Genomic DNA, 62,626 nt, shown 5'->3' with positions numbered 1-62,626 from the left:
TATATATATATATCACATTTTGTTTATCCATTCTGTTGATGGACACTTGGGTTGTTTCCAGCTTTTAGCTATTGTGAGTAATGCAGTGAATGTTACTGTACAAATATATGAGTACCTGTTTTCAGTTTCTTTGGGTATGTAAGTTGAATTTCTGTGTTATATGATAATTCTGTACTTAACTTTTTGAGCAACCGTCAACTTTTTCTATAGTGGCCACAGCATTTTACATTCTCACCAGCAGTGCACAAGGGTTCTAATTTCTCCACATCTTCACCAATACTTATTTCCCTGCTTTTAAAATTTTAGCCAACACAGTGGGTATGAAGTGATATCTCATTGTGGTTTAGATTTGTATGTCCCTAATGACTAATGATGTCGAGCATCTCTTCGTATGCTTATTGGCCATTTGTATATCTTTGGAGAAAATATTTCAGTCCTTTGCCCTTTTTAAAATTGGATTACGTATCTCTTTGTTGAATTGTAGGTTTTTTTAAATATATTTTGGCTATTAACCCCTTTTTAGATATATGACTTGGGCATACTTTTTCCTGTTCTGTGTGAATTGTCTTTTCACTCTTGATAATGTCCTTTGATACACAGTACTTAATTTTAATGAAGTTCCATTTACCTATTTTTTTCTTTTGTTGCCTATGCTTTGGGTGTTGTATTAAAGGAATCATTGCCAAATCCAAGGTCATGAAGATTTTTACTTATGTTTTCTTCTAAGTTCTTAAAGTTAGCTCTTTGACCCATTTTGATTTAATTTTTGTATATGGTAAGGTAAGGGCCAAACTTCATTTTTTTGAATGTGGATATGTAGTTTTTCCCAGCACCATTTATTGAGGAGACTGCCGTTTCTCCACTGAATAGTCTTGGAACTCTTGGTGAAATCAATTGGCCATAATAGATGTGAGGGCCTATTTCTGGCCTCTGAATTCCATTCTCCTGGTCTATATATCTGTCCTTATGTCGGTTCCACACTGTTTTGATTACTGTAGCTTTGTAGTAAATATTGAAATTGGGAAGTGTGAGTTCTCCAACTTTGTATTTATTTATTTATTTTTTTTCAAGATTGCTTTGGCTATTGTGGTTCCCTTGAATTTCCATATTAATTTTAGGATGGGTTTTTCCATTTCTGCAAAAAACGCTATTGGGATTTTGATAGGGATTACATTGAATCTGTATATCACTTTGGGTAGTATTGTCTTCTTAACAATATTAAGTCTTCCAATTCATAAACACAGGATGTCTTTCCATTTATTTAGGTCTTTAGTTTCTCTCAGCTACATTTTGTAGTTTCCAGTACACAAATTTTTGGTCTCTTTAGTTAAATTCCTAAGTATTTTATTCTTTGGGATGCTATCACAAACTGAATTGTTTTCTTAGTTTCCTTTTGGGATTGTTCATTTCTAGGATATAGAAATACAACTGACTTTTGTGTGTTGACTTTGTATCCTGAACTCGTTTATTGGTTCTAACAGTTGTGTGCGTGTATGCATTCTTTACGGTTTTCTACACTTAAGATCATACCATCTGTGAATAGAGAGTTTTCCTCTCTTCTTTTCTATTTGAATGCCTTATAGTCCTTTTTCTTGCATAGTTGGTCTAGCTAGAACTTCCAGTATTACATTGAATAGAACTGGCACAAGTGGGCTTCTTTGTCTTGTACCTGATCTTAGGTGGAAAGCTCTGTCTTTCACGGTTGAGGGTGTTAGCTGTGGGTTTTTCATAGATGCCCTTTATCATGTTGAAGAAATTTGTTTCTATTCCTAGTTTATTTGTTTTAATCATGAAAGGGTGTGGATTTTGTCAAATGCTTTTTCGGGATCAATTGAGATGATCAGAGGTAGTGAGTTCAAGGGATTCAGGACTGATCAAGGAAAAGATATGACCATAAGGTGACAGTAGCACACTTTATTTGGGGGGGCATTTTAACAGGTTGAGAGAAGTCTGTTCCAGCATGAAATCTTCCAGAGACACCTGGCCACCACCCGGAATGAGAAGAGGGCAAGGATATTCCTGAGGGAAAGGGTTCTGGAGAGGGGGCTTACATGTCTAGGTGGTGTCCCTTAGCACAGCAGAAGAGAGTGAACCCACTCCCACAACCCCTTTTTATAGGGCCCTCATCCTTTCATGAGAGCAGCCCTCACAACCTAAACATCCCCCAAAAGGCCCCACCCCCAACACTGTTGAACTGGGGATTAAGTCCGACACATGAACTTTGGGGAATATATTCAGACCGTGGCACAAGATAGTGCTTGTCTCACTATCTTGAGTTAAGGTATATTTCCTGCTCTTCAGTTTTTTGGAGGAGTTTGAGAAGAACTGGTGTTAACTTTTTAAATGTTTGGTAGAATTCACCAGTGGAGCTCACTGTTCCTGGCTTTTCTTTGTTCAGAGGTTTTTGATTATTGATTCAGTCTCCTTACTTGTCTATTACAGGTCATTTCAGTTTTTCCGTTTCTTTTTGATTCAGTTTTGGTAGTTTGTGTGTCTCTAGGGATTTGTCCACTTCGTCTAAGTTACTCAGTATGTTGGGTACAGTTGTTCATAGTATCCTCTTATAATCCCTTTTATTTAATGTCAGTAGTAATTTCCTCTCTTTAATTTATGATTTTAGTAGTTTGAGTTTTTTTCTTAATCTGGCTAAGTGTTTGTCAATTTTGTAGATCTTTTCAAAGATTTTGTTGATTTTTCTGTTGTTTTTCTATTCTGTATTTCATTTATCTCCACTCTAATCATTTCCTTCCTTCTGCTCGTTTTGGGTTTAGCTTGCTATTCTTTTTCTATTTCTAGTTCCTTAACAGTGTATAGTTAGGTTATTGAGAGATTTTTTTTTTTCATAATATAGGTATATACAGCTATAATTTCCCTATGAGCACTGTTTTCAGTGCATCTCATAAGTTTTCTTATGTTGTGTTTTCATTTTCATTTTATCAAGATATTTTCTAATTGTTCTTGTGATTTCTTTGACCTTTGGTGGTTTAATTTCCACATGTTTGTGAGTTTTCCAGTTTTCATTCTAGTATTGATTTCTAGTTTCGTTCATATCGTGTTCAAAAAGGATTCTTTGTGTGATTTCAGTCTTTCTAAATGTATTAAGACTTGTTTTGTAGCCTAATTTATGGTCTATTCTGGAGAATGTTCCATGTTCACTTGAGAAGATTGTGCATCCCTCTGTTGAGTGGAGTGCTCTGCGTATGTCTGTTAGGTCTAGTTGGTTTATAGTGTTCAAGTCATCTGTTTCCTTGTCGATCTGCCTGGTTTTTCTATCTGTTATTGAACTCTCTGATTATTGTAGAATTGTCTGTTTCTCTCTTCAATTTTGTCAGTTTTTGCTTCATATATTTTGGGGCTCTTTTGTTAGGTGTATATATTGTGATAGCTTCTTGATGGATTGACTCTTTGATCAATACATAATGTCCTCCTTTGTCTCTTATAACAGTTTTGAGTTAAAGTATATTTTGTCTGATATTCATATAGCCACTGGTTACTATTCGGAATTTTTTTTATACTGTTTTCCTTTCACCCTTTTTGTGACTTTCTATTTAAAGTGCATCTCTGCTAGACAGCATAAGATAGACCATGTTTTTTAATCCATTCTGCCTTTTAATCAGAGTTCAATCCATTTGCATTTGAAGTAATTACTGATAAAAAAGAACTTTTTCCATTTAGCTGCTTATGTCTTACATGGTTTTTGTTCCTTAGTTCCTCTATTCCTTTTTTTTTTTTTTTTTTTGGTATTGTACCATTTTCATTCTTTTCTGTGTATTTTTTAGCTTTTTCTTAGTGATTATCTTAGAGTTATAATTAACATCTTAAACTTACAACAACCTAATTTGAATACTTCCAACTTAGTTTCAATAACATACAGACACTTGCTCCTATACAACTCTATCCCTCTCCCTTTAATATGTTGTCACAAATTACTTCTTTCTATATTGTGTTCCCATTAACATAGATTTATAATTATTGTTTTGTGCATTTGCCTTTTGAATCATATGGGGTTGAAAAAATAGGAGTTACAAACCAAAAGTACACTAATACAGGCTTTTATATTTACCTATGCTGCTATCTTTACCAGTATTCTTTATATGACTTCAAGTTACTGTTTAGCATCCTTTCATTTCAGCCTGAATGACTCCTTTCCACATTTCTTGTAGGGAAGATCTACTAGTAACAAAGTCCTTTAACTTTGGTTTATCTGAGAATATCTTAATTTCTCCTTCATTCTTGAAGGTTAGTTTTGCTGGACAGAGAATTCTTGGTTTACAGTTTTTCTTTCAACAATTTAATATGTCATCTTGCTGTCTTTTGGCCCCCATGGTTTATGATTAGAAATCAGCCCTTAATCTTTGTTGAGGGTCCCTGGTACGTGCCAGTTGCTTCTCTTGCTGCTTTCAAGATTCTCATTTTGGCTTTGGCTTTTGACAGTTGAACTATAGTACATCTCAGTGTAGATTTCTGAGTTTGTCCAGCTTGGAGTTTGTTGATAAATTTGGATGTGTAGATATTCATGTTTTCATCAAATTTGGGCAGTTTTGGGCCATTATTTATTCAAATAATTTTTCTGCTCTTTTCTCTCTTATTTTGGGATTCCTGTAATGCATGTTTCGTTTCAGATTGTCTCACACAAGTCCCACAGGTTCTGTTCATTTTTCTTTTTTTCTTTCTACTCCTCAGACTGGATAATTTCAATTGCCTTATCTTCAGATTTTGCTGACTCTTACTTCTGCCTGTTCAAATATGCTACTGAATTTTAAAATTTCGTTTATTGTACTTTTCAGCTCCAGAATTTCTATTTGGTCCCTTTTTATAATTTCAGTTTCTTGACGGACATTCTCTATCTGTTCATACAGCATTCTCCTGGTTTCTTTAGTTCTTTGTCCAAGGTTTCCATATACACTAGATTAACATCTTTGACTAGTAATTCAATATCTGAGATTCCTCAGTGATAGTTTCTGTCAAATTTTTTTTTCCCTGTGGATCAGCCATATTTTCCAATTTATTTGTGTGCTTTGTAATTTTGTGTTGAGAGCTATACATCTTGAGTATTATGATATGATAACTCTGGAAGTCAGATTCTCCCCCTCCTTAGGGATTGGTTTGGTTGCTTGTTGAGGGCTGCAGTCCTCCATTTAAATAGTGAATTTTCCAAATTATTTTTGCAAAATCTGTATTCCTTGTTTTGTGGTAACTGAAGTTCCTGTTCTGTTGTCTTTGTGGTTAGTCTGTGACCTTACGGAGATTTGCTTAAATGTGTGGATCTTTAAAAAAAAAGAAAATTACTGATAGATGCTGCTGGGGAAACCGCCATAGCCTGAGGGGGTTCAAGCATCTTCCCTGGTCCCTCAGGGAACCAGCATGACCCAAATGCACAACACCCAATTCTGGAGGACAGGGTCCTCACTGAGAACGGGAAATGACAGGTAATAGGGGAGGTAGGTGGTTCATGCACACCACCTCTTCCCACAGAGCTGCAGCCCCTCCATCATCACACATTCCCCTGCTTGCCATAAGTATCTGATTGGGTCACAGAGTTACAAAATAGATTCTTATCATTTTTTCCAGCTTAATGGTTGTCTTGGTGGAGGCACCAACCCCTGGAGCTTTTTCTACTCTGCCATTTTTAAAACCACAGATCTTTTGGTATAACTGTGATAAATGTTGAGTCATATAAGATTGTTTAAAGAACTTACCAAAATTAATTTAAACTTTCAAAAGTCATAATAGTATTTAAGCTATAAGCTAATAAACTCAGCTGACTATTAAGCACATTTTGTGACACTTAAAAAAGCCAGAAGAGCATTGGTGCTAAATTATAATTTTGTTCTGTAAAATAAATATGATCCACTATCCTTTATAACTTTCTATATCCAAATGTGGAGAAGATAAAATGAGTTTGATTTTCACCTACTCTCTCACGTATGAATTTGAGACACACCCTTTTAATTGTTGGTAAATGTTACAGGCTCTCTTGGCCTGTTTTTATTCAATCACTTTAGCATCTTTTGCACTTTTCTCACATCGTAATAAGATTGAATCTATGTGAAATAAGCAGGTAATTATCAGTAATGATGTGTCATTTTTAATATGTCATAACTAGATTGCCTGTTTTGTAGGAGCATCTGAAGTCAGCCATGGCAGAACTTATTGAAATACCTCATTTGTTGGGATCAAGAAAGAAAAGTTCTTAATACAATTTTACACGTTTGGCTAGTGGTTTATTTTGTGAAAAGACATGTTAAAATTTCTATTTTTAAAAAGGCAGTACAAGACAATTTTACTAAATATCTATTCTTTAAACTTTTTTTTACCTTTTCACTGAAATTAGCAAAAGCATATTGCTATGATTCCTAGGTTAATAATTGTATGTGAGACTTTGTTAAAATCCCTGACAAATGAAGCTAGGAAAGGCCACAAAGGGGGGGGGGGGGTTCTCATGCAATCCTGCCTGATACAAGAACTGTCACAAGGGACTCTGCAAAGCCATGACCTTGCACACAGAAGTCATTGCAACCTTAATTCAAAAAGAAAAATCCTGCAAGGCATCTGTCCAACACCTTCCTGTCCAGCCTTGGACTGGTGTCACCCTTGTTATTGATCCTTGTAGCCAAGGATAATTATCCCAAAACAATTCTGTAATCCTCCATCATTTTTCCTTTAAAACTCTTTGTCTTCCTATATCTCCTTGAGTATGCACTTCGTTTACTATGGCATGCATATTCCCATTGTAATGCCCTATTTCTGAATAAATATTTTCTTTTAGAGAGCCTCTCTGTTATCTAGGTTGTCATGTATAAGCAGAGAACCCCACTCTTTTAGTAGTTCAAATAAAGAAATAGGATTATATGCTTCATTCATTGAAAGTCCTTAGTCCTAACATCAGAAGGCATATTATCCTACCTTTTCATAGAAAAAAATGCTGTATAGTTATTACATTATTCACAGCATCATTAACAGATAAGGTATTGTACAGAAATGAATTTTTCAAGCAATTGAAATGCTTCTTTAAATACCAAAACTTTTTATATTAACCTATCTAAAATGTATTCCCTATATTTTCACCTTCTTAAGCAGACGAATAACAGCTTTCATTTCCTGCGGGCCCCCATATCCTAACTCTAGTAAATCTTTTAAGTAAGGCTTCATTATCCCATATACAGATGAGGAATCTGAGCACAGTTATGGGATGTGTCCAAGGGCATTCCAGATCCTGTTCTTTGTCTCAGCTCACCATGGTGAAGGTCAGTTACTTACTGCATTGGAATTTAATGCAATAAAATTTAATGCAGTTAAGACCATGAGTTGCCCAGTGCTATTTAGACTCAAACAAGGCTATTATTGAGCTTTCATTTTTCTTTTCAAGTAGTTTTTCTCTCTCGTCGTCTCTGTCAGGCATCATATGTGCCTATTTTTCTGCCTCCCATCTCTTTAACTGGGGCTAGAAAATTAAATGAACTTTAATTATTTTTAAAATAAGTAAAATGAAAGTATTCTATTAATCAAGTACTGTTTGTTCACATTTATTTTTCCTGCCAGAGCAAAATATATTTTCATTTTGTTTCTTCCCTGGTTACCTGTTACAACTTTTTAAGTTTCTGAGAAAGCCACTGTTGGCAGAGCTTTAAGACATAAAATGCAAAGGCTTCAGACAGGTGACTGAGCTGTAATTCAGATCAGCAACAGTGTTATCAATGTTGAGGCTTCAGAGAGTGTAAAGGAGTGTACTGCCAAGTACTGTCTCTGTTACTACCCAATTCTCCAGTATCTCATAATGACAAGTTTCCTAAAAAGGTGTCCTTCTTGCCAACTGTAAAGTTGTCACGCTGTCCTCTGTAAAGGAGAAACTGGGAGTGTTCCTGGTCACCAGCTTCAAAAGTCATTGTCATTTGCCAATCAGGGGCTAAAAGTCTATCATTTTTGTGAAGTCATTTTTCAGAACTTTATTTACAATAACGAAGAATCAGAGGGGTCTTAAAAAGTGGACAGTGGTGGCTATTACTTGGGAAAAACATTTGGGTATTTTGCTGGCTAGATTTACAAGAAATACACACCCCACAAACATGTTAAGTACCCATTAGGTGCCAGATACACGGTTTCTGCTTAAGTGAAATCACAGCCCTGGGTGAGGTTCAGGGAGAGTCCCTTCCCTGGAGCATTCAAGTTCAAGGTAGTTAGCAGAAGTGGAGGTGTACTCAGGGCTCTGGGAGCTCAAATGGAGGGTCCCTTACCTTGTCTGAAAGGCCAACCTGGCTTCAGAAAGGTGGGCAGGAAGTGCTCAGCAGGGGACATGACTTTATGGTGGGGGCAAAACATGAACACAAGAAATATCATAAGGCACTGAGTATGCTTGGCCTAGTGAGAAGGGCAGACAGGAGTTATTTTCTCCATTTGGTAATTTTGGTGTATTTTGGCTGAGTTAAAGAAATTCCTTGGCTAGAGTGCTTCAATAAGAATCTTTCATAGACTGGAGGTGTGAGGTTGAGTGCTGTTTATCTTCCCAATTTAGAAACATTAGTAAAGCTAAAATTAAATGCTGAGTTAGATGATTGTTTAATCCTAATAATATTTAGAAATTAGGGAAGACACGCAAACAGATTGCGAGCAGAACTAGTCTGTACTGAGCTGGTCTGTGCAGCCCCAGCACAAGTGCGTCTTTGCTCGGATCCCTGCAGACTATGAACTATCGGAAGCAGCCCCTGGCCCCCTCTGCAGGGTCTCAGAGAACTGTCCTGTCACTGCTCTCAGAGTCTCAAGCCCACTGAACATGCCCCATCTCAGGTGTGTTCTTAGATGGCAGCTCAAGGACAAAATGTAAGACTTGTGCACCGTGCACAAATCCCACACGTTGGGATGGCTCACCTCACAAAGACCACGAGACAGAGACCGTTGCAATCAAGCAAGAGGAGTTTATTCCAGCATGCTGGGGTCGCTCATTCTTCAAGACAGAAGCGGCCCGAGCTCTTAACACAAGCACTTTTTATACAGTTTTTTAGACAGACTTTGGCAACAGGATGAGTTGTATACTGCTTACAGGTTATCAGAGGTGACCTTTGGATTTATTGGTGGGCTTTAGCGGGCTGGCACACTGATAAGGAATAGTGTATTTCCCAATCATTTATCTTCCTTGTGGCCAGGTGGCCTCTAGATAAGGAACTGGTCAGTTCCTGGAACCGGGTGGTGATTACTCCCTTCCTGGAATTTTGTGTGCCTGGGTCTGCCTTGATTTGCCTGGCCTCTGCATATCCCCTTAGAAGCTGCCTTACTTAAAATGGCATTAGTTATGTTTTCTCGTTTTTAGCAAGCATTAGTACAGAAGCAAATTGCGCTTGTTAAAGTTATATTTTTCTTTACAAAAGTAGTGGATGGAGCCATGACCTGGTTTACCCCCGGTCTCTGCCAGTGGCTGCTCCAGTCCCTTGACTTCCTGAAGCCTCAGCTGCTTCATTCTCTAGTTTCTTTGTCTGCACGTGCTTGGCGCTCTCGGAAGAAAGACGCCATGAATGAAACGGGCTGCGGACAGAAATGAACAAAAACCTCCAGGCAATGGGGAAACGTGGCTCCTCGGGCTGCCACATGTCACTCTGCGCAGAAGCTCCGCTGCCTGCACGCCCGCGACACAGACCCACAACAAGCTCCGCCTGGCGGCCGGGCGCCCACAGCCTCCCAGAGCGACCCGGCCCGAGGTCACCACTGGCCGGGGCGGGCTCGGAGCGCCGCGGGGGGGGGGGGGGGGGGGGGCGCGGCGAGTTCTCGCGAGGCTCTGGCCTCCGGTGGCGGGTGCGCGCCGAGGACGAGGGGCTCGGGGCCCAGCGGGAGGGAGAAGCCGGCGGCCATGGAGGCCCAGCTCTGCCGGGAGTCGCCGCGGCGAGAGCCGGAGACGCCGCCAGCCTCGTCCTCCGGCTGTGGGGGCAGCGCAAGCAAACCTCGCGAGGACCAGAGGACGGCCCCCAGCAAGGTTGACTTCTCGAGAGGGGGCCACCCGAGTGCTGGGGGGAGGGGAGAGGGGCGGTCCCGAGCGCTGGGGGCGGGGCGATGGGCGGCCCCATCCTCTGGGGGGCGGTTTGAGGGGCGGCCCCGAGCGCTGGGGGGCGGGGCCTCGCGGGACGTTGGGCCGTCAGGAGGCTCCGCGGCGGCCCGGGCCTGGCCTTCCTGACGCAGCGGCGCCCGCAGGTGGTGGTGCGACGGCTGCCTCCCGGCCTGTCCAAGGAGCAGCTGGAGGAGCAGCTGCACCCGCTGCCCGCGCACGACTACTTCGAGCTCTCGGCGGCCGACACGAGGTGAGCGCCCGGTCCCCCCGTCTCTTGGTTCCCCGCGGGTCAGTGGGCGACTTCGGGCTTCGGCCCCGGCAGCCGCGCAGGCGGCAGGTCCCCCGGTCTGCGGCGGGCCCGGCCGCGGTCCGGACACGTCGGAAGTGACCTTCCGGAGGGCCGGTGGCCTGACCCCGTCTCCGTGCGGGGAGAAGCCGGCCTGACCGTCTCTTACAAGCGACGGAAAAGCTTTCAGGGGACGGTTTGTTTGTATTTGTTTTTATTTGGTAAAAAGTACCCAGATTTTGTTCTCATTAACTGAGAGACGATTCTTTGGCATAAAGGTTTTATTTAAAGTGCTTTGTTGTTTCCAGAAAAAAACAAGAGGCACAATTAAAGGAGTTTTGAATTTTTTATTAACCGTTTCACTGTTAACTCTGATTTCAGCCTCTGTCCTCATCTTTACTCAAGAGCGTACGTTAACTTTACAAACCCTGGGGACGTCTTTCCCTTTAGAGACCGTTTCGATGGACATGTCTTCACTGACAGCAAAGGTTGGATCATCGGTTTTTTAAATTCTTTGTTATAATCCTAAGTATATTAATGAAGTTTTGCTGAAATATTTGTTAGTTTTAATTAAGAAGTTCTTAGAGACTAATGTAAAATCAGACCCTAAATTTTGATTGTTATATGATTGTGTACTTATATTAAAAATTAAAATTGTATATAAACTAAAGAATTCCAGAAATTGTATGTGACAGCGACAACCTGTTTATGGACTGTCATTGGAGAGTAAAGTGTTTTGTGTGAGTTTTCTGGTTAAGTGAACTTTACCTTTTTATGTTTCAAACCTACATTATTCTACCCATGTTTGAAAGAAATTTCGTAAAATGTATTTCATGCTTATATCTGTTTTCTTGAACACAGTACTGTTATGATTCGACCATTTCTTCAGATGTCGTGGGTAGAGAGAGTTGTAATTATAAACATCAGTCGTTGACTGCTGTTAAACAGCATTGTGGGGACAAGTTATTTACGCCTACTGAAAATAGTTCCAATTCCCTATACTTTTGGGTTCTGCTTTTGATATTTTTTTCTTTCTCCTCCTCTCCTGTCAAACTGTTTGTGTTGTATTTGCTGCTGTAAAGTCTAAGTTTCAGGGCAAATTGTTTCCTACTCTTCCCGCACCGACCAGTCTCTGCTCCACCCGACCCCATACACATCAGTGTTTCCTTCTCTCCACTGAGGGCTAACAAATTAGAAAATAGAAAAGATTGTTAAAGAGTGACTGAGCCGAGGACAAGAGATTTTTCCTGTGGGTAAAAACAAATTGAATGACATTTTTGTTGAGTGCTCATTTATTCAGTCATTTATTCAACAACTTTTTTTTTTTTACTTTTTAAAAATATCGGTAAAATACGTATAACAAAATTTACCACCTTATCCTCTCTGAAGTGTGCGGCTTAGTAGTGTTAAGTATATTCATCTTGCTGTGCAACCGATCTCCAGAATTCCTTTCACCTTGCAGTGAAGCTCTGCTGATTAAACAACTCTCCATTTCCCCTTCCCCCCAGCCCCTGGCACCCACCATTCTACTTTCTGTCGACCCTAACCCTCACTACTCTAGGTACCTCACATAAGTGGAATCGTACAGTATTTGTCTTTTTGTGACTGGCTTATTTCACTGAGCACACAATGTCCTCAAGGTTCATCCATACTATACCATATGTCAGAATTTCCTTTTTAAGGGTGAATAGTATTTCATTTTATGTATAGACCACATATTGCCTATTCATTCATCTGTCAATGGACACTTGGCTTGCTTCCACATTTTAGCTATTGTGAATAATGCTGCTATGAACATGGGTACAAATATGTCTTTGACACCCTGCTTTCAGTTCTTTTGGACATATACCCAGAAGTGGGATCGGTGGATCATGTGGCAATTCTATTTTTAGTTTTTTGAGGAACTGCTATGCTGTTTTCCATAGCAGCTGCACCATTTTACATTCCCACCAACAGTTACACAAAGATTTCAGTTGCTGTGCGTCCTCATCAACACTTGTTATTTTCTGAAAAATTTTTTTTTTTTAGTAGACAGCCTAATGGGTTTGAGGTGATTATCTAATTGTGGTTTAGATTTGCATTTCCCTGATGATTATTGATGTTGAGCATCTTTTCATGTGCTTGTTGGCCATTTATATATCATCTTTGGAGAAATGTCTATTCAGGTTTTTTGTCCATTCTTTATTCAGGTTATTTAGTTTATTGTTGTCTAGTTATAGGAGATCTGTGTGTATTCTAGGCATTAACCCCTCATCAGATGTATGATTTGCAAATTTTTCCTCCCACTCCATAGATTGCCTTTTCACTCTGTTGCTTGTGTCCTTTGATGCAGTTTTTAATTTTGATGTAGTCCAACTTATCTATTTTTATTGTAGTTGCCTGTGCTTTTATTGCCATATCTAAGAACTCATTGCCAAATCCAATGTTAGTATTTCTCTTATGCTTTTTTCTGAGTTTTATAGTTTTAGTTCTTAAATTTAGGACTTTGATTCATTTTGAGTTAATTTTTGTATATGGTGTTAGGTAAGGGTCCAACTTCATTCTTTTGCATGTGGATATACAGTTTTCCCACCACCTTTATTTTTTTGCAACTGGCCAGTACAAGGATCGAACCCTGGACCTTGGTGTTATCAGCACCACCATTTTTTGAAGAAGAATCTGTCCTTTCCTCATTGAATGGTCTTGGTACTTTTGTGGAAAATCATTTGCCCATATGTACAAGGGATTTTCTGGGCTTCCATTCTATTCCATGGTCGTCTCTCTCTATGCCAGCACCACACTGTTTGATTTCTGTAGCTTTGTAGTAAGTTTTGAAGTTGGGGAGTGTTTCAGTCACCATTTAATAAGTATCTGCCAGGTACCAGGCCTTGTGGATGCAGTGGTGAGTAGGATATGGTTCCTGCCTTCCTCTTGATTCTTGACTTTATTCTCAATAGTTGAGGTTAGCACGAAAGTGTCTTCCCGATAAATGAGAGTTACAATGTGATCGTGACCTGACTTACTGACACATCTAAAAATGATTACTCAGTGGGTTTAGTACTGAGGTAGAAGCGTTCCATTTGCTGATTAAGCATATAGCAGATTCTCTTAGTGAACATTTCTCTGTTTGTTTCCCCCCACTTAACAACAAAATCAGTTTCTAGTGACTTCCATTCTCACCTTTTCTATCTGAAGCAAATCTTACCTGGAATATATGCTTACTTGGAATATTACATATCGTGTACCCTTTAAAGCCCCTTCTTTTAGCCATATGTCTCTTCTAAGCAAAGTAATTTTCTTGAAGTTTTGTAACAGATTGATAATTGAATTAATGTTTTAAAATTTAAAAAATTAAAATATAAGTAAGAAACCCAACGAAAGGTCCAGTGATAAACTATTTGGGAGGGGGGTGGAAAGTCAGGGTTATTGAGGTGTTGATTACATATTGTAAAGTCCACCCTTTTAAAGTGAAAACTTTGATGGATTTTGAATGTACTCACCTCTACATGATGAATCGTTGTATTTAATAAATAATTGCTCCTTCTACCACGAGTTCATCATTTGTTTGAATCTGGAGTTTGACATGCTAAAGTTGCTGGTGCTTGGAAATATAACTAAATTATAGTTTAAATAGTTAATAATGCATTCTTGTTGTTATGCTTAATTCTTAAGTAAGCTAGATCATTATTTTCCAACATGAATGTAGTAGAATTTCAGGATGGTTTTTGGAATGTGTTTCCTGCTAAAGGTGTAGAATATCCTGCAGTGGTCGAGTTTGCTCCGTTCCAGAAGACAGCCAAAAAGAAGCTAAAGAAAAAGGATGCCAAGACCGGAAGCATTGAAGGTGGTGAGTCCTTTTTCAGATGCTGCCTGTGAAACACACAGATCAAACGTAGTTCCTCTCCTGGAGTTGAGGAGGAATGTTCGTTTTCTTTTTTTCATTAATTTATAGATCCAGAGTATAAGAAGTTTTTGGAAACTTACTGCATGGAGGAAGAGAAAACCAGTGCCAATCCCGAAACTCTTCTTGGGGAGATAGAGGCAAAGACAAGAGAACGCATTGGTCTGTTTTGTTTACTTCTTTTCTTTGTTGAGATATTTATTTATAGAGTATGTATTTATGCCTTATTTTCATGATTATGATAAGAAACTGAAACTCATTGCAAACTTGGCAGAAATGTAGAGTGTTTTCCAGTTTGACAAAAGGATGGCAGGATGGTAGCTTGGGGAAATATCTCTGGGCATTTGTTGATGGAGAGCACCTGGGTTTTTAGTGACAGTTGTTCTGTTTAAAGTGTCAGCGCTTCCGAATGAGCGGTGGAGAAGACACGTGGGTGCTCTGTGCCTGGCTGTGTCAGGGAAGAGTGTGTATCACAGTGTTGATCGCAGTGGCCTCTGAAAAGGGCAGTCCCGGATGGAGGGAGATGTGTGTGGTCATCTTGCTGCTGTTCAAAAAATTGAACCCACCTGAGCAAGCCTGTGGATAGATCCAGCCAGAGCACAGAATCTGGCTTGAATCCATCCTCCAGCCCTGCACCTGCAAGTTGTGTATTTTAGAAGTGGTCGTCTCCTAGTAACAGTCCCCAAAAAGCTCAAGTATAGATATGAAGCACCTTTATCCATTAACAGGCAAACTGCTTTAGTTTAGTCCCAAACATGCCTGGCAGCTCTGTCGGTCTTTCCTCAATGCCCCAGTATGACCCACCCTCTGACGCTCCCCTCTCCCAGCTGTGCCTTGCTCACCCATTAAGACTTCCAAGACATGACAGTCACACTGTTTGTAGTTTATCTTCTTATTTGTGGATCTCCTTCCACATAAACACTTTTCTCATTTCATCTCCCTACTTCCCCAACACAACTGTATATTCATCTTTGTAGCTGAAACACAGAGAAGTGTAGGAGCTGAATAAATGTTTGTTGAATACGTTAATAAGAAAAGTTAACATTATTGAAATAGTCATTAATTTTCTTCATTAGTAGTGAAATTTTTATATTTTATAGCGGCTGATTTAATGTGTGGCTCAAAGGACTGTTGATCACTGGAGTAAACACTAAGGTGTGCTGAGGCTGCATGTTGTCGTCATACCCACTCTGATCCTGGGCATGGGGCAGAACAGTGAACAGAAGGCAAGAGACTTCTCTCACAAGCTGCCCTGCTAGTGGGGATGACAGGTAGTAAACATGTGCAAAGGTAATCCAGCCATAGCATTTCAGTGTGTTGTAAGTGCCACAAATATAATGTAATAGAATAATGGCTTAGAGAGTAGTCAGGAGATTCCCTCTGAGATGACGTTTGAGTTGAAACCATCTGTGCTGAGCGGTGGAAGAAGAGGAAACTCTAAATGCAGGGGCTCCAGCTGCAGGAGCAGAATGCAGGTGGTTGGTGCCTATGGGCCAGGGAAAGGGTTATTGGAGAAGCAGGGGCATATCATAGTGGGCTGGGAAGCCTGGGTACTAGGCTCAGATGTATTCTGAGGCAACTGGAACCACAGAGGGAGTGACATGGTCTGGCTGGTTGTTCCCATCACTCTGGTTGCCCCACATGTACTGGATTGTGGATACCAAAAGAAGAGGCAGGGTCACTGATAGGAGACTTTTGCTGTAGTCCAGGGGAGGTTCCTGAACTAGGCTGGCACACGCAGCATGTATCTTGGAGGGGAGTAGACAGGATTGCGGTGGAGTGGCTGTGGGAGGAGAGGGAGCAGAAGAATTGAAAGACCCCAGGGTTTTGACTTGAGCAGATTAGTGGATGTGGCACCATTCCTGGCTTGGGAAGACTGAAACGAGAGACAGTAGTTGGGGCAGAATCAAGATTTCACTTAGAGCCTGTTAAATCTGAGAACTAGAAAAAGCAAATGAGTGTTATTTTCAGAACTCGCCTTCCTGCCCCTCCTCCCATTTCTCCCTCACTTTATTTTGAATGTCCCCTTTACAGGATCTGTCGCTGCAGGGCTGTTTTGAGACATTCCCTTTGCGGGTCAGACACAAAACCTCTTGCAGATTCCAGCAGGTGTTCTTCAGAGTGGCTGGTCCCCAGGACCTGCTGCACAGATATGGGTTGGATGAACGCATGCAACTCAGCACCCTAATGTGAGCAACAAACTCAGTCCAGGACCAGGCCGCTGAGTCTTGTTTCTGTGATTCCTGTTTCTAACAATTTAAATTTGAATCTTAACCGAGCAATTCATGGCACATTGCCTTTTTCTCTTCTTAGCTTTTGGCCTTTAGTGGATCCTTGCGAGCAAGTCTGACAAGTGAGGATTAAATGGAAATATTACTCTCAAGTTGTTATGCTGGTGTGGTGCACATGTGGGGTCTTTAGAGCAGACAGACTCAGGTTCAGCTCAAGACTTGCAGCCATGTGGCCTTCCTGAGCCCCAGTTTCCCCGTTTGCTCACAGATTCTGTGAGATGGTATGTATAGAGCACATGGTACAGTGTCTGTGGGTAAGGCACTGTGTGGGCGGCAACAGGTACTTCTCTTGGTTCAATTAGTGTTACATCACATGGCCATGCATGTCTTATCTAATAAATAATGTACCTTTATGTTGTGTGAAGCACTTTCTCATACAGAGTCCCCCTTACCCTTCACGTGAGTCCTGTGGGTAACGGGGCAGGTGTTTTGTAGGAGAGGAGGGGAGGCAGGCGGATCAGGCTGTGGAGCTCATTCAAGGTGGTCTCACCTGCTTCTGGCCAGCAAGTCTAGGCCTTCCACAGAGCAGGCTGATCTGAGATGATGTGCCCATTCAAAAGGCTGATCTCTGATGTTAGCTGGCCAGCTGTACTGACCCCGACAGAGTTTGTAGTCAGCCCAGGAGCCACCTGGGGGAAGTGGGTTCTCCATGGCTGCAGCACCTGACACAGAATGTGGGCTTCTGCCCTGTCGCAACTCCTCCCCACAGCAACCATGCCTGGGCAGAGCATCTCTGGCAGATGCCATTTGATACGGCATGTCAGGGTGTCAAGGGTCCTTAATTCCAAATTAGGGATCCCTGGATAAGGGCTCTGCTGTAATCCTGATTAGTTCCTGATCTTCACAATACTGGAAATGTCATGTCAGTTTTCAGGCACATCCAGGGATTCTTCCTGGTCCCATTTAATCTGAGATTTTGCAAACCCACAGAACAGACCCAGAGCATCTTCCACCTTCCCACCCCGTTCTCATGTCTGTGGGCCAGGGACCCATCCATCTCGGAGCCAGTCCCTGTGAGAGGCAGTGCCTGTGGGCCTGCGTAGTCTGGGCACCTGACAGCCAGGTCAGGCCAGGGTGGTCGGGGCATAAAAGTTGAGGATGAAGTTAGAAGTTGTGGAAATGTTCATTCCTTGGTAGTTGGTGCCAAGTGGAGTCGTTTTCTGTGCTATAGTGTTTTATGTCCCGTCATTCTGATTTTACAGAGTGCGTATTATAAGAAATTACAGGCATCCATGTTGCTCAAAACCACTGTCTATGGAGAGCAGAAAAGGAAGAAATTCACAGAAAATGTGTTGAATCAAAGTGAACATATAAATATGTTATCTAATGATTTCAGATACCTTTAAAAGTGAGAAGAGATACTCATTAACATTTGGGAAGTGTAATGCATTGTATTCATTTTACTCGTATGCCATCTTTGTAATATTTTAAGACTCCTTTAAGAATCAAGAATTACATGTCTGCTATGCATAAAATTGCTGGTAGCGCCACGTTTTTTGACTTTGTAGTAGTGGAGTGAGAACCCCCCTGGGTACAGTGTGTGTGCCTGTAAACTGAAGAAACAGTAATGTCCTGCCCTAGGATGTTAAAGGTAAATTTAAAACAAGCATTTAAAATAAAGAAAAGAAAGTTAAATACTACATTACAATTTTTGTGTTTTAGCTAGAAGAACCACACCTCTGTTGGAGTATGTTAAAAACAGAAAATTAGAAAAGCAGGTGGGTCTGACCTTTTCACTGATGAGTGTCCTTCCTGCTTCTGCTGATTCTGTTCACACAATTTATACACCTGCTTCTCCATGTCTTTAGAGAATTCGAGAAGAGAAGCGAGAAGAACGGAGGAGGAGGGAGTTAGAAAAGAAACGCTCACGAGAAGAAGAAAAAAGAAGAGAAGAGGAAAGATGTAAAAGAAAAGAGGCCGATAAGCAAAAGAAAACTGCTGAGAAAGAAGTAAGGATTAAGGTAATTTTGAGGAAACATTAAATTTTCCAAAATTAATTCTGCTATACTAATTATACCTTTCAGGTTTCTTAGGTCTTTAGAATTTTAAAGACATTTTAAATTAATCTCATCTTTTTTTATTATAGTTCCTTTTTTTCCATTCTACAACAGTAGTTTTCAAACTGTGTTTGCAGAACTCTACGGGTTCCTTGGACCTGCTGTTTGGAGGACTGGGGGGTGGATGGCAGGGAGGCCCAGCTCCTGGTATAGAGTGGTGGATGCGTTGCCTGGAGGAGCCCCATGTTTAAATGTTACATCTCGGGCTTCCGCATACATTTTCCTTTAAAGAAAAGTTTTCCTGGCCAAAAAGCACATATCCGAAAGCCCCTGGCTTGGCCTTTCCTGTGAAGCTGACTCAGTCTCTTGCCCAGTTTCATCCACTCATGGGGTGGTTTCATGCACAGAGGGAATTTTTTCTCTCTCTAAAATGTATTGTCCAGAATTGGGATCTGATCTTCTTAGTATTCTGCTCAGATGACCTTATTAAACCTAGATTTCAGCCTAATGTGTATCTTATCTCACTCCACAAGGATTTAAGGTACCTTATAGGGATTCAATAGAATTGTGTAATATAAAGGAAAAAAAAAAACAGGACTTGGGGAAAGATAGACTAGGAAAGGAAAGGGTGGGGGAGAGATAATTGAGCCATACGACTCTGAGAACAGTATTTTCTGTTTGTTCCTGCTTGTTTAAGGATACAGGCATAACTCTGCATGACAGAATTGTAGCAAGTATATTTCCTGTAATAAACTGTTACACTTCTCACTGTGTAACAGAGACAAAAAAAGGATTACTCAAAGCACCATGAATGCGATGAGAAGCCCGAAGGGTCTGCACCCCAGCAACTCCCCTGTTAGAAGGAGAAAACTGGGTACAGCCCTGATTCAAAGTTAGCTTCTGTTTTTTATTGTAAAGACAAGGAAGTTTCACAAGAAAATTCAGTTGATTTAGTCATCACAAAGGGACACAAGGACATGGGCAGTGTTACAAAAGTTATCTATGGTTAAGTATAGCTTAAACAATGGAAACTAGTAACATCAGTAAAATTAACAATATGACATTCCAAAGTACAATTAGTGAAAAGCTAAGGTGGTCAAACTGGCTCATTATCTAAAGTATAACCTCTCCTTAAGCAAAAGTTACATTCTTACTATAAAATCTAAGTACAATTATCTCTAAAATTTCCCCTAACAGACAGCTTGCCCCTAGCAAACATTTTTTTCACATCTTTCCCTTCAGCAGTTCTTAAAATCTCTTAACAGGATCAGTATGACAACCACCTGTTAGCTCTAAAATCATTAAAATATACAATCCCACACCTAAGCAGCGATTAGAGTTGATTAGATGGGCTGTTGCCCTCTGGCTGTAGGCTGTGGCCTCCTACCCAAGGGCTTTTGCCCCATATATGTATTTACCTAAAAACCCTATTCTAAAAATCAAATGAAAATCAAGATTTCTAACCCTCCACAATAAACATAGTCTCAAAAGTAAAAATTAACAGCTCTTGGAAGATAACTAATAAACCAAAACCTTAACATGACAGGGAAGTTCTTTGTCATTGCAGAAATTCAACTGTGTCATGTCATGACATACTGAACATTCTCAGCAGTCAAAACAGAAAAGTTGATGCAGAAATGTAGATTTCCTTATATATGAAGAGAACTCAAATTCTGAAGAGAACAGACATCATTAGGAGAATACTGTTCTTCAAGGGAAGCAGAGCTTCTTCTAGGACTTTGATCTAAACTAACTTCTCCCATCCCATGGGGTTCACCTGTGATGGAGAGAAAAATTTTTTAACAACATCCTTATGAAAACACGCAACCATGGGTATCAGTCAGGACTGGCTAGATTATGCTGCAGTAACAGATAGTCTCAACATCTCATTGGTCTCACCTAGCTGAAGCTTATTTCTTGTTTGTGTTGTGAGTCTGTTGTGCACAGGCACAACATTGCCATGGCAGTCACGTGGTGACCCCAAGCTCATGGAGGCCCTATGTTGGCATTAGCTTCCACAGTCTTTATGACACAGAAAAGGAAATTGTACTAGTGTCAGATTGCACAAGGCCTTAACGCTTCCATGCAGAAGTGACACGTGCTATTTCTCCCCACGTCTTGTTGGCCAAAACAAGTCAAGCAGCCCCACTTAATTTCAAGCAGGTAGGTATGTGTCTAAAATGTCTGATGAACAGCTCTAATGAATAGCATAAATTCTGAAGACTTTTTCTTGACGTGTCTCTCTTTAAAGTTGAAGGACATTCTTGCAAAATATAGGCTTATGAAAGGTATCGGGCAGGAGCCAGGTAATGTTGCTCGAGCACATTTGCTTCAAAGATGAACAATAGATGTACAAGATGAATGGGTAAACTGTCCCAAAACAGTCACCAAGTAGTTTCTTTTAACTTGGCTTTGAAACGTTGATATTTTGGGTACAGATCTATAATCTGGTAATGACATTGATGAAATTGTGGAACCCAACCAAGACCATTAAGTAAAGGCGGCCCAGCGCATGTCTGCAAGGACAGGTATACCTGATGGGCAAAGCCAGGGTATTCCTCAGGAAACGACTCTGAGACAGTATTTTCTGTTTGTTCCTGCTTATTTAGGGATACAGACACAACTCTGCATGACAAAATTGTAGCAAATATATTTCCTGTAAGAAACATAGTCTCAAAAGTAAAAATTAACAGCCCTTGGAAAATAACTAATAAAACCTTAATATGACAGGGAATGTCTTTGTCATTGCAGAAATTCAACTCTGTCATGTCATGACATTTTGTAAATTTTATGGTCACACTGCACGAATATCGTCTAACCTTCTCATTTACCTTTCTGAACAAAGAATAGATGCCAACCCAGTACCTAATGCTTTGATTCTCAAAATCACTTTTGTCAACAGCTTCTTACTGAGAGTTTTTCAAAAAGAACCATTGAAATCTGTAGCCTGTAATTTCGACTATAATTTTAAGTAGGACTTAAAAGTATTTGGAATATTCCATTTTATTTTTACATTGTTGAGTATGCAATTAGATCCAAAGTAAGCCAAAGAAATTAGACAAATTTAAGTTAGTAAATGTAAGTTCAATACCTTCATACAGAAAAGAAATCAGAACATAAATGCAGCAAGAAAAAGAGTTAGTCTTTTCCAGATCCACTAAAACAAAATGTTGGTGGCAAATTGGGCCCCAGTGACCATGAGTCACCCTGGCTTTCATCCTGAGGAGTCTGGAATTGTGGCTGAACAGTGTGTGAGATTTGGGTCATCTAACCCCAAGTTTAGCTTTTAGTAAGGATCTGCACTCGATTTGGGGATCTCTTTCTTATAAATTATTTGGAGAATTTAAGTTTTAAAAAACTGAAAAATAAAATCTGTGGAGGCCAAAATACAATAACCTTAAGGTAGAGCTGAAGAGGGACACCCTCACTGCTTCTATTAACAGAGAAATGGGACTCAAGGAGAACAACCCAGCTGTGTTTCCTTTTCCTCTGAGACTAAAACCAAGCAGTGGGCTTAAGTTGAAGTGGGAAGTTAGGATACCAAAGTCATGAATAAAATTCATGAATGCATAAATTGTAGGGTATTGACGACATTGTCTAGAAAAACTGTGAGATCCTTCTTATGAAGCTCTTTAATAAAAGATGTGTGCATGTGTAACCAGCTTGCATATATGTAGCAGAAGCACAGACAAGTGCATGTGTGTGGCCGGGTTACATGTATGCGTGTAAGCACAGATGTGGATGTGTGTGTGTAGGTGCATGAAAGACTGGGTTGCATGTGTGAACAAGCCACACTGTCAGCGGCCGCTGGCTTCCCGATAGACCCGCCCCAGCTTCTCTCCTGCCTGCTCCCCAGCTAGTCTCCACTGCTGTTACTTCTATTTTTCAGATGCACTGGCTGATCCCAATTCAGGCATGTCTGCATGTTTCTCTAACAGGGAACTTCCCAGGAACACCTGTGGCTCCTTCTCACACTCTAAGTTCCCGTCTTGTCTTCACAGAGAGCCTCTGGACGCTGCCCCTTCCCCTCACTCCATGTCTCCACCCCATTTACTCTTTTTTATTTTGTGTTCACAGCACCTGATACCAACTGAAATTGTCTTATTCCTTTGTTTCCTTTTTTATATTTTTTGTCATTGTGTACACTGTTCCCTACCCCCTTGACCACCCCTCCTTCAGCTAGAATGTCAGGTGTGAGTTCTTTCAATACAGAGACATGTCTGTCTCATTCACAACCATGTTCCTGGTGTACAGCTCCCAAGACCCTTGGAGTCTGCAGAGTGATGAGTGTCTTTTTGTACACCAACGAGAGGACTGGAGGCTGGGGCCTACAGAGCTTCAGGACAGGGGCTGGTCACTAGAAAGACCAAGGCAGGATTAGAGGGTTGGGACTTTCAGCCCCATCCCCCGGCCTCCGACCTCTGGCCTCCAACCTCTAACCTCTGAGAAGGGAGCGGGGGGATGGGCAAGAGGCTGGAGAATGAGTTAATTACCAGTGGGCCAGTGATTTAATCAGTTATGCCTATGTAATGAAACTTCCATTAAAAACACCTAGAAGACAGCACTTCTGGGTTGGGGACCACATTGAGGTGCTAGAGGGTTTGGGCACGGAAGCTCTGATCCACCTCTCACCCCATACTTACCTCCATGCATTTCTTTTATTTGGCTGTTCCTGAGTCAAATCTTTTATAATAAACTGGTTACAGTAAGTACAGTGCCTTCCTGAGTTTTGTGAGCCATTCTAGCAGGTTATCACATCTGAGTGGGGATCATGGGAACCCCCTGAATTTGTAGGTGGTTGGTCAGAAGTCCGGTGACACCCTAGGACTTGGCAACTGCCATGTGAAGTGGAGGCAGTCTTGTGGGACCGAGTCCTCAAACTGTGGAATCTAATGCTAGCTCCAGGCAGACAATGTGAGAATCAAGTTGAACGTAGGACACCAGCTGGTATTGGAGAGATGAGGTGGTGTTGGAAGAGACACCACACGTCTGGTGTCAGAAGTGTAATGAGTAGAAACACGCATAGGTGCGCAAAGTTATTTGTTGGATGGCCGGACGGATGGAAACTTGCACTTCCCTGTGGCTTGCATTTCTCACAAACGTATCCCAGTTACCTGAGGGAGATGTGTAAGTTCACGGATGCTGTAGGCAGAACGAGAGGACGTACACAGGCAGACCTAGTGCACACGTTTGATGAGAAATGACTCATGTAATCACATATATCTGTGTATAGTTTTGCTACACTGCAGTTTAAAATATATTCACTTTTGTGAGTGAGTTCAGAATTCTCCGAAGTACACTTTCTGTTTCTGTTCTAGAAATGACTCTACCTGTGGTGCTTAAACTTTGAAGAGTGAGCCAGAGAGTGGGGAATGTGTCATTGCAGAGACGAACCACATGACGCATCCCAGGCACTTGCTCTGATTCAAGAGAAAGAATAATAAATGTTTGAAAACTAAACTATTCTAAAAGTCATCCATATAAAGCAAAATACTTTGTTTTATAAAAGCTAGAACCTGTAGATGAAAGAAAAGGAAATCGTCTCAGTGCTGACACCCATAATCTGTTGCAGAGAACCTGGAGATAGAGTTCTGTGTGTGTGTGTACGTGTGTGTGTGTGTGTGTGAATTTGTGTGGACATTAACATACAAATAGAAATTGGATCTTTGTGCATGTTCTGCTTTGTAACTTTTTAAAAAATCTTAGTTGACACATTGTACTTGTACAGACATATGGGTACAATCTGATGTTTTGATGCATGTGTATGTTGTATAACAATCAGGTTAGGGTTGTTAATGTGTCAGCCACCTCATGTGTTTATCCTTTCTTTGTGGTGAAAATATTCAGAAGCCTCCCCTGTATCTATTAAGAAATATACAAGACTTAACTCTTTTGTAACATCCTTTTATTCCTTAATATGACCATCTTTTCATCACATTGATTATCCTACATCATTTTCATAACCACAAAATATTTCACTGGCTGAGCGTCCCATTACGTATTGAACGAAAACCCTGTTTCTTGGACCTCTCGCTGACATTCTTTTGCTATTCAAACATTTGGGCCCAATATTGGTATATATTTTTGATTAATTTATTTAACAACTTCTTTTATAATATGCTCTTGAGGTGATATTTTATTAGCATTAAATTTCTCAGCTTCTTAAGAAACCAGAAAAGGGAGAGGAACTGACCACAGAGCAACCCAAGGAAGGAGGAGAGGAAGCTGATGCCGGAGGTGGAAGACGGGAGCCGTGTGCCTCCTGCGCAGCCATCAGAGCCAGGCCCGTGGACAGCATGCCACAGGAGCTCAGGGACAGGTGAGCAGCGTGTGTTTCTGTGACACGTCAGCATCAGGTCATGGTGATGTGTCCTGTGTCAGTACAGTGTGTTTATTTCACAGCATTCTTGGAATCCGAGAATTTTGCCAGGCTAGGCCAGTACACTTGTCTTTGTTTCTCATCAGTCATGCCAGGAACTTAGGAAACCCATCTTCTCTGCAGTCTCGAGCCTGTTGTCACATCCAGGGAGTTTCCTTCTCTCGTGGCCTGAACTCTTGCCTCCTCACCCTCTTCTTTCCCTCCTGAAGCCTTCCCCCTTGGCCTCCTGTGCTGCGCGTTAGGACTTCAGGATCTGCCCGGTCTGTTTTCCTTCATGGTTTTTATCAGTCTGTCGTTTTTCTCTGTTTTGAAATATGCTGTTCATTCATTCTTCCAGCCCTCCTTCAGTTTATCTACAGAATTGTAAATTTGAGAACCCAGTCTTGTAGGCCTGCAGGTCTTCTGCAATAAAGAAATAGAATTTCAGTCTTTTGTTGAAGTCGTCGCCCCTCCTGGTCAGCAGCTGTACATGCCTCATCCCGTGGTCTTGCCCCACTCTCTTCCTTTACTCATGACATGCAGCTCTGTGCAGACAGACGTGACAGCCCCTCCCTGGCATCCTCCTGTCCCTGACCCCCACCATCTGCAGGGCCATGTGCAGCTGGGCTTGCCTTCCTCTCTGGGGTCCTCAGTGTTGTCCCCTGACCCAGGGCTCCTGCCCATGTCCTGCATCTGGCCATTGACTATCTGCTAGTGCCCAGGGCAGGTCTGCTCATGGGCTGATGGAAGTGGATATTCATTGGGAGGGAAGATGGTAAGGTCATGGCACTGGGCTGTTAATTTCCCAGATTCACAATAATCTGAATGATTTGTTACTGCCTTACATACAGAGTTGTTGATAAAGCATTTTTTCCCTCTTTGGGGGGTTTTGGTTTATCGGTTTGTTTCTAAAATTAATTAATACACGATTATCAAAACCATGGTCTTTTAACACTGCAGTTTATGTCATGGATATTTCCATTTTTGTTGTTTATGATACAGCAGTGCTTACACCCATACTTCTGGCAGGAATTCATACTGTGCCTGTAGATCCTTTCTCTGAGGTGTGTGAGGACTCTCAGTTTCATGGAGGGAAAGAGTGTAAGAACCCAGTGAGCTAAGCAACCATTTATTTACTTCCTGTTCATTTAATACTCTAATTTATACATACATATAATTAGTCAGGCATTATTAAATTTCAGTTAGCTGCAGCTGTGCTTGGAGCAGAAATTAGGCTGTCAGTGTCAGTCTGCACCATGCTGGTCGTGCATCTGGGCTCCTGGGGAAGTCATCTGTGACCCCTTTTAGTCTCACTTTCTCTGTAAAAAAGAGGGGGTGATATTTACTTTGGATAGTTATTGAGAACTGGAAAACACTCATTACATACCTGTCAGTCGAGTATAATGGCAGGTATTACAGTTATTGCTGTTTGTTTGTTCATCTTTTCAGCAGTTGTTTCTGAAAGGCTGCTGTGTGCCGTCACTGCGCAGACTCAGCAGTCCAGGGTGAGCACCACCCAGGTGTTCCCTGCCTTTTTGGAACATACAGTCTAGAAAGGAAGGCAGGTGGATGACAAGCCATTTACGTGAACTTGCTGATGATTTGTATTGAATCATAGGTCACACACTGACAGTGATAAAGAGCAGACGGATGTGGAGAGATTTAGAGAAAAAGAGCTTGAAACACAAAGATACCACTTGGATGAGGGCAGAAAGCACAGAGCTCCCTACGGGTTTGACAGGTTTTCAAGAAGGAACGAAGATGAACTGAAATGGGGGAAAGGATTCGCCCAAGACAGAGGGAAGAAGGGGAGCCAGGATGGAGGTGTCGCTGTGGAGGCAGCAGAGGGACCACGGAAGGAGCAGAAGGCGACTGATGGCCGGGCACCCGGGAAGGAGCGGCAGGGAAACAAGGTTCTGTTCCTCACTTGGGGATCCATTCATTCCACCCCATGTCCCCGCATTCATCCATGTCCACCCCTTAGTCTAAGAGTGTAAACTGCACTTCTCCAGTCTTACAGCTGCTTTTTCCAAATGGAATTTCTTGTATTAAACCAACAAAGGATTGTTTTCTGATGGTGTGGGACCTTGCATTGTCCCAGGAGCTACTGCTCTGCAGGATCAGACAGCCCATAAATGCCTGTAAGTTCTGCACAGACAGCACAGGATTGGCATTGCCCACTTTTGTGAGTTGAAGTTAGTTGGTCTTCAGATGACATTTTCCCAGAGAAGCACTGTAAATGGTTTCATCTCCCTTCCAGGACTGGGCCCCGAACTGGTGCTCACCCCGGTCTTCTCAGTGAGCCGAGGTCACCGAGGGCTGCCCGGGCCCCATTGCATACTGACCCTCCACCCGTGTCCTGAGCCCCAGCAGCCACTGTCCTCTGACTGCGATTCTGCAGTTTCAAGTGTGCACATGAGTGGGGACACAGTGTATGACCTTCACAGTTGGCTCCCTTCAGATCCATCCATGGCGTGTGTCAGAGATGTTCATCATTTAAATGTTTCCAGTAAGGGCGAGGCTAACATCCAGAGGAGGGCCCTCTTTGCCTCTGCAAGATTTCTGTACTTACCTTAATCTCAGGGTACACAGAGCACAGCTGTGGGTCTGCACGGGTTCATAATGAATACTTGTTTTTCAGCTGCCTCTTTATTTCAGCAGTGGGGAGTGATTTGGGGATTTGCACAGCGTCATCTGGGGGAATGCACGATGACTCAGTTCTCTCAGTTAAAGCTAATCATAACGTGGTCGTAATGAGGTGCTTTGTGTCACAGCTCCTTGCTGTGAGGCGGGCAGGTCATGTGCACTTGCAGATCGGCCTTCACACTCTGTGGCACACACAGATGCGCCCTGCCAAGAGTCCTCTCCCACTCCTCTCACTGGCCAGGCTTATACTAAGGAAAGGAAAATTAAGTCAAACCCCCTGGTGGGGACCTGCTAGGGGCCTCCACACATACTCCAAGAGTAGGTACAGGTGAGCTGGTGAATCATGGAGAAAGTCTGAAGATAGTGCCCATGAGTCATCCTCACAGCACACACATGGGTCCTGCGGTGGCATCAGAAGGCTGGGCAGTCACTCTGCAGGGACAGGGAGGTGTGCTACGCAGGAGGCTTGCTTGCTGGGCCACAGGCCTCCAGGAGACTGGGTTGGCCAGCGAGGCTGGAGGGCCTTTCAGGAGCGGAGGGGCTGTCCTAGTTACAGGTCTCACTCGCAGATCAGCCTGTGCTTCCCTGGCTGCCAGTGTCTCATGCACTGAAGCAGTTGCTTTTTGTGTACTTATTCAGGCATTATTTTTATTCCTCTGCCTCCAAAAGGTTAATGAAAGTGTGGGCTAGTATTTTGCATAAAGTGAGCAGTTCACAGTTCTCCACTGTTAGGGGGAGGCAGGAATAATCAACATGGAAGTTGCTCATTCCCAGTGTTAGCAACTGTTTTAGTACATACATGTAAGAAGCATCTCTCTGAGGGTCCCTGCCTTATTTTGTTTCAGAGCTTGTGTTTAGCTGACGGGGAGAGACGGGCATGACTGAGTTTTCATCTCTCAGGCCCAGAGGGAAGTGCTGGGATCGCGCTGTTTCCACAGAGTGTTCCTGGTTTGGGCAATAACATTTTCCTAGATGCCAACTTTTAGTTTCAAAAAACACATGGCTGTTTTGTTTTGTTTTGTTTTGGCCTCAAATACCTGGTTTCTGAGACAGTGCTATGAAGAGGGTCGATTTTGATCTGCAAGGTTGATTCCCTTAGACGGTTTCTATCATCAGGCCCCAGACGTGCAGACAGGTGCTGACACTCCTGCGCTGTGGCCTTCGGAGTAGTAACCCACCCTCTGTCCCGTAGGACCCACCGGCCTTCGAGCCCGCCAGTGTGACGGAAGAGCCTCCGAGGAGGGCCGAGGCGGGAGGAGCAGTGGGGCAGAGGATTCGACAGGGGCTGGTCCTGAGAGGGCACAGGCACAGCGAGCACCACACACGCTGGTGGCACCCGTGAGCTCCCGCGCGGCCTCCCAGAAATGTGCCAGTCACACCGGCATAGAACCCGGACGCTGAATGTACTCCTCACACAGAAACTAGAAGCTGGAAGCACTGAGGGTGGTACAGGAACCTCCAAAAACCTTTCTTAAAGACGTGATCTTTTTTAAATTGAGCAGAATTTTCAGACTTTACTATTTCTAGTATGTACTAATATTTACCCTTCAGCCAAAAGAGAGGAAATGGCCCACATGGGAGGTGGAGAAACATGAACGAAGAGAAACATGAAGGGAAGAGAGTTGGCGTTGTCCCAGTGTGGACTCGAAAGCACTGCCCGTCCACAAGGGCCACGTCCACGCACGTCACATCCTTGTGGGCAAGTGGCCGTCAGCACCTGCCTGTCACTGCGCTTCTCACGGGCCTTCTGAGCTGCAGCATTGGGCAGGAGCAGTTCCCTCCCTGTAACCTGTGCAGCTCAGCCACTTCTGCCAACTCTGTTGTGTTTTAGTCCCCCTGAGAGGACCCTTCTCACTGTATACAACCCGACGGCTTTAATTACTGCACTTCTAACAACGTGGCAACTGCCGGGGTGAATGTGGTTCCACGGTCCTTTGATGGTTGTGCTCGTGGCTTATAACCATGTGGTTGGAGGATTTGCCGAGATAACAAATGTTATTTGGGACAGGGATAACCTTGGTATGGCATCTACAGCCTGTCTTTTTGACCCTGAGGCACTTTGATGTTTAAAATAATGTATTGTAGTTTTCTGAAACTGTGCATTCTACAGTGTTTCTTCCTGCTAGTGAAGTTCAAATCTTAATTTTTGGCACTGCGCTTTGAACCATTTATTAAATAAAAGTTGTTACTGTGGATTTTAAGACCTGAAGTTATGGTACTTTTTCTACTTAGAATTTTAAATAATAAAATATTGCTTTTTAAAAAGTGGCTTTAATTATTTGAATATTTTGCTGATTATATCCATTCCTTACTATTGATTATGAAATGTTTATATTTATCAAAAAACTAAGAATTCATCATTTGTCATTAAAAGACCTTTGACTGTTGGAGTCAGGGCTGTGGCATGATCGTGCTCTTGCGTTCGACTCCTGGATAGTAAAGATTTTAGACTTTGCAAGCCATGTGGTTTCTGTCACAGCCACTGACCTCTGCCATGGCAGTGAGACTGCCTTAAACAATGTGTGAGTGAAGCGGGGGACTGTGTTCCAGTAAAACTTCATTTGTAAGAGCAGGTGGCCCGCCATGTTAGCCTGACGGTAGCTTGCTGACCTGCTCAGAAAATGGGCCAGACAGGACCCGGACAGCGAGCTGCACATGTCATCTTTGACCTGGAGACTTTCAGACCCAAGAATCCAGGACTAAGTGCATTTCGTTTCTGAGACCACTGTCTGGTTCTCCTGGTTTGATGGCTCATGTGTGTTTGGTGCCTTGTTCCCTGGAGGTCTTTCAAAAATGCAGACTTAAAACAGTGGTTCTCACACTTTTTGGTCTTAGGATCCCTTTTCATTCTTAAAAATTATAGACACCCCAGAGAGCTTTTGTTTTTCAGTTAGATTAAGTCTATTGATATTTCCTGTACAGGAAGTCCCCAACTTATGGTGTTCCCACTTAACGATTTTTCAACTTTACGGTGGTGCAAACAGTCGTGATTTAGTTGTACTTTGCATTTTGATCTTTTCCTGGGCTAGTGATATGTGGTACTTGAGATATTCAACACTTTATATAAGATGGGCTTTGTGTTAGATGATTTTGTCCAACTGTAGGTTAATATAGGTGCTCTGATCATTCTACACTATGATTCAGTAAGGGTAGATGTATTAAATGCATTTTCAATTTAAGATATTTTCAACTTATGAGTTTTTTGGGACATAACTCCATTGTAAGTCGAGGAGCATATGTATTTGAAATTAAAACAGAAATGTTTGAAGCACAAGAACACACAAACACACTTAGCTGCCAGAGTAATAACATCATTTAGCTATCAGTATAATAACTGCACTGTACACTCATGGGAGGTTCAGAGTGAAAAAGGCTAATAATGTCTTAGTCTTAAAATGAAAGTAGTTTTGAGCTCGTATACCCCTGAAAGTTCCCTGAGATCCCTCCCAGTGGTTCCCAGAACTCACTTTGAGATCACTGGTCTAAAACAATAATACATTTTCATAGTGGCTTGTTTTGTTATAAAACACTTTCACATACATTTCTTAGTTTGGGCTTAGACTTGCTTTAAAGATTGGCTGGGCAGGACACACATAACCTTATAAGTAAGGAAATAGGCTTAGAGATGTCTAGCAACGTGTGGCTGCTGCTTTAGTCCATTTTTGTGTTTCTACAACAGAATACCTGAGACTGGGTAATTTATAAAGAGGTTTATTTGGTTCACAATTCTGTGGCAGCTGCATCTTTTGTGGGCATCAGGCTGCTTCCACTCATGGTGGAAAATAGAAGGGCAGCCGCGTGTGTAAGGAGATCACATAGCGAGAGCAGAAGCAGGAGGGAGGGATGGGAGGTGCCATGCTCTTTTTAACAACCAGCTCTCTTGGGAACTAATAGAGTGGGAAACACACACACACACACACACTCCCCCGCTGGCATTAATTGAATCATGAGGGATCCGCCCCCATGACCCAAACCCCTCCCACTAGACCCCACCTCCCAGCACTGCCACATTGGGAATCAGATTTCAACATGCTCTTTGTGGGGACAAATCATATACAAACTACAGCAGCTGGTACAATCAAAAGCTATTTACATATGTGTAAAGTTTTACTACCAATTATGAAAAAATCGACAAAACTTTGAGTTTATCATATGTTTAAGAAATGGTTTTTTAAAAAAAGGAAAGCGTTATCCTTGATATGCCACATGCCATGGGAATTACAACACAAGATTGTGGCGAGAGACTGAAGGTCTCGGTGTGACGGGGGCTCCCAAGGACTGGCTTTGTGTTGTTTGGACTTTTAGTAATTCCTTAGCAAAACTTTCTTTTAACATTTTCTATTGTTTCTCATTATAGACTTCAGTCTTTGGTTTTATTCAACTACTGAGTAGTTTCAATAATTACATTCTAAGCATGAATATAGCAAGGAGAGGAATTAACCATTGGTACGGTCACGCTTCACTTAATGACGGGTGCGTTCTGAGAAATGCATCAGTTTTGTTGTGCAAACATGATAGGGTGTACATGTACACAAACCTGGATGGGACAGCCAACGCACACCTTAGCTACACCATATGGCCTGTGGCTCCTGGGCAACGAACCTGCACATCATGTTGCATGTGCTGTGCTGTGGGCAGTCGTAACGCAATGGTCTTTGTGTATCTAGACATAGAAAAGGTACAGTAGAGACAAGGTGTTGTAATCTTACAGGGCCACCGTCGTATATGTGGTTCATGATTGACCGAGATGGAGTTACATGGCGCGTGACTGTATTTTGGTTGCTCTCAGCCTTGCTAGTAACTGCTAACCATCAACTGACAAGCAGTTCTTCAAATCCAATGTGAAATAAGAACCTCAGCGAATATCATTTATTGTCTTTGGAAACAGATTTTCACTTGACTGACGAGAGTGCGTATAGAGCAGTCCTCTCCCATGGTGGTGACATGCTCGAAGTAGGTGAGGTGCTCATGGGACGATGGACCTTTGTAGCAACAAGGGCGTTCCCCGCATCTCGGGGGAGGACATGCCCCAGGAGTGCGCACCACGGGGTGGCCGTTGCTCCCGCAGCTCACTGGCCCTGTCCTCAGCACTTTGCCAGAAAGGATTTTTTACTTTCTGACGAAGGGAGATGGTGCTTACCTCGCTCTCTAGGACACAATGTGATCCGTGCCCTGAGCAGGGCTACTTTCTGTTCTTCCTGTCTTTAAAATTAAGGCCATGTCAGAGATAAAGTGGTGAATAAAGTAGGTATTTGATCTGTGCTAATAGTAATAAAAAAAAAAAATGAAAGAAAAAGTTTATTTTCAGTGAAACATTCCAGAGTTGAGAGGCTTTTTTTTTTTTTTTTTTTTTTAACATAAATTATCTTTATTAATGCCGCCAGGTAATTGCTTCAGCCCAGTCTCAGCTATAGACAAGGGATAATGGTAGTAAATATTAAACGAAAATTCAGTTTTTCATTTTGTCACTTAAGTTAATTTTAGAAAAATATCATCTGTTTACTCTGCGAGTTTCGGTTAGGCTGCATTTTGGTGGAAATCCAGTAGCTTATTATAAATGGTTATCCCTATCTTCTTTGTATCAAAAGCTTGTTTATCTTGTAAAATTCTACATTTCTCCTAGAATTCCTCACTATTACATATCTGAAAGAAAAATAATTATGTAAGCAACATTGGATCACAAAAAGTATAAAAGATTTCTTGGTCGATTTAAACACAAGCAGTCTACCCTGTAGAAGGAATAGCATCTTTCAATGATAACAGCATTTTAGTAGAATAATTTTAAATTACTATCACATAGAAAATTAATGTGTCGAGTGCAGCGTGCCTACGTGAGATTAACCCTATTACATAATCATAGAGTAGCCATTTCCTACATCACTAGGACTGTACTTTTCTGAACCCAAAAATGGAACAACTTGTTTGACATAGGATGTTTATGCCAGTTTAGGGCATAAGGGCCAATGTAGGAGATGCTGCTCGGACACCTACTGCTGGTATTTCTAGGACATCTTAACAGATGATAGAACCGTGATATTTGGAGTCAGGCCTTGCTGTGGATTGAATTGTCCATCCCACCCCCAATTCCTATGTTGAAGCCCTAACCCCTAGTGGGGCTGCATTTGAAGTAAGAAAATAACTAAGGTGAAATGAGGTCATGAGAGGTGCCCTGATCCCACAGGATTAGTGTTGTTAAAAGAAGAGACACCAGAGAAATGGCTTTCTCTCCACGTGAGGACACAGCGAGAAGGTGCCGTCTGCAAGCCAGGAAGAGGGTCCCCACCAGGAACCAGGTCGGCTGGCACCTTGATCTCAGACTTCGTGAGAAATAATTCCTGCTGTGTAAGCTGCCCCGTCTGTGGTGTTTTGTGACGGCAGCCCGAGCAGACTGGGACAGGTCCCGGGAAACCTGAGGACTAAGAGCAAGTAAGTTAAGAAGGGCCTGATGCTGGTCGGCAGGGGCTGTGACAACGCCTCCTCCGGCCTCTCCCTCTTTCTGGGTCACCTGTCAGTATTCAACAAAATTTGGTTGTTCTATGCTATGAAGAAAACTCCTCAGGCAAAATTGCTGTATCTATCAAACCATAAAATGGGAATATCCTTAAACCCACAATTTGAACTTCTAATTCTACAACCTTCAGATGGACCTGCAGAAGTACAGAAAAACACAACAGACTTTCATTATGGCCCTGTTGTACTAGAGGAAAACTGGAAACCACGCAAATGTTTATGAGTATAAATTATAGTTCCATGACGGAATACTGCACTAAAATGTCCACAGTGTATTATGAAATTAAAAGTGCCAAATACTCCGTAAATCTATGCTTTGAAAGTTTATAGACACACAGAGTGTGTGTGTGCATAGGAATATCTGGAGAGATTTTTAGCCCATTTTTGATGGATCACGCGGCCAATTACAGAGGTCGGACTGTGGGAGTAGAGCTCTCACTTCCCGTTGCACATTTTGAAGCTTTCTCTTAGAGCCTGCTCCACCCTGCACGCTCCTGTGGCTCTGGCCCTCCTCTGCTCCCTCCAGCACCGTGTGTCCGGAAGGCGCTGCCTTCCACACGGCCCTGTCCTCTGAGGCTGCCCTCACCAAGCCTCTGTGCTCTTGTCTATGCCTCTCAGCAGCAGCCAAGAGTGACGTTGCTCAGCCTCACTCAACACTCTCTTCCCAGGCGATTTTATACATTCCATGGCTTGAAGTACCACCCTGTGCCAGTATCTCCCAAATTGTGTCCTCAGTGCCCATGTACCTCTGGGCCTCTGGATCCAAACGCCCACCTGTCCGCTCAGATATCTCACTGGTGTCTAAGGTAAGACATCGTCCCTGAGAAAAACCTTCAGCGTGGTGCTGACAACACCAAGTCAAGGGTTAAGATCCTCTTACCAGTCATCTTTTAAAAAAAAAAAAAAAAAGTAACTTCTGGGTTCTCCTGTCCAAGGAGTAGTAGGTGCAGAAGCTGTGACCTCGCCCTCCGCACAAGAGGCCTCCGTGTGCCAGAGGCCCCTCGCCGAGACCTCGTTCATTCCCCAGCGCAGGTGTCAGGCTGGACGCCAGATACAAGGCGCGGACTTCACTGATGCACTTGCTGGCAGGAAAAGCATGCAAGGGAATGGGCAGTTACAACCCACAGGGGTGGGGCTGAAATAAGTGTGGCAGGAAATATGAACACTTTTTATCAATCACCTTCTTCCCAAGTACACATCCGTTTGGGAAGAATACCCATTTCTTTTTAAAGTCTCCCCAGAAGGCAGGTCCACCTCTCACGTGGGGTTAGGAAACTCCTTTGCCCCTGACACATGACTGGAGCCTTCCCAAGACTCCTGACTTGTGAGGGGGGCAGAGGTAAGACAATTTTGGGGGCGTTTGTGGCAGCGGTGTCCAGGGAGTGCTGGTAGCTTCCAGGGGTGCAATGACAGGGGCACTGTGGCTCAGAGCACGAACTTCTGCTCTGAGCCTCATCCCTCAGCATCCCATTGATTCTCTGAGCTACTCGATATCTTTCAATAATTTCCCTTTTCTGCCTAAGGCATCTAGGCTTGGTTTCTGTTGCTTAAAACTAAGAACTCCAAAGGAAACGGGTAAACAAAGAGCAGTAGAGGCGACTGAGACACGAAGAGATTGGAGAAAATACATTGTACCTGCCCTGAGTCAGAATCCCATTAATGTCCAGGAATGGGCGTTTGGAAGCCCAGAGCCCACGCTGGGAAGTGGCTGACCACCTGTGGTCACCTGGAATGAACTGTCCTCATGGGCAGGGCTTGGGGAGGCTGCGTGGCCACCACCACCGAGCAGTGTGAAAGCGTCATGAACTCAGGGTTGCAGGGCAAAGTGGAGATTTCCAGCGGCGCTGAGCTTAGACAAGGAAAACGGTAAGTCAAACGTCAAACTCTTAAAACAGAAGACGTGGGACTGCTCTGCAGGTGCCACGATAATTTATGTCTTACATCAGATGGTTGAAATAGCCACAAAATGTCTGTGTGAACGTTGATGCAGCAATCCAGAAAGAAAGAGGCGTTTAGGAGGCTCTGACGGACGGAGCACACCAGGCCCACCACGCCCAGCCTGCACTGATCCTTCCCCAGGCCCCAAAGCAGTGCCCCTCTTGCATTCCCTCCCCAGAGGAAGCCAGTTTTCAGATGCTCTCCCCACCCAGGCCCGAAGTAGGGACGGGTTTCGGCAAAGCCTAGACAGCTGGTATCCCAGTTGCAGCCAGGAGCGCCACTGCCACAGCCCAGTGCACAGTCCTGCACAGCACGGGAGGAAGGCGCGGGGCAGGTGATCTGCACGCAGGAGTCTGGAGAGGAAATTTCGAAAGGAATGCCAGGTTGGGCTGAACTTATGGAGTTGTGTTAGCTTAAGTATCTGACAGAGGTTCCAGTTGCTTACTCAGCTGGTTAGAAGCAGCCTAAATTCAGAGGTGCCCATGCCAGGCCAAGTCAAGATGCCAAAAATTCCCAGCACAATTCAGAGGTTTCTGGGGAGAGTGATGCCGGGATGTGTGATGTGCCACCAGCCTTCTTGCCAGCGGACTATGGCCACAGACGACTCTCTTCCACAAAACTTGGAAAACACACTGGTGAGGAAACTTCAGTGTCTTTGAAAACACTTTAGCGACTGCAATCAATGTAGGCTCAAAATAGCCACTAGAAGGTATCCATATTCTAGTCCCTGAAACCTGTGCATGTTACTTTATATGTTTGTTTGTTTGTTTGATTGTTTGTTTTAAAAAAGGATCTTTGCAGATGTGATTAAGGATCTTAAGATGAGAAGATTATCCTGGATTCTCCAGGTGAGTCCTAAATTCAGTCACACGCATCCTTATAAGAGAGAGACAGAGAAAGATTTTACACACAGAAGGTAACATGAAGACTGGGGAGATGCTGTCACATGCCACAGCATGCCACCAGCCACAAGAAGCTGGAAGAGGCAGGGGACAGATTCTCCCCGGAGACTCCGGAAGGAGTGCAGCCTTACTGACAACATGGTTTGGGGGCCAGTGAAACTGATTTCAGGCTTCTGACCTCCAGAACTATAAGAGAATAAGTTTCTGTTATTGTAAGCCACTAAATTTACAGTAATTTGTTACAGCAGCAATAGGAAACTAATAATACAGGCTCCCTGATTTAAATGGAGAAGGGAAAATCTGAGAATTTAGAGTCAAAACTAGCGAAGTTACCAAAACGGGCAGAAGGGCTGGTACAGTAAGCAGAGCGGCCTCAGAGGTCTTTGGGGATCACTGATTGTGGAGTCCTGGGGTGAAATAAGTGATCTACCCCTTGGACTCCTGCTTGGTTTGCAGGAATAGCTAAAATCTTTTTCAAACCTGCTGAATATAGGCCCAACTTAAAGAACCATGAAAGAGCCATGGCCCTTCAACCAGCTTCTAGACTAGAGTAAGTCACAGACCCAGAGACCCTGGACTACCAGGAAGACAGCTACACTTTCAGGCCCTGTAAGACCCTACAGGTGCGTTTGTCACTCTCCCTCCAGTGGGCACTTACCAAGCTTGATAACGTCCTCTGTTGGCAAGGCTGTGCCTCTGTCTGAAAGCTGCAGGTGAACGTGCGTCCAGGACTCAGCTTGCTGGTGTCTTCTGAACAACTGTGGATCTGACTATTTCAAGGAGAGGCCATGGGGGACCAGGATGGGTGTCACCAATGGGTGGCCAGTGTAGGGACAGCACAGCTGTGAGTCTGGGTAGTCAGATAGCCCGTGCCCCAGGAACAGTGGCAGGACTTAGTGCTTCTTCCCACCGCTTTTCCTGTTAGTGACACTTGCTTCTCCACCCTTCTGACTCTGTTCAGTGCGTGGATGCTGCCTCCACCTCCACCTGCCTGTTCCCCACACACTCCCCACCCCTGCAGCAGGAGCAGCATGCAGGAGCTCATTAGAGGTGTGGCCTCCTGGGCGTGCAGACCTCCTGAGTCAGGACACGTCCCCTAACACAGTCCCTGACAGTGTGGAGAGGCTGCTGTAGACCCAGTCTTGCTGCTGCTGGGGTGTCCTGGCCTCCCTGGGGAACTCTGGCTTCCTGCAGGAGTGGCCTCCTGTGCTGCTGCCTCCTCGCAGCACTGGCCACGCCATGCCACCAGAGCAGGCTGTGTCGTTCATGTCATATCCTTGGCCCAAAGCTGTTCCTGATACATAACAGGTCCTGAAAGACGCCTGCAGAGCAGATAAACCAGCACATTCTTCTCTGATTCCTCTCTTGGAGACACCCCTGACCATGTGGCCATTGGAGAGTAACCCCTGTTGGCCACAGATGAGGCCCTTGGCAGCCTGGGCCTTTTCAGGCCTCTGTAGCCTACAGATCATCTCCCACTGGGTTGCTGCGAACCACAGCCAGCAGCCCTAATGTCTCCCACCAGGGCCTCTAGGCTGGGAACAAAGGGTTTTCTTCAAGGAGGGATGAAGGAGCAGCCACTCATGTGCACAGGTGCCCAAAACAGCTCAGAGCTGTGCCGTGCACACCCTCAGAGCTCCCTCTCTGTTGCCAACCTGGTACTCGCTGAGCTGCTGCTTGTCCAGCAGGAAGTCTCTGTCTCCTCAGTTCTCTTGGGAAGGGAATGTCTTGTTCCAGGTGGAGAGAAACCATCCGTGACTTCCAGATAACCTGCCCAGAGAAGCACACACAGAGTCTGGTGTAAATGTAGACCCAGGTGCCCACCTGGAGACCAAAAAGAAAGAGCTCTCAGAGCAAGTCCAGAAATGGCCTGGGTGGCAGGTGGCCTGAGGGGTGCTTGTCTGGAGTGCCACATTTAAGGAGGCATCAAAAACCTCAGAAAAAAAATAATTTAATTTAGTATTTTTAAAAATTTAAATTAATACAAAAAATCCATGATGAACAAAATATCAACATTTTCAATAAAGACAGGATCTGGCTAAATCCTCTGGATGGTCCATAGGTGTTGATGTGACATGGTCCTGAGGCAAGCCTCCCCCCTCCCTCTGTGCAGGATCCTGTCAGGCCCCCCGCCGGAGGGCTTGTCCCAGGTGGTCACTCACCTGCACTGAAATCTCCACATGGGAATTTACCAATAAATGCAGCAGCTGGACCCTGCTCCAGACCCCAGAATCGCAGCCAGCATTTCTCAGAAACCCAAATGATACTTCGGAAACCAGGTCTGACTTTTTCACCTTCTCCACTCCCAAAAGACTGGCTCATAATCAACACGTAGCATTTACATGGGCCTGAAAAGCACGAAACTTGTCCCAGTTTCCAACTGGCCAAGTTTTATGCTTAGCCAGCTGCTGTTTCCTTAACAACTGGTCCTCAAAACTTTTGCTCCTATATCTCCTTAAAGAATTTTCATATTTCAACTTTACTTAATTTTATCCTGAGATATTTTATACTTCCCTGAACTAAAAATATGCATATAGTACCTAATTGGTCAAAGCAAATATTAAATATTAAATATTAAATATTTCTATAGTTGTTATAGAAACATAAAAAGTAAAGTAGTTAGAAATACATCTCAAATTAAAAACAGCAGGATTTTGATCACCACCGAAGCTGGTGAGGGTCCGTTATGTTACTCTCTCTACTTCCGTGGATGTTTAGAACTTTCAATAATTCATCTCAGATAGAGGAGGATTTTTTCCAATTGGTTTATCTATTGATGGATGAATACATTGACTAAGAGTGTCAGTGTTAGACACTTCTATTCTGGTTTTTCAATTTTATTAATATAATTGCTGAGAAACCTTGTTCACATATGTAGAGAAAATATAGGAAAATTGTCAGGGCCCCTCAGATGTTCAGAATCTTGCTGAGCATCTGATGAAATATGCATGTGCGCCCAGGTGTTCTTTGGTTATTGTCTAATGTAATTGTGCATGTGCGCCCAGGTGTCCTGCATTATGGACTTAAGTATAAACCGACAAATGGCTCTGATCCACAATGACCCCCACCCCCAGGATGCCCTGTGGGGTGCTACAAAGAGGCCACCACTGCTAGAGGCTGTTTCCACAAGCTGCTGTTGTTCTCAGAGCCCCTGGGATGGTCCTGGAGGCCACCACTGCTGCTGCTGCTGCTGCCACTGCCAGGGAAACTGAGGACTGAGCTCATGTCGTCTGCCAATGGCTCCCAGGATCTTTCCCAATTACCTAGTGTGGACCTGCATGTGAGGGGTCTGGTGACCCAGCCTGTACAAATGGTTTGAAGGGTCTGAGCCCTAGCCCTGACAGTACAAATGGAAAACTTAGTATAATTAAAATAATGAAACATTTTGGCTTTAGTTATGAATTGCTTTAACAATACAATTGGCTACGACGGCAGGAGTCTGACAATAGCCCCAGCCAGACACTTGGTGTAGTCCCCGACCTACAACATAAGGAAAAGAGTTTTGTTACATTAATACCACTTAATTCTTTAAATTTCTTTCAAATTATATGTCAAAGTGTTTCATAGTTACCTATAATCAAAAATTCTAATGCTCTACCATCTAATAGTTCTTCCAATTTTATTGAAAGTAAAGAACTGAAAACCACCTGACTTTTGAAAGGATTTGTTATTCAGTCAGTAGAGTCATCCAGTTTCTCAGTGTCTGAGAAATAAACATAAAAGTTTTCCCAGGATTTACCATCTATTAGTTATACCTGCTGCTCTTTCATGCTTGGAGGCAAACAGTTTAGTGTGATATCCTCAGAAAGGCTGGGGGATGTTGGGAAAAATAGGAAAATGGTCAGGGCCCCTCGGATGTTCAGAACCTTGCCAAGCATTTGCTGTAAATATCCTCAGGTGTTCCTTGTTACTACTTAATGTAAAGTGCATATGGTGTCCAGGGTTGTGGATTAAGTATAAAGGACTAACAGCTCTGATCCACGGTGCTTCTCAGAACTCTCAGAGAAGCCACTAGGACAGTTGCTCCTAGATCTGAATAAAACCCATTCATTTTTCTATACCCACGGCTCCCAGAACCTTTTTTTCCCTATTACCTGGCTCACAGACCTGCGGTTGGAGGGTTTGTAACCCAGTCTGTGCAACAGACTCGAGGGGTCTGTAAGCCCTCGCTTTACAGGGGAAAATGTCAAAGTAGTAATCTCAGCACATCTTTGCCAGTATATTTCTATAGAGTGTTTATTTTTGCCAAAGCCTTAGATTACAGATTTAAATCATGAAGTTTCTGGAAAATAGTCACCATGTGTTTTAGTCCATTTTGTGTTGCTATAACAGAAATACCTGAGACTGGGTAATTTATAAAGAAGAGAGGTTTATTTGGCTCATGATTCTGGGACAGTTGCATCTGGCACGGTCCTCAGGCTGCTTCTACTCATGGTGGAAAGTGGCAGGCAGCCGCCGGGTACGAGCAGATCACATGGCGAGAGGAAGCGAGAGAGAGAGGAGGTGCCAGGGTCTTTTTAAGCAACGAGCTCTCATGGGCACTAATAGAGCGAGAACTCACTCATTACTCCCCCCACCAGGGAGAGTATTAATCCATTCATGAGGGATCCACCCCCATGACTCAATCAGGTTCCAACTCTGCCACATTGGGGATCAGATTTCCACATGAGTTTTGGAGGGGACAATGCATCCAAACTCCATCACCATGTAACCTTTGCCATTAGTCCTTATTATCAAACCAATTAGCTAAATCAGGCTTTTCTCAGGAAAGTATAACTTCATCTTTCAATTCAAATAAATATGAAATTCATGTCTCAAAATGAGGACTTATTTTACTAAATTAGGAACCCATCTTGTAAGAGATTACTAAATGCAATAAAGCCAAGATTAAAATTATGTGGAGCTAATAGAAGAGCCTGTTTCTTCTCATCCGCCCACCTGGCACCCAGCCTCTTCTGAGGGAGTGTTGAAAAAACATTTAAAGAACATCCACTTACAGGAGAGCCAAACTCAGCCTGCACTGGGCACCATGTGACCCAGCCTGTCTCTGTTCCAATCCCCCCACATCCCCGAGTCTGAAGAGACCATAACTTACAGAACCAAACTTCTTTGCTCTTTTCTCTGATCATTAGGATTTGCATTTTACGACTAAAAATACAGTGATGGGGTGTTACTGCTTCATTGTGGTCATACCGGATTCACAATTTGCTCAGCCACTTTCATTTAATCACTTTTAACCCTAACACCTCCACGAGGTGGAGATCATCATATCCCCATGTAAGGAAAGTGAAAGACAATGGTCAGGCTCCTTTGGGTGTTCACAATCTTGCTGAGCATGACCTAGTTTGTGAATATGTTAGCTACACACATGTGCCCGGGTGTTCCTTGGCTATTGTCTGATGTGGATGCACGTGGGCACCCCAGTGTCCCTGGGTTATTGGACTTAAGAATAAAGTATAAGCAGCTCTGATCCACAGTGCCCCCCACCCCCAGGATGCCCCAGGGGGGCCATGAGGGGGCTGCTACTGCTGCTGGAGGCTGTTGCTGCCAGGGCCCTCAGGACGCCCCTGGGAAGCCATCAGACCACTGCTGCTACTGGATCTGCTAGAGGCTGCTATAAGCTGCTGCCACTGCTGTTGCCGCTACTGCTGCTGCTGCTGAGGAAACTGAGGGCTGAGCTCATGTCAGAATGGAGCATGTCAACCTTGCCGGCTGCTCCCAGGACCTTTTTCCAATTAACCTAGCTCGTGACTTACACGAGGGGTCTGTGACCCAGTCTGCACAATGGGCTTGAAAGGTCTGTGCCCCAGCCCAACACCCTACTTAAAGACAAGGCAATGCAGGTGAGAGGTAAGGTGCCCTCTCTTAACTGAAGGCAGGTGTTCTAATTCCCACATGGGCAGTTTCTCCTACCATAGCACAGGCAGCTGGTAGGATGAGGGTAACAGTCGTGGCTGATCACCGTGGTTCTTGATCACAGCTGTCTTCAGAAGCACTAGCGAGTGTCTACAAGGCAGACAGGCCTGTGCTCCAACCCCAAAGATTTCACTGGTCTGGGTGGGGCCCAGGCACTAGAACTTTTAACGTGCAGGCAGGTTTGAGAGTCACTGGTATGTGACATTGTTCCTATGGGGAAATGCCGGGTAGTGTATTTGAGAAGGTTCTGTATTCCGGAACTAAGGGTCATATTCTGGAGCTAGACACACCCACCCATAAAAGTCAATTATGATGAAGTCCATCAGGGCCAGAGGTGGGGTGTCTTGCCCAGCCTACGAGGCAGGAAAGTCTTTCTAGATGAGGATGTGGTGCCTGGGTAGTTTTAACTGGGACCTGAGGCCCTGCTCCTGTGGTGACAGCAGGAGGGGGCTGATACTGTGTCTGTGAAATCAGATCCCACTCGCAGTCCCCTAGAGCTCAGACACTCGTGTTCTCAGTGAAGAGCGAGTTAGCTCTTCACAGCTCAGATGTTTGATAGAATGGAATTCTCAAATGTCCTAACTCATTGCCAGAGGAAAGCCATAAAATCCTAAATTTTCAATATTATTTTTCTCTACCAATGGTCAAAGTTTTTGTTACCGCAACTTAATCAGAGCATAAATAACGGCATCTAAATTTATTGCGCTCAGTGTGTTAGGCACTTAACCAAGTGTTCTGAAATCTCTATGCCATCTTATGCCATAACAGCCTCATGAGGTAGGTTCTGCAGTTCTGTGCCATTTTACAGATGAGAAAATACTTGCCCAAGGTGATATCCACGCAGTAAGTGATGAAGGCAAGTTCAGACGGAGGCTGATCTGACTTCATAGCCCAAGTTCTTGAGCACCGGGCTTGCTATTCCCAGCACCTGAGAAAGTGTTTTCATCAAGCATTCAGGTGGTGGGTCCTTAGCCCTGCCAGTGCCTCACCTCCGTTGTGGAGGTGGCCAGGTGGTGGAAGTCCATGCTCAAGAGCGAGCCTGGGCCACAGACCTCGTACAGAATGTTGGGCAGGAGAGAAGTCATCGGCTCCCTCTGCCAGATCCACAAGCACAGAGTCTCCAACACCAGGGTGATTTCCATGCTCACCATGGCTGCCTGCTTTTTTTTGGCCAGCAGAGCAGGTGGCTGTTGTTCTTGAGGCAGCCCGCATGGAGCAAAGTGCCCTCTGCCGCTCCCTTCTCAGGAGCACATAGGGCTGTTTGAAAGAGGTTTCGCTTCACACTATCACAGCAAGCTGGCCAGGCATGAAGAACTCAGCTGCACCTGCTGGCCCACGTCAGGTTCTGGGCAGCCTTTCACTGCTTCTCTCACGTATTCAGCCACGATTTACCGAGTGCCTGCAATGCCCCAGGCACCGTGCCAGGCACGGGAGGGTTGCAGGTCCGTCAGTCCCCGCCCGCATCATCCTGGCCAGCTGTGCGACGCTTAGATTGTCATTGAGCAGGGCCAGCTCTGCCTGGCAGAGGAGAAGCCCCACTCCCACCCCCAAAGGCTCCTGGGGGCCCAGGCACCCCGTCTTCTTCCCTCCCGCGAGTTCTTTCTCACTGAGGTGGAACCTCTGCCTGACCCCTGGGCCTGATCCTGCGGGTCCAGAGCAACCCCTCCTGCACAGACCCCCGAGAGGGGTAGGTCCTGCCTGCACAGCACCGGCCCCCACAGAGGGACGCCCGCACCCCCTGAGACCACACTCAGGCCTGCCGCACAGGGCGGTTCAGAGCTGGCCGCCTCCTGGGAGTGCAGGCGCGTTTCCTTCGTCTTCCGCGTCCGCACTCGCAGTCTCCGCCCCGACACCCGCCGCCGCGGCCTTAGCCTCCCAGCACCAAGCTTACTGACCCCGGCGACGTGACAGCCACCAAGCAGCCAAGGAGCACCAGGAGCGCAGCAGCACACGGTCCGCTTTTCCCATAAAAACAGGCTTTATCCACTTTGACGAGACCAGGAAAGTGATAAATAGGCTGCAGATGATGCCTCCGTCCTCAAAACCGGTCTGGAGGATGCTGACGGGTCTCGTTCGGTTGAGTTTCTAACAGGAGCAATCGAGCGAGTGTGTTGAGAACCGAAATTCACCTCCCGGTGCTCCCGCCAGCGGGGTGAGGCCGCACAGCCCTGGCTCTGCTCCCGACGCCAGCAGCTAGGACCTGCGCAGACTTGGGCACGTCGTCTCGTCTGTAACCTGCAGGTCCCACCTCGGAGGGTCACCCCAGGGCAGAGCCTCGGCAGCGCCGGGGAGGGTCTCACAAGAGCCCGGGAGTCCTCAGGCAGCCGCCGAGAAGGCGCGAGCGCCCTCCCGAGGACACCGGCTGCAGTGCGGGAGCTGGACGGCGACTCCAAAGCAGGAGTGGGCTTGACTCTCATTTTCATTTCACTTTTATATTTGACTTTTATTTGATTAGTCCCGTTGAAAGACTGTCCAAAACTTGGAAGTAAAGCAAAAGAGTGCTCACCTGGTTTTCTGGGTCACATCTGACAGGCTGTTTAATGCTTGACGTATTGTTTCCTATTGATCAGGGCAAGTGCTCTGTGAAGTTCTGTGTTAACTTACAGACTTTTGTCCAGCAGAGATGTACACGATTTCTGTTCAATAGAAGAGACAACCCCAAAAGTTACAATTTTATTGCCCTGTAGGATATCAACCACTTTTGTATCTAGAAGCCGGAACCCCCTCTCCTTCCTCCAGCGACTGTGTGAGCTCAGCCTTGCGGACCCTCTGAACCAGGTGTCCCCTCCTCTGGGTTCCCTCGCTGACGAGTTAAATCCGTCTCTAACATGTGCCCACTCGGTATCTGAGTGAGTCACGTTCTAACTTCTGAAGGGCAGACTTTGACGATTCCGGAGCCCAGCACCAGAGCTCTGCACATGCACACATGGGAGGAATACCATTTTGTCATATTTCTAATTCAATCATTTTAGTTAATATTTTGCATTATTATAAATCAAGTAGACTGAAATAGTTATTTGTCTTTTTCATTATTCACAAAGTAAGTTAATTACATTAGATCTGTATATAATCTGGACTGTTCATTATTTCTCTTACAGGGAGCATTCCTTAATTTATTTCGCAGTCATTTTTACTATATTCATTGAATTGTGTATTAATGCAGTAATTTGAACTGAAAAATTGTCTGACTTTTTCTGACAGAAAACCAGTCTGGTTTTGGCTGCTTCATTTGACAACATGATTCCAAGTGGGTTTGGGTACGTGCAGACACAGTTACTCTTTGTGCACACAGGACAATTGACCAAGCGTGATGCCACCTCAGTGCGTGAGTTTGGGGCTCTGACACCTCTTGCTGAAGTTTTAGTTCATCTGCCTCCACCCACTCCCTACCTGTGGTTTGGCCCCCAGAATTTAGTGCAGGTTGAGAAAACATCCAGAAAAACTGTTGAGAAGTATGTGCTCAATAGAGCCTTAAATAAAACTTTGAGAGTCTGTAAGGGCCTAGTTTTAGTACAGGATTTTGAGTTATTTCTGCTTTCTTTGGTTACTTTCAAGTTTAGGGCAATATACTGGGAGGCTTTCAAAAGACCAAGACTTCAGTACCTGGGAGGTATTATTCACCTTGAACTATTTAGTATTCTATAACTACACTGGCTTTGTTTACATAATTTCAATTCAAGAGGATGGCAGAGTGTTTGCTGTTTTGTTATTTGAGGAAAGATCAGAGAGAAAGACCCAGAGTTACTGCCCAGCACAGTCTGGATTTGGCCTCCAGGAGTTGCCTTGTGCTAGAGGTTTGTTCTGAGTTCACTTGGGATAGGTCTTTGGGATAATCAACTCATTCTAACACTTTAGAAAAAAACAAACTAAAGCATCCATTCAAATTAGGACCTTCAGCCACAGTGAACGCTGTTTCATAGTAAAGGTTATAATCTAAAAGTTACTAATATGTAAAACCTTGAAGTTCAGAGAAAAGATCCTCTCATTTCTACATTTAACACTTACATCTTACAAAGTAATTTTATCTGCATTTTTATTAACCTTTAATTATGTGGACAGCTATTAAAAGAAAGCTATTAAACAAAATTCAATGAATCACTTTTGCTGCAGAAATAAAAATAAGAAGATATCCTAAAAGGCATCCTACTTAATATTTTAATCTTAGAAATCGGAATTATTCCTGAAATAGAAGAAAACAGGGTGCTAAATCTGGCATGAAGAAGAGGAGAGAACGAAGAGCAGTAGACAGACTGGAGATGCCTGCCCCGAGGTCGAGGACGCCATCTGCTCACACAGGTGCACCTGCTTCGATGCAGTGGGGTAGGAATGTTGGTTAAGAATCTGTTCCATGGTAACAGGGTCTACCTGGCATTCTTGGGCACAGAGAATCTGAAACTCAGACTCTCCTCTTTGACAGGCAGCAGCTCAGTGCTGGACACTTAGGGCCTAAAGGTCCTGTTCAGTTTAAAGGACCCAACAAAAGAGAGAAAGAAAAGGGAGGGAGGGAGGATGCTGGGAAGACGGCAGAACAGGAAGTGTTGGATATCTGCCTAACACGACTATTTTGAAACTCTGGAGTCTATTGAAGGCTTGCAACTTCCAGGGGAAGTTTTGGGTGGTAAAATGTGGTTAATTATAGTCAGTTTAAGCTTTTATCCCTAGCCCATAGCATGGAGTTATTCACATGTTTCTGGAGCAGTTTTCACACAGCTTATGAAAGCCAGGGTGGCCAAAGAGGACCTTCTCCTCCAAATATTGGGGATCTATGCTCTGCCAATTGTGCTTCTGATCACAGAGGTGCAGAAAAAGAGGTGGGGAGCCATGGTTGCAAGCCCCTCACCTCCAGCTGAAGTGATTTCCAGGGGATTTAAAGGGCTGGCACCCCTTCTTTCCACTTCCATCTTTCTCTTTTTTGCCTTTTGGGAGCCAGACATTGGAGACTAGGATATTCAAAAACAACTTATACATGGGGGAAAATTAGAAAGTGACCATGCATGCCCAGGGAAAGGCACATGCTCAGAAAAGACCTGAGAAGACCTTAAGTTTACACCTGAGGCTGATTCTCAACACAGAGACAGCCTACAGCAATCCAAAAACAAAAACAAAAGTCATCATAACCTAGAGAAGGGGGAGAATCCGATTCCAGAGTCACCACATTATTAGATTCAAATGACCAGTTTTCAGTGTGAGCAAAACCAATGCCTGGCTTGGAGCAGCTGCTGCCCAGGCTTCTCTGGCTGATGTTGCTTCTACCTGTCCCCAAGCAAAGGGATATCTTTGTGAACCTTTTCAAGAGCCTTTAGGGCAAAAAATAAATGTTGGCCTGGATGCTGCAGGAAAAATGATAATTCTATACAAACTGGAGCTCAGTGAAATTGTAACTACCATTCCCAACACAGGGTTCAACATGGAGACTTCAGAATACAAGAACATTAGCTTCACCATCTGGGATGTGGGCAGCCAGGACCATATCCAGCCTCTGGTGCCAATACTTCCAGAACCCACAAGCTTTGATTTTTGTGGTGGGCAGCAATGATGGACAGAGTGTGGATGAGGCCCAGGAGGAGCTAATGAGGATGCTGGCCAAGGATGAGCTTGGGATGTGGTCCTCCTTGAGTTTTCCAATAAGCAGGACCTCCCCCATACCATAAGTGTGTCCAAAACCACAGGCAAGCTAGGGCTGCACTGTCTGTGGCACAAGAACTGGTGCATTCGTGCCAGCAGCAAGGATGGGCTCTGTGAAGGACTGGACTTGCTGTCCAGTCAGTTCTGGAAACAGAAGTGAACACAAACACTCCCCTCCCCCCTCCTCCTCTTGCTTTCAGTTTTCATTGCAGCAAACAGGAACTGTAATTATAACTATTAGAATAAAATCTCTTAACTAGTTTTAGAAAATGATTGGTTCTCAACAACAAAAAAATCTAAAGAAATGCAAAGAAAGAGAAAAATATGGCTCAAAGGAAAGAAATAAATCAATGTCAACAGAAACTGTCACTGAAAAAGAACTAATGGCAAATGTACTCAACAAAGACTTTAAAATAATTGTCTTAAAGGTTCTCAAAGAACTCAAAGGAGATGTGGAGAATGTCAATAAAATGATATTTGAGCAAAATAGCACTATCATTAAAGAGATAGAAAATCTAAAAGAAACCTAAAAGATATTCTGAAGCAGAAAATTAAAATAAATGAAATAAACTCACTGGAGGAATTAAAAAACAGATTTGAGCAGGCAGAAGAATCAGTAAACTTGAAGATAGGACAATTAAAATAATTGTCTCTGAGGAACAGAAAGAAAAAAGATTGAAGAAAAGTGAACAAAGCCTAAAGGACCTATGGGACATCATCAAGCAGACCAAAATAAGCATTGTGGGAGTTCCAGAAAGAGAATAGAGAAAGAAAGGGCAGACATTATATATGAAGAAATAATGGCTGAAAACTTCCCAAACTTGATGAAAGGCATGCATGTAAGCATCCAAGAAGCTCAACAAACTACAGGTAAGATGAACTCAAAGAGAATCATACCAAGACATTATAATCAAATTTTCAAAACCCAGAGACAGAATCTTGAAAGCAGCATAGAGAAGCAACTTGTCACATACAAAGGATCCTCAATAAGACTATCTTCAGACTTCTCATCAGAAAGTTTGGAGGTCAGAAAGCAGTGGGTGAATATATTTAAAGTGCTGTAAGTAAAAAACTGTCGATCAAGAATCCTATATCCAACAAAACTGTTCTTCAAAAGTGAGGGAGAAATTAAGACATTCTCAGAAACAAAAGTTCAGGGAGTTTATTATCATTAAACCTGACCTGCAAGAAGTGTTCAAGGGAGTCCTGCAAGAACACCACACAGTAACTCAAAGCCATATGAGGAGATACAGATCTCAATAAAGGTAGATACTAGAGCAATATAAAATATAGTATTATTATAAAATGCTTTGTAGCTCTACTTTTTGTTTTCTACATGATTTAAGAGACAAATACATCAAAAACAATTATCAATCTAAAAGCTAATATTATAGTAACTTTGGTTTATAACTCTGTGTTTTACTTCCTGGATACTTCAAGAGACTAATGCAATGTATTCCTTAATCTAGTCAAGCTGACACCTAAAATTAACCATCACAGGAGAGGAAGGGACAGTCATATAAGGAAACAATTATAATAAAACAATGTGTATATAAAAAAAGAGGCTAATGCATTTCAAACAACTATTAGTTTATGTTTTGGGGCACACAATGTCTAAAGATGTAATTTTATGAAATCAACAATCAAAAGGGGTAGGGCTGAAGCTGTTAAATCAGCAGAGTTAATCCAGTATAAGTTCAAGTTAGAGTGGTATAACTTTAGGATGTTAAATGTAATCCCCATGGTAACCACAAAGAAAACAGCCATAGAATATATGTAAAAGAACATGAGAAAGGAAAAGAATGGAGAAAGGGTATTTCACTACAAAAAATTAACTAAACACAAAAGAAGACAGTGATGCAGGAAATGAAGGACAGAAAAAGCTATGAAGCATATAAAAAAAATAGAAAAATGACAGAAGTCCCTTCTTATCAGTAAATACTTTATTAGTAGTAGTAATTACTTTAAATGTAAGGGGACTAAATGTTCTAATCAAAATATAGATGTTGGCTGTCTAGATTTTAAAAATTTTCCAACTATATGTTGTCTACAAGAGATTCATTTTAGATCCAAAGACACAAATACATTGACAGTGAAAGGATGGAAAAAGATAATCCAAATAGTAACCAAAAGAGAACAGAGTGGCTATATTAATATTAGACAAAATAGACCTTAAATCCAAAAGGTTACAAGAAACAAAGAAGGACATTATATATTAATAAAAGGTTCAATACGTTAAGAATATATAAGAATTATAAACATTTACATACCTAATGTCAGACCATAAAAATATATGAAGCAAAAAATGACAGAATTGAAGGGAGAAATAGATAGTTCTACAATAACAGTTGGAATGTCAGTACTCCCTCTCAATATTGGATGGTATAAGTAGACAGAGGTCAAATAAAGAAATAAAGGACTGAAACAACATAGTGAATCAACTAGATCTAACAGACACAGACAGAACAGTCTACTGAACAACAACATACACATTCTTCTCAAGTGCATATGAGGCATTCTCCAGGATAGATCATACGTTAGACTACAGACTAAGTCTCAATTGATTTAAAAAGATAAATATACAATATATCATCTCAGACCACAATGGGATGAAGTTAGAAATCAATAACAGAAGTAAAACTGGAAAATTCACAAATTTGTAGAAATTAAACAACATACTCTGAAACATCCAATGGGTTAGAGAAGAAATCACACAGGAAATTAGAAAATACTTAAAAATGAATGAAAACAAAAACACAACATACTAAAACTTAAGGGATGCAGCAAAAGCAGTGCTAACGGAGAAACTTATAGCTATCAACACACATTAAAAAAATAAAAAAATCTCAAATCAAAAACCTAACTTTGCAACTTAAGGAACTAGAAAAAGAACAAATTAAACCCCAAGCTAGCAGAAGGGAGAATATAATAAAAATTAAAACTGAGATAAATGACATAGAGAATAGAAAAACAATAGAGAAAATCAATAAAGCCAAAAGTTAGTTCTTTATAAATATCAACCAAAAGGACAAACCTTTAGTTAGATGGACCAAGAAAAAAAAGATTAAAATTACTGAAACAGAAATGAAGGTGGAAACATTACTACTGATTCTACAGAAATAAAAAGAATTACAAGACAGTCCTATGAACAATCATATGCCGACAAATTGGGTAAACTAGATGAAATGGACAAATTCCTAGAAACATAAGGCCTACCAAGACTAAATCACAAAGAAACAGAAAATCTGAATAGAACTGTAATTCGTAGACAGATTGAGTCAGTAATCAAAAATTTCCAAAGAAAAGCCTGGACCTGATGAGTCCTTCACTGGTGAATCCTATCAAACATTTCAAGAAGACCTAACACCTATCCTTCTCAAACTTTTCTGAAAAATTTAAGTGGAGGGTCATGTTGTACTTCATTTAAAAAGAAATTTAAGAAGAGGAAACACATACTAACTCATTCTATGAGGCCAGCATTACCCTGATACCAAAACCAGACAGAGACACTACAAAAAATTACAGACCAATATTCCTGATGAACACTTATGCAAAAATCTTCAACAAAATACTAGCAAACTGAATTCAGCAGTACATTAAGAGGATTACACACCATGACCAAGTGGGATTTATTCCTGAAATGAAAGAATGTTTTAACAGACAAAAATCCATCATTGTAATACACCATATTAGTAGAATGAAGGAATGAAAACACATGGTCATCTCAATTGATTAAAAAAAACCATTTAACAAAATTCAACAATATTTTATAATAAGAACACTCAATAAACTAGAAATAAGAGGAAATTACCTCAACATAATAAAAGCCATATATGAAAAACCCATAGCAAATATCATAGTCAATGGTGAAAGACCAAAAGATTTTCCTCCAGATAAGGAACAAGGCAAGTATATTAGTGAGGGTTCTCCAGAGATACAGAGCCAATAGGACATGTATATAAATATATGAGGGGAATTATTAGGGGAATTGGCTCATGTGATCATGAATGCTGAGAAGTCCCACTATAGGCCATCTTCAAACTGGATGCTGGTAGCATGGCTCAGTCCAAGACTGAAAGCCTCAGAACCAGGGAAGCTAGTGGTGTAATTCTCAGTCCCAAGCCAAAGGACTGAGAGTACAGAGGTGCCACCAGTATAACTTCTAGAACCCAAAGGCTGAAGTGTTTCGAGTTCTGATATCCATGGACAGAAAAGTGTATCCCAGCTTCAGTGGAAAGAAAGAGATTTGCCTTTTCCTTTGTTTTTGTTCTCTCTGGGACCCCAGCAGACTGGATCGTGGCTACCCGAAATGAGGGTGGATCTTTCCCAATCAGTCTACTCAGGCTCACATGCTAATCTCCTCTGGAAACACCCTCATAGAAATACCCCCAAATAATGTTTTACCAAATTTCTAGGTATTCCCTAATGTAGTCAAATTGACTCCTAAAATTAATCATCACAGCAAGGATGCCTGCTTTTGCCACTTCTGTTTAACATAATAGTAAAAGTTTTAGCTTGAGCACTTAGGCAAGAAAAAGAAATAAAAGGCATTTAAAGTTAAAAAAAAGAATTAAAATTATCTCTGTTTGCAGATGATATGATTTTACATGTAGGTAGCCTTAAAGATTCCACAAAAACTGTCAGAACTAATAAATAAATTTAGCAAAGTAGCAGGATACAACATCAATACACAAAAATCAGTTGCAGTTTTATATGCTAACAATGAGCAATGTAAAAAGTAAATTACAAAAAAAATCCATTTTCAATAGCATCAAAAAGAATAAAATACTTAGGAAGTAACTTAACCAAAGAGATGAAAGACATGTGAACTGAAAACTAGAAAACATTGCTGAAAGAAATTAAAGAAGACATTCTATGTACATGCATTGGAAAACTTAATATTGTTAAGAGGTCAGTATTACCCAAAGCAATCTGCTGATTCAGTGCAAACCTTATCAAAATTCCAATGATTTTTTTTGCAGAAATAGAAAAACAGGGTGTAAAATTCATATGGAATCTCAAGGGAACCCAAATAGCCAAAACAGTCTTAAAGAAAAAGACCAAGGTATGGTCAGATGATTTTTGACAAGGGTGCCAAGATCATTTAATGAGGAGAGGACAGTCTTTTCAACAAATAGTGCTGGGAAAACTATATCCACATGCAAAAGAATGAAGTTGGACCCTTACCTAACACCATATACACAAATTAACTCAAAGTTGATCGAAGACCTACACTTAAGACCTAAAAATATCAAACTCTCAGAAGAAAATATAAGGTAAAACCTTTATGACATCAGCTTTGACTACAATTTCTTGGATATGACACCAAAGGCACAGGCAACTAAAGAAAAATAGACAATTTGGACTCCATAAAAATTAAAAAATTTGTGCCTCAAAAGACACTCTCAAGATAGGAAAAAGACAATAGACAAAAGGGTGGAAAATCTTTGCAAATCATATAAGGGATTAATATCCAGAATATATAGAAAACTGTAAGTCAACAACAACAAAACAAACAACCCAATTAAAAAATGGGCAAAGGACTTGGAAAAATATTTCTCCAAAGATGATATATAAATGGCCAACAAGTACATGAAAAGATGCTCAACATCAATAATCATTAGAAAAATGCAAATCTAAACCGCAATGTGATATCACCTCAAACCCATTAGGCTGGCTACTATAAAGAACTAGGGCAGCAACAACAAAGTAGGTGTTGGTGGGGATGTGGCGCAATGGGAGTCTTGTGCACCACCAGTGGGAACATAAAATGGTGCAGCTGCTGTGGCAAACAGTACAGCAGTTCCTCAAAAAACTAAAAATAGAGTTGCTACATGATCCACCAATCCCACTTCTGGGTATATGTCCACAAGAATTGAAAGCAAGGTGTCAAAGACATATTTGTACACCCACGTTCAAAGCAGCATTATTCACAATAGCTAAAATGTGGAAGCAAGCCAAGTGTCCATTGACAGATGAATGAATAGGCAATATGTGGTCTATCCATAAAATGAAATACTATTCAGCCTTAAAAAGGAAATTCTGACACATGGTATAGCATGGCTGAACCTTGAGGACATTGTGCTAAGCAAAATGCCAGTCACAAAAAGACAAATACTGTATGATTCCACCCATCGGGACAGAAAATAGAATGGTGGGTGCCAGGGAGCAGGGACAGAGGGAACTGGGACGTTAGTTTAAAGGGTAGAGTCTCAGTCGTACAAGATGAAGGGAGTTACCGGGACAGATGCTGGTGACTGTCACACGACATTATGAATGTACTTAATACTATTGAACTGTACACTTTAAAATGGTTAAGATGGCAAATTTTGTATTTTACCACGATAAAAAATATTGAAAAGAATGTAGTAACCTCAGAAGCAAAACTCCCGAAAGTCCACAGATGTACAAGGCAGCGTTAAGGGAACGCATTTCTTCATCTTTCAAAACGTACAGGCTGATAATCGGACGTGGAGGTGCGGGCGTTTCAATGAGCATCGGGGAGGTGACATTCACGGGCACTGAACACAAAGAGTGAAGCAGACGACTTCTGGGGCCTGGGGCTCGTAGCGGAGGGGTCGCTGAGAAACGCTGACTGTCACCTGACAGCTCTGCCCTGTAGTCCTGTCCTGCCATGACGCCTGCGGCGTCCCTGAGACTGTCCGGGGCAGGGTCCTCGCTCTTTGTTTTCCAATAAATTCATGAAAGAAAAAAGAAAAGAAAAGGAAGAAAGAAAAGAAAGAAATAAAGACAGAAAAACAGAAAGAAAGAAAGACCCACAGACAAAGAAAGAAAGCGCAGGACGCCAGGGGACACCCGCCCAGTCCCTCCCCGCGGGTCAGCCGAGAGGAACCTCCGGAGCCGGCGCCCGGGCCGCGGGGGAGGCGGAGACGTGAGGACACCGCGGAACTTCCGGGGGGGGGGCAGGCGCGCGCACTTCCGGGGGCCGGCGGAGTAGCCCGTCGCGCCCACGCACCTTCGGCCCCGCCGCGCCGACGCGACCGGCGATCTGATTGGTGCGCGCGGGAGGGCGTGCGGCGCCCAATTCGCTTCCCGTCAGCCCCCGCCCGTCCCGCGGGCGCGCGCACGCTGGCGGCGGGAGCCGAGTGCTGTGTCCGTCGCCATTCCGCAGGCCGTCGCGCTCGCGACCCGGGCCCTTCGCGCCGTCCTGGGACCCCGGACTCCGCCCGCGGCCGGGACCGGTGAGGAGCGGGCGACGGGGGGGCGGGTGAGGGCCGGGCTGGCTGCCGACCTGGGGGCCGGCTCGCGGAGCCGCGGCGGGGGAGGGCCTGCGCCGGCCACTCGCGTGCTCCGGTGGGCAGCGCCTTTGTGCGGAGCGAAGAGGTGGCGGCGCGCGGCCAGGGAGCCCCGGGAGCTGGGCCCACCAGCGGGAGCGCTTTCCCGCTGTGCCCCGGCCTCCCTCGGCCCCGCCGTTGTTACCGCAGAATGGGGACAGGTTTTTAAGGCGTACGCCTGGCTCGGGGTGACGTTCCAGAACGTTCAGGCGCTCTTGCAGCTCAGTAGGAAGCGACCCCGGTCACAGTGGGCCGGGGATGGGATGGCTGCTCTTCCGAAGACGACGTGCAGACGGCCGTGAGCGCACGGAGAGATCCTCGGTGCCCCTGGCCGCCGGGAAAATGTAATCGCGCCGCAGCGAGATGCCACCTCCCGCCTGCTGGGGTGGATGTTAACAAAAGATGGGGACAGCGGGCGTTGGCGGAGATGCGGGGACCTGGCGCATTGGTGGGCAGCGTGGGCCGCGCAGCCGTTGAGAAAGCTCGGGGGTCCTCGGAAACTGGGCGGGGAGCGTGTGACCCGCGGGGACTCGGAGGGGGAGCGTGTGACCCGTGGGGACTCGTCCGCGTGTGTTCCGGGCGGTGGCATTCACGGTCTCGGGTCTGTCGGCAGGTGACCGGGGGCGGGCTGTGGGGTCTGCATACAGTGGAGCCCACTCACCGTAAAGACGAGTGAAGGAAGTTCTGATGCGCGCTCAAGTGTAGACGAACCGCGTTCACAGGAGGTTCAGTGCAGTGAGACGCGGCGGGACGAACACTAGGATTCCACCCAGAGTCGGAAAGTAGAAGGGAGGTTAACGTGGCTCAGAGGGGAACGGGGTCGCTGTCTAAGGGGTACACCGTTTCTGTTTGCGGTGCTGTAAAAGTTCTGGAAGTGGGTGGGAGCAACGGTTGCACAGCATTTTGAGTGCACTTTATGTCACCAAATTGTGCTTTAAAAAATAATGTGGTAAGTTTTATGTTCTATTTTACCACACCTAAAAAAATTTATACGAAAGGGTGAAATTACAGAAACAATAAAAAGATAAGTGGTGGTAAGGAGCCCAGGGAATTTTTAGAGCAGTGAAATTATTCCGTACGACTGATAACGTTTGTCAAAACCCATGGAACTGTACAACATGAAGAGTGACCCCTCATGAAAACCATGGACTTAAGAATAATAAGCCGATTCTAGTTTATATGGTAACAAATGTCCTACGTTAATATAAGATGTTAATAGTAGGAGAATGGGGGTGAAGTGGAAGGAAGTATATGGGGATTCTTTGTACTTTCCGTTCAATTTTTTTTTTGCATGTAAAACTACTCGAAAAGTAAGTTTACTGATCTTTTTAAAAATCGGCTAGAGGTAAAGGACAACGCTAGTATGTGTACAGACTAATAGAACCCAATTAGCTTTAAACATGCTCCACATATTGAATTTTAATTTAAAAAGCTATACATCAAAATGTATTTTAAAAGACAGTTAATGCTGTTAGACTTCAGGGAAGAAATTGGATAGGAAATAGGTGTGATACCATATGGCATTGGAGAGTACTGGGTGTTGGGCTGGCAGAGCACCAGTGATTAGAAGTTATGTTTTTTAGAGACAAGGTGCAGTCTGTGGAGGCGAAAAGTAGAATGAGATAAATTTTTATTAATCTTGACAATTTGGGGTTTCTTTTGTAATTAGGGTTAGGAACTCTGAAATTTAGATGAGAATGTTGCTAGAATCTTAGAGCTGGAAAGAGAATCTCAGCTCACTTCTCCCTAGAAGCTGGATTCTGGACTCAATTCTGTTAACATTCCCTGTGTGTTACAACAGAGATCGAGAATCAGGAAACTGGGGTCTTCTGTTGCTCCCTCAGCATCAGTTTTCTCACTTGTAAAATGAAGAACTCAGGTCCTTTGAGGACCCTTCTAGTCTTACACTGACATTGACTTCTAATTATTGAATTTATCAGAACAAGTTGCCTGATAAAGCAACTTGTTCTAGTTCATGATGGAGTTGTTTACTGAGCACATACTATAAACTATATTGAGCTGAAAACTGCTTTCCTGCTGGCTTCCACTTGTTGCTTCTAGGACAGCTTAGCCATAATTCTTCCCCCTTTGAAGTTAAATGTCTGTACCCATAAATGATGTGTTTTTTAAGACTGCCTGCCATCCTGGTTGCTTTCTTTTGTATGTTCCCTAGTTTGTTAGAGACTTTCTTAAAGTGTACTTTGTGCCCAGAGCTGGGTACTGATCTATTGGGACACTGTGCTCAGTGTAGAATATTGGATATGGTTCTCTGTAGGCTTGTATTTATGCAGTTGATATGTGGGTTCTAAATGATTGATAAGTTTTATCGTGTTGATTTTAGACCATTATACTGGCTTTTTAAGGTCTTGCTAGATTCCACTGTGTTAGTTTGATCTTGATATACTAGAAAGAACCTGGACATATTGCAAAGCTTTATTCAGTCCTTTGTCAGATGCTGGCCATTTGTCTGATCTTGGACTAGCTATTTAATGTCAGGCTTGAGTTTCCTCACCTATTAATCGAGCTTTTAAAGTAGATAGTCTCCGACGACTTCTCCTGTGCCTAAATCCTATGACTGAGACTAGATGGTAGCTTAGGTATCCTCTGTTTTCAAAATCCTTCTAATCTAAGTTTGGAATCTCCAGTCTGAATGAAAGAATTGAACAGATATTTTCTGAGCACATTCTGTATGCCAGGGATGTGCAAGAGTGAATAAATGGATAGACCCTACTCTCTGAGGGCCCACGACCTGGTATGGAGTCAGGCTGTAGTGTAGTGCCAAGGGTGACTGCTACACTGGAAATATACATACACCTGGAGTCCAAGGAAGAAAGGGAGGGAGTGGGGAATTGGCCAGTACTTAAAAAGATGCCCTGCTTGAAGAATGGAGCTGATGGCCTGGTGTCAAGATGGGGTGTGTAAAGGAGAGGAAGTATCTTGTGCAAAGGCCCAGAAGCTTGAAGAGTTGTGGGTCAGTACTCTGAGAACACAGTCTGGTCAGGGGCTAGACTGTGAAGTGCTTTATATGCCAGTGTTCAGATTTTGTGTCATAGGTGTCAGGGAGATTTTGAGGAATTGTGAGCAAGCAAGTCTCATTAGACTTCTGTGTTCGGAGGACACCTTTGGTAGCAGTATGACGAGTGGGTTGGAAGGAAGGGATACTAGCGATGGGGAGGTCAGATGTCAGAATGGAAGCAATGACAAGGCTTAGGGAATAGAGGACAGGGCAGATGAACGTGCTGGAACTTACCAGAAATGTGTTGTGAGCTGTCATCTAGTTTGTGAATGGCCAATTTGTCCTGTTCTGTTCTTGTCAAAAAACTTACCCAGACTTTGAAATGCATGTGGGAAGAGAAGCCAGTCACTGAAGCAGACCTGTCCATTCCTCCTTGGTGTCAGAACCCCCATCCTGCCTCCTCCTAGAGTCCTCTTCCTTTTCTGCCCCTTGGTCCTATTTGTGTCATCTTTTCCTCCCCTACATGTTAACTTGCTACCCTGCTGTGTAATATCAATAATTAACAACGTCAGCTGCTATTTGGTCTGTAGTCACATGAGTAGTCTTCTGAGTGCTCATCAGAGAAGTAAAAATGTGGGTCACTGTCCCCCAAGACTATGTAAGCTGAGGTTAGATGGTGGGTTTGAGAAAAGTTTGGTTATATGCGTGGGCATAATTCCATAGGGGATTATTAAACTGAAATTAGACAGGGATGGTGTCATGGGTGGCATCTACTTCAGTATTTGGTGTTGTTGCATTAAAGTGAGTGTCCAGGTTTATTGGATTGGATCCCTCTCACTTTTGGAGGAGGCAGGATGGTGAGAGAAAAATATGCAGAATTGTTTCGTAGGAGTACAGATGATCAGAGAAATAACTGATCACCTTTCCTTTGCTTTTTTTCAGGTTCAACTTCTTGTCTGTGTTCTGCTTCATGTACTGTATGAAGATGGTGTTTTAGATTTCTGTGCTTTAGTCAAAAAGCCATGTAGACTGCCTGCCCTTTGAAGACCACTTTTCATGTGTCTAGTAAGACAGATGGTAAGTCTCTTAGGGAAGAGCATGTTGGTCTTTGTTTCTTCCCTGCTCTAGATGGTTTTGTTCTCGATTTATAAAGTGTTATTCCACTTGCATTTCTTTGCATAGGTTTTTTGTTTGCTTTTAATATTTCTCATTTTTTAATGTTTAGGAGAGTATTTTTTGATGACAAAATTTTTGGAAAGCACTTGGAGTTCTTGAGGGAAAACTCTATAAAAGCGTACACACTCATATATATAGTAATGTTATGAATGAGTACTAAATACACATATCTGTGATAGAATTTGGGATATGAAAAGTGGATTCTGTAGCATTCTTTTAAAAAATTTTTTTTAAGTGAGTTTATTAGAGTATGATAATGAGGCTTGGTAGTAGGCAGTCGTCGCAAACTTTGAGATTGGCCAGGAGAGTTGGTGGTAGGGAAGAAAGAAAAGAAAACTTTGGAGGGGCAGTTGGGAGAGATAGAAATCCCATGTGTAAGTCTGATTCAGACCCAGCAAGGCTGAGCTCTTAATCTCTATTACAGTGTCTGTGTAATTTATAGCATAATGCCTCTTTAGTATGGGCCTTCCTTGGCTGTTCGTTATTGCCACTTATGGCCAGATGGGGTTATTGAGACACATCTTTCTGAGGTGGATGGTTAACCCATTACTTTTACACGTTTTCTTCATTATGCTTGTAAGTTAAAGATCATTTTTAGAGATTTTTTCTTCAGTACTAAATTATTATATTTTTCTTTTTTTTATAGTCCTTCTATAAATACATTTTCTAAAGGACAGGATAGCTGCTGGGTAATTTGGAAGGAGTTAATACTTTCTGAAGAAAAACATTTGTTTTCTTAACACTCTATCATCCTTTTAGCTTTAGAACAAAAAAAATGATATGCCACTGATACAGGAGATAGGAAAAATATTGTCAGTAATAATATCTTTAAAAATAGAAGTTATCAAAATTGGAAATGTTATTAAATTTTGTAAATTAATGTTTTTGAAATTAATAAAGGGAGACCTTGTGATTATAAGTGTATCTAATCTATACTGTTGTTTGAGGAGTGGTAGCACGGAATCAATATATCTTTACCCTGCCGTTACCATCAGCACAGAGCACATTGCATGTTTTCAGTAGTGGCTGGTACTTTTGGTACATGATGGAGCATAATTTAATGAGAATAGACTTTGTGATCCATTTGGTGAGTAAACTCACTGTGTGTGTTAGCTACAGAATCTATTTTAGCAGTTGTTGGATCTCATTCTGAGAATAGCATACTAGAAAAGGAAGATGGAAGTGGTGGAAAATAGAGGTGGAAACGGTGAAGAATGGAAGAGAGTCATATACACAAAATTTAGTAAATGCTAAGTGGAGCATTACACATCAGTGAAGAAAAGGGTAATGCAGTCAGTGTTGTTGAGACAGCTGATTCCAAATGAAAAAACAGGCTGGATCTCTGCCTCCATATATAGTAGATGGATTTAAGATGCAAATGTGAAAAAAGAATGAAATCATCAAAAATCAGGAAAAACCATTAGGTGATTTGAATAAAAGTGAAGTAGGAAAGCAAAATTTAAACATCATGAGGAAACCATCTTAAGTTTTTATGTAAATCAATTGTGTGTGTTAAAAAAATTACCATAAAAATAGTTGAGATGAATGATAAACTGGGAAAATATTTTCAGGAAAAGGGCTGACTTCTTTTACATATACAGAGACTGTTTACAAATCATTAAGGAAAATGAACCAACACTTCATAGGAAAATAGATATATTGCTAATAAGGGAATATGTTCAGTCTTTCTCATTAAAGGAAATCACATGAAAACAATAGTGAGATGCCACTTTTCACCTAAGTAGGGGCATGGATTAGGTGTTTAATTATACTGTGTTGAGGAGGAAGTTGGGCAGATTGTCCCTAATACACACTGTTGGTATATACAAGTACTACAACTTTTTGAGAGTTTGGTAAAATGTATCAGTTTTAAATGCAGATGGACTTTGAGTCAGGTAATTCAGCTCTGGGAATTTTCCCTGCAGAAATACTCTTACATGCAAAGATAGGTGCAAGGAAATTCAGTGCTTACACTGTATGTTGCGAAAATGTCCCAGACAGATTCTTAAATGAAAGCAAGTTGCCCAATAATATGTTTAATATCATCCCATCCATATAAAACATGTGTGGGGATTTGTAATTGCCTAGAACATTTCTCCAGTGACACCTAAGTACAGTGGCTACCCCTGGGAGTGATACTGTATCTTGTACTATGTGGAATGAGTGTGTTCTTAACTATGAGCTTCTTTTACTTTTACCACCTAAGAAGACTAGTTAAAATTTTTAAAAGTCATCTTTCGTGGCAACTAAGTTCCAGCTCAAAGGGTATCCTCTCTCCGAATTGCTCTTAGCTTGATTCACTCATCACATCATTCGAGATCTCTGATGGAATGTTCTATTCAGAGAGATCTTACTTGACAGCCTCTCTACATTGCTGTCTACACTCTTGTTTCCCAACTAATGTAAGTGCCATATTGCAAGGTACTTCTTTAAACCTAGTTGCCTAGAACAGCAAAGGACACAAAATGATTCGTTTATTAAATAAATGAATAAAATATATTAGGGTGGATAAAACATTACTAGATATGTTGACATTAAATCAAGCCAGCATCGGGTTAAAAAAAGAAAAAAATCCATCATTTTATAGCTAGATTTAAATTGCTTTCTGAAAAGAAATTTAAAGTTTCTTGCTCAGCCTTAGATATCCTAGATTTAATTTTGATATGTACTCATCTTTGTGTATTGATGACTTATTGATTCAGAGTTAGAGAGTCAAAGTACAAAGCATATATAGTAGGTAATTCTGGGATCAGGCTCAAGTCACTGATAGTCCTATAACCTGGACCAGAGAGATTAAGTCATTCCATTTCTCTGAAC

The 62,626-nt window shown here is 42.8% G+C and overlaps 2 protein-coding genes and 1 pseudogene across 4 annotated transcripts in view; all 3 read left to right on the top strand.

Moving 5' to 3' along the window:
- The first annotated feature begins 9,781 nt into the window (after nucleotides 1–9,781).
- UPF3A (UPF3A regulator of nonsense mediated mRNA decay) lies at nucleotides 9,782–29,692 on the top strand. 3 transcript variants are annotated; one of them, XM_063102444.1, is made up of 10 exons: nucleotides 9,782–9,961; nucleotides 10,177–10,283; nucleotides 10,701–10,807; nucleotides 14,047–14,145; nucleotides 14,251–14,361; nucleotides 18,153–18,208; nucleotides 18,299–18,439; nucleotides 24,646–24,806; nucleotides 26,464–26,758; nucleotides 28,684–29,692. In XM_063102444.1, exons 1-10 carry the CDS (start codon nucleotides 9,839–9,841, stop codon nucleotides 28,831–28,833), a joined length of 1,350 nt encoding a protein of 449 aa, XP_062958514.1. In that variant the 5' UTR covers nucleotides 9,782–9,838; the 3' UTR covers nucleotides 28,834–29,692. The 3 variants fall into 3 exon arrangements, with proteins under 3 accessions (XP_062958514.1, XP_062958515.1, XP_062958513.1); XM_063102445.1 differs by having other exon boundaries at nucleotides 18,299–18,451; nucleotides 26,587–26,758; XM_063102443.1 differs by having other exon boundaries at nucleotides 18,299–18,451.
- An 18,263-nt stretch (nucleotides 29,693–47,955) lies between these two features.
- LOC134382436 (ADP-ribosylation factor 1-like) lies at nucleotides 47,956–48,542 on the top strand (annotated as a pseudogene).
- A 6,934-nt stretch (nucleotides 48,543–55,476) lies between these two features.
- The window catches only part of CHAMP1 (chromosome alignment maintaining phosphoprotein 1), an 11,108-nt gene continuing 3,958 nt past the window's right edge, over nucleotides 55,477–62,626 (top strand). The window contains exons 1-2 of the mRNA XM_063102509.1: nucleotides 55,477–55,584; nucleotides 59,576–59,710. The gene's annotated coding sequence lies outside the window, so the exon portion shown is untranslated. The remainder of the gene's footprint in view (nucleotides 55,585–59,575; nucleotides 59,711–62,626) is intronic.

Source organism: Cynocephalus volans, chromosome 7, assembly GCF_027409185.1.
Source record: "Cynocephalus volans isolate mCynVol1 chromosome 7, mCynVol1.pri, whole genome shotgun sequence".
Lineage (NCBI taxonomy): Eukaryota > Metazoa > Chordata > Mammalia > Dermoptera > Cynocephalidae > Cynocephalus > Cynocephalus volans.
This window is presented reverse-complemented; position numbering and strand designations above follow the sequence as displayed.

Bases quoted from the DNA above. Each gene is read 5' to 3' on its own strand.
- UPF3A (XM_063102443.1), top strand. From the start codon at position 9,839: ATGGAGGCCCAGCTCTGCCGGGAGTCGCCGCGGCGAGAGCCGGAGACG. The intron at 10,284-10,700 runs GTGAGCGCCCGG...CTCTGATTTCAG, and splicing joins CTCTCGGCGGCCGACACGAG to CCTCTGTCCTCATCTTTACT. The intron at 18,452-24,645 runs GTAATTTTGAGG...TAAATTTCTCAG, and splicing joins AGAAAGAAGTAAGGATTAAG to CTTCTTAAGAAACCAGAAAA.